General features: G+C 42.5%; 1 pseudogene; it reads left to right on the top strand.

The window, feature by feature from the left end:
- Positions 1 to 3,847: 3,847 nt before the first annotated feature.
- Positions 3,848 to 32,832, top strand: LOC140486831 (uncharacterized; annotated as a pseudogene).
- The last annotated feature ends 39,257 nt before the right edge of the window (positions 32,833 to 72,089 follow it).

The raw sequence follows: 72,089 nt of genomic DNA on the forward strand, positions 1-72,089 counted from the left end.
CAAGGAATTAAGAGGTTTAAAAAGAGATGTAAAATTTCTATAGCATGTAGGTTAAACGAGAATTTGAAAGCCTTTTAGTTGTATGTTAGGACCAAAAGGATTTTTGTGATGCACCAGACAACAGTAGACCAGTGAGTCTCACACTAAAGGTAGTGAAACCTCCGACGAAATTTCTGCAGAAGAACTGATCTCATCGTGGAGGGATGAGAATAAATCGACGATAGCCAACATCTACTTGTCAGGGGGAGATCATATTTTCAAATTTGTTCAACGTGTTTTGAGGTGGTTACTGGATAGGTGGATAAGGGTCATGCAATTTATGAACTTCACTCAGATTTTTGACAATGTATTGCATGAGGGATTGGCCCTCGGGATCAGTTTTCATTTGGTTTAGTGGCAGAAGCCAAACGGGTGGAGGTTGGTTTGTGGCTCGAAGCCGGCGTCCAGCGTTGTGCCACAGTTTCAGTGTTGTATCCCTTACTCTTAGTAGTGAGCATTAATGAGTTATACAAGAATGTAAAAGGATTTTCGGTTAATCCTGGCATGACCAAAAAAATAGATCTGGTATGAGCAAGGAGGAACGTTTTTGACAACATGAAGCAATAGATACTCAGATGGCCAGAAAAGTTGCAGAGATGGGATTTATTTCTGGAAAGTGTGAAGCAATTCATTTTTATATGACTAGTCATGAAAGGGAGTATATAATGAATGGTAGAAACCTCAGAGAATCACCAGCACCTTTGTATGCACGTACATATGCCCATGATTGCAACAGAACATATGAATAGAGTGGTTAAGAAAACACATGGGAAGCTTTCTTCGCCGAGGCATTGAAGACAAGACCTTGTGGTAGAAAGTAAGAGTGAAAGCCTGGATAGGTTGCAACTGTTTTCTCTCGAGGGCAGGAGGTTGAGGGGTTACCTAATAGAGGTTTATCTAATGATAAAATTATGTCGGAGAGAAATACAATGAACGACAGCTGTCTCTCCCTATGTTGGGGGACTTCACGAAGTGGGGTCATGTGAGAGGAAAAAGATTTTAAAAAGGACGTGAGGGGGATCTTTTTCATAGTGGTTCATATGTGGGCTGAACTTTCAGAGGAGGTGATGGATGAGACTACAGTTACAATGTTTAAAAGACATTTGGATAAGTGCATGAATAAAAAAAGGTTTGGAGGGCTATGGGAGTGGACTAGTTTTGGGTCTTGGTTTATATGGAGTGATGACATCAAATGGTCTGTTTCCTTGCCGTGTGACACTCTGGAGGGTGATTAGTTAAATGGTATGTCCACTTGACAAAGGAAGTGATTATGTGAGGAGCCAGCGGAAGTGGTTACTCCTTAATGAGTACTTCACATTGGTATTGATCAAAGAGAAAGAATAGGATAATGATAAGTTTGGGGCGGAGCATGTTGATATTCTGGGGTATATTGAAATTAAGAAATGGTAGTGTTGTGTGTAATGGAAATTATTAAGCTAGATAATTCCCAAGGGCCTGATATGATGTCTCCCAGGACATTGAAGGAGGGAAATGAGAAGATTATTGGACATGGACAGAAATTTTTATGTCCTGTTGAGCCACATATCAGGGGCTAGAACACGGTAGAATAGCCAATGGTGTTTCTTGCGTTACGCAGTTGAAGGCGTGCATTGCACATTTAAGAGAGAATGAATGTTATTTTGCAATGAGAGCTTGCAAACATTTATTATATGTCCAGCTAGCAGTCTCAGAGCGTACTGGAAAATTTAATATATGTTACATTTGGCTCTGAAGTAGATTCCTAACTTGGTTGCTATTTTGACAACAATTCGAATTTAACCAGTAAGATTAAATTATGCGCCAGGGTACTAAAACCCATTCGAGTTTAAATTTATTATTTTGCCACCATCGAAGCAATGAGACGATCCAATGTTGGGGCCGTAAAAAAGCATCTAGTTTGAAAGTCAGACAGAGACATAATACCAAAGACAGAGTAACTGCCATCAAGAAAGACAGCCATTCAAAGCAATCGCAATCAAAGGGACTTTTCTTTCATATGAAACATCTTCGCAGTGAAAAACAGAAGACGATCTAGGGAGAATCCAGCAGAAAGAAGAAGGATACATGAGACAAATGCCCCTGTGTGGTTTTCAAATGAATTTGATGCTATTTCATGATGGAATATTTTTATTGAAACAGCATATTGTTATAGATTTGGAGGCAGGTAACAAGCAGTTTAGAGAAAGGGGACTTAGAGCTGTGAATAGTTTTTGATTAACATCCACTTTCAGGATTATGGAAAAAAATTGATATGATGTTTCTTAAAATTGCGCAATTTAGGAGTTCTCTGCCACTCATTATTTCACCCCTTTCTCTTAAGTTCTTGTTGTCAGCCTCCAAATCTCTTACAATATCTCATCCAATAAAAAAATGTTTATAAAAAGAAAAAAATGAATTTGAAAACCACACAGCAGCTGTCCTATCTGGCATCTTTCTTCTTACGGCTGCCGATCTCCCTGGAGAGTCCTCTGTCTATTAGTGCAAAGGTGTTTCATATGAAAGAAATAATTTTCTAGAGAGTGCTTTGAATGGATGTCTTCCTTGATGGCAGTTACTCTATCTATGGTAGTTTGTCTCTGTCTGACTTTAAAACTACATGCCTTTTTTGTACCCCCAACATCGGATCGTTTCATGGGATTGATGCTGGCTAAACAATAAATTAAAACTTGACCTGGTTTTACTATGGTGGAGCGTAAGTTAAACTGATTATTAAATGTATAGTAAAGGCCTTCAACTTCATAACACCTTGTTCAAGAAACGCAACATGGACAATTGTGAAAGGAGCATATTAAATTGAGAGCTATGATCGAATGGAGAGGGTGAGTTTTTTTTCACAGGGTGAAAATGGCGAATGCTTAGAGCATTGATTTAAGGTGAGAAGGGAAACTTTGAAGGATACATGAGAAGCAACGTGCTTGTTTTACAGAAATGGTGGTCGGTGTCTAGAACATGATGCCAGAAGAGCTGGTAGAATCAGATATATTAGAAATGTTTAAGAGTGTTCAGACAGACAGTCGCACAATAGGGGGGTATGGACCATGTGCAGGCAGATTGGATTAGTTTGGATGGACATTATGTTTGGTGCAGCATGGTAGGCAGAAGGAGCCGCTCCTGTGTTATACTGTTCTGCGTTCTCTGGTAAATTCATAAACCTGGCCCAGGCTTACGGTGAACCTGGGTCATAAGGAGAGGTTAATTGGGGTATTTTGCAATCTTTCATGAAGTCTTTAACTTTAGTGGTCACTTCTGGAGTAGTAGGTCAGATTTACAGCATGATACAGCAGTGTGTGGTATTCGTTGGAGCATCCCCGTAACTGGGAGGACATATTCCTCGTTTGAACTTTGCAGATGGTGGACAGGTTTCGGGCAATCAGCAACATCTGCATTCCTGATGAAGGGCTCCGACGTGAAATTTCGACTTTGCTGATCCTTCGATGCTGCCTGACCTGCTGTGATTTTCCAGCAAGACATTCTCAACTCAAATCTCCAGCACGGACAGACCTCACTGTCTTTCAAAATCTGTGTGCTTGACCATTTCAAATTCTGTTTATTGGTTTACCTGAGCACGGACTGTGGAGACAGAGTTTTGTAGGTGGTTTTGTGAATGATGTTTGATTTGGATGTTGATGCCAGTCACAGAGCAGAGGCGGTTTTTGGTTGGACGGACGTTAAGGTTTGTTGTTAATGGTTGATGTCTGACTCTCGCAGTTTTGATCCGTAAGTTAACCGCTTAGTTCCTGGCCTGCTTGCCAAGCACGAGTGCGTGGGTCCTCTCCATACTCCTTGAGATAATGTGACTGTTGTCATCATGTCCAACTTTGACACAGTGGGAGCGGCGACTCCAAGCGGAGGGCAGATCATCAAAGATCTGATTAATACTCATGCAGGAGCCTGGATAGCAATTGGAGATGCTCTAACCAATCTTCTGTTTGCACGTGTTACTGAACTGAGCGTGAGTGTTTAACCCCGCTGGTAGGTCACACGAGGGATATGAACAGGTGAGAGTTCTTGAAATGTAAGTGCACATTGAGTTTGATATGATATGATGTGGAGTTGTTCGTTTTGAAAGGAGAATAAAGTAACCTTTATTCTCCACTGAGAATAAGTGGAGAATAAAGAAATGGTTCAGTGGAGAAATCCTGCAGAAAACTACAATATCAAGGGAGTTGGTGGGTATTTGTTCACGGAACATAATGTTAACACATAAGGGCAATATTCAGAAATGCTTTTGGAATGTTGGCCCTCAGACTGCAAGCCCCTTCAAATAAGAATAAAGGCGTTTTAGTGCAATTGCGCAAAGCGCTCCTCAGGGCACGTCCACATTACTGAGAGTAGTTTTGTGCCTCGTAGAATCATAGAATCTCTACAGAGCGAAAACAGGTCCTTCTGTCCAACAACTCAACACAAAACCTCCGCAGTGCAACCTATCCAGAGTCTTTTCCTTCACCTATTACTCAACATTTACACTGACTAATTCACTTCTGAACAATGTAGCATCGTTCAATCTCTTAACCTGCACATCGTTCGAGTGTGCGAGCAAGCACAGACACGGGGAGAATGTGCAAAACGCACGCAGGCAGTTGCCTGACGCTGGATTAGAGCGTGGGTGCCTGGTAGTGTAAAGCATCAGTGCTAATAACTGAACCAACGTACGCTGTCATATTCAAATAAAAGCTCAGTATTTGTGCGCTTGTCCAGTTCAGATACTGTTCATTGCTTAACCCGAGGGCGGTGAGTTTGGAGTCTGGTTTTGGGTATTGGAAGTGATAGTAAGGAATGACGTTTTTTTATGTTGGTGTCAATCACGGAGCAAGGGTGGTTTTTATTGGACAGAGTTTATTTAAAGGAATATATAATTTCATTGCAGAAAGTTGAGAAAAGTGCACTTGGATATCCCTGGTATGAAGGAATTGTCTTATGACCAAAGTTTAAATGATTTGGGACTCGTTGCAACATATATGATCCTTAATGGTCTTGAAAAGGTAAATGTTGACACGACGTTTCCTCTTCCTAAAGAGTCTATTACATTAGAGGCAAAGTCTTATAATAAAGGGACGCTAATTTAAGATTGAGATAAAGAGGATTTTTTGTCTGATGGTTGAGAGTCTTTCAAACTGTTTGTCACAGAGAACGATGGGCAGAGTCCATGTGTTATCTTTTAGGCTGAGACTCTGAATCAGTTTGAGAATTGAGGTTTATGAGAAAAACACAAGGAGGTGGCAATGAAGAATAATTGGTCAACCATGATCCGACTGAATGCAGAGCATGCTCAAGTAACCTACTTCTGTTTCTATTTCTTATGGTCTTATAATGTCGCCCCAGGACATCTGGCTGTGAATATCCCCCATCTCTGCCATGTGGGCTTTGATTGCACTCTTCCAAAATTGTCCTGTGAACTGGTTCTCTCTGTGGCGCTCTCTTTCTTTGGTGCTGAGTTTGATGCTCGTTAACCTATCTGTGCCAAGGGTGCAAAGTGTACTGATAACTGGATGTGTTCTGCAAAGTTGACAGGTGAGGGGGCTGCCCAACATGATGCCTTTAAGGCAATGTGCGTCAACTATTCTGAACTCGGCATTGCAGTAGATGGTGGGAAGGACTCTCTGAGCATTGCCACATGTAAGATATAGTGAACACCACGGGTGAGGGAATAAAATGGGTCCTTACAGCAATTCACCCTTGAGCTGTCGGGGATGGTCAGGTTGATGCGGTGTGAATACAAGCGCAATTCAATGTTCGAGAGAGGAAGTAAATAGGGATGATAGAATTGGGGCTCCAGACCTGTTCGTGTGTGTGCGTGCGTGTGTGTTGTGCGCACGTGTCGTGGATTGGGTTGTGGTCCGCGAACAGAATATATTGAGGTAATGCATGAGAGCCATGTAAGATAGGGTTGGGCTCCCAGGTGAGAATATATGTGTACGAGTGTTACAGTCCTGAGTTATGAGCGCGAGGACATGACGTGGAAAGTTGGAATGGGAGTGGGGTCCGTTTGGCCGGCAAGTATTAGCCTAGAAGAAGAGTGCAGGCCGCAGTGTTGGGGGCTTTGGCATTTGGGTACTGACTCAGACTGTCAGTGTCCAATTGGGAAAGGGATTTACGGTCGCGGGTTAGGAGAAGAGGGTGTGAGGATCAGTGTCATGTTCAGCATGGAGTCTAAGTGCTAGAGCTGGGGACAAAGGTGATAATCCTGAGGTGCAAGTACGGGGCGAGGGTGGCCAATGCAAGAGTGGGGTTTACAGGTTATGGATGCAGGGACAAGGGCAAGGCAGTGATCACAGGGCAAGGAGCTGGAGGGTGAGGACTAGGGGTGTACAAATGAGTCTGTCTGCGCGGGGTAAAGGGTCTGACACAGGGATTCATGCTCATTATCTGGGGGCCTGACATGCAAGGAGGATGCCTGAACATGGTAAGAGTGCGAGTGGACAGGGGCCAAGGCTGAGGTTTGCTGTAGTGCTGCTCATACACTCTGTCCTGGTTTTAGGGCAGCTTCTGTATGTCCCAGTCACTTCTGGTCAGTACAGGATGGGAGCGGGCTCACCGACTCAGTGCTACTCACAGCTCGGAAATGTGTGTTCTGATATGGACACCCAACAGCAGCGTTTCTCCTGATTCAGAGTCACCCAGCAGCTTTAGGAGAGTAAGGTCTGGAAGTTAAAATCTGCGTTCAGCTTTGATGTGTTTGAAATGCACAGTTTCTAATAGTGCATCTTTCCCTCTTCACAGATCGATTGCTGAGTGCAGGTCATGACGTCACTGACGGGGCTATGCTACGTATGTGATCGAGATGGCCATTGCAGGAAACTGTGGTATGTATCTTGACATTTTAAAAAGCGATGCCAGCGATGAGTGACAGGACCCTCATGATAAACGAAGTGAGCAAAGCCACCCTCAGGACCCACAACCTGGAGCCTAAAGCGTTTTCCCCATTTTCCTCTCGCAACATTCTTGAATCCTCTGTCATGTTTTTCATGACCTGCAGATATGACTATTACTTTCCTGTTTGGTCGTCATGTTATGACCTCCTCTACCTGACGACATCCAAACCTCTGCTGTCAAAATAGTTGTATATTGCATTCTCCTACCACTCGTGTCCTTATTGCTCCCACGTTGGTTCCTAACCAAGCAACAGTTTGGTTTTAAAACTTTCATCTGTATTTCTCTATCCCACCGTTGCCTGACTTCTCCCCATCTCTGCAATTCCTCCAGCCTCCAACACACACTTATGTGTATTGTTCTATATCCCTGATTTTAGCTGCTTCACCATAAGTTGCAATGCTTTCAATAAATTAGATAACAATCCCAGGAATTCTCTCCCCACACATTGTTGCATCCTGACTTCACTTTCTTATTTGGATATATTCATTAAACCTAACTCTTTGACCATGCTTTTGGTAATTTGCTTGACGTTCTGTTTATTGTCTTACTCTGTTCTAGTCTTTGTGCATAGCAACTGGCTATTCATTCATTTTGTTAAAGGTGCCATATAATCGGTCGATTGTCATAGATTCTTGAGGCATGGCACTCGATAAATTTTCCGAACCATTCCCAGATTATGAGGTGACCCATTCTTATCTTATGCTATGTTCGCTTTTAGCTGGGTTACAGGGATGGGCCAGCCCAGCTAATGTTGCGCTCAGCTGGCTGTCTCAGCGAACCTGGAAAACCAGTTGGATATGAAGCTCTACTTCTCGATATGGCTGCAATCTTCTTGTGACAGCAGCAGGAGGAGCTGCAACAATTTCTGTGATTTATGTCCGAGAAGATACTGTTCCTCCAACCAGGCACTTCACCTCTCGATCTTTTTAGCAACAAGAGCAGGAGAGAGAGAACGTGTGCTTGGAGGAACCCGAGATGAGTAACAGAATATCCAATTGGAGGAACAGCTCCTCACATATTCTGTCTCCAATCTGGGCGCCAGCAACCACTTTCTGATTGATTAGGCATGGAATTGAATTTCTTGGGCGAATTTAGGGATGTTTGATAACTCACTAATCACGGCCCCATTTTCTACTGCTTTGAGAAATCTTGTCACTGTCCCGTATAATCCGCTATTCAAGTCGCAGAGTATCCAGTCCCCTCCCCTGGCATGGAAGCTCAGTGGTTCGCACTATTGCCTCACAGTATCAGGGACCTGATATCAACTGCAGCCTTGGTTGAGAAGTTTCGCAACCTTTCCCTTTCTGTGAGCGTTTTGTATGGATGGTCCTATTTCCTCTCTGTTTAGAAATATGCAGGTTAGGTCGACTGGCCATGCTAAATGACCGGTTAGTACACAGTGTTGTGCTCAGTAGGTGTGTCATCTATGGTAAATGTCGGGTTATGGGGAAAAGGCGGGGACGGTTAGAACAGCCTTTGGATGGTCAGTGTAGACATGATGGGCTGCAACGCCTCGAACTCCACTGCAAAACTCTATGAATCTGTGACACTCACGATCTCAGCACTAACTTTCCATTGTTATTTATTTTTCACAGTGTCATAGAGTCATAGAGATGAACAGCATGGAAACCGATCCTTCGGTCCAACCCGTCCATGCCGACCAGATACCCCATCCCAATCTAGTCCCTCCTGCCAGCGCACGGCCCATATCCCTCCAAAACCTTCCTATTCATATACCCATCCAAATGTCACTTAAATGTTGCAATTGTACCAGCCTCCACCTCAACCTCTGGCAGCTCATTCCATACACATACCACCCTCTGCGTGAAAACGTTGCCCCTTAGGTCTCTTTTATGTCTTTCCCCCTCACCTTAAAACTATGCCCTCTAGTTCTGGACTCCCCGACCCCAAGGAAAAGACTTTGTCTATTTATCCTACCCATGCCCCTCATAATTTTGTAAACATGGAAAAGGTCTTCCAGCAGCCTCCGACGCTCCAGGGGAAACAGCTCCAGCCTGTTCGGCCTCTCCCTGTAGCTCAGGCCTTCCAACCCTGGCAACATCCTTGTAAACCTTTTCTGAACACTTCCAAGTTTCACAACATCTTTCCGATTAGAAGGAGACTAGAATTGCACGCAATATTCCAACAGCGCCTAACCAATGTCCTGTACAGCCGCAAGATGACTTCCCAACTCCTATCCTCAATAGTCTGACCAATAAAGGAAAGCATACCAAACGCCTCCTTCACGATCCTATCTAACACTGACTCCACTTTGAGGGAGCTATGAACATGCACTTTGTTCAGCAACATTCCATAGGACCTTGCCTTTAAGTGTAAAGGCCTGCTAAGATTTGCTTTCCCAAAATGCAGCATCTCGCATTTATCTGAATTAAACTCCATCTGCCACTTCTCAGCCCATTGGTCCATCTGGTCCAGATCCTGTTGTAATCTGAGGTAACTTTCTGCGCTGTCAAATACATCTCCAATGTTGGTGTCATCTGCAAACTTATTAACTGCACCTCTTAAGCTCGCATGCAAAACATTTATGGAAATGACAAAAAGTAGAGGGTCCGGCACCGATCTTTGTGGCACGCCACTGGTCACAGGCCTCCAGTCTGAAAAGCAACCGTCCACCACCACCCTCTGTCTTCTACCTTTGAGCCAGTTCTGTATCCAAATGGCTAGTTCTCCCTGTATTCCATGAAATCTAACCTTGCTAATCAGTCTCCTGTGGGAAACATACTGCGCTCATCAATCTTCTTTGTTGTTTCTTCATAGGTCAGGCTCACCTATCTATAGTTTCCTGGCTTGTCTTTATCGCCCTTCTTAAACAGTGGCACTACGTTTGCCAACCTCCAGTCTTCCGGAACCTCACCTGTGAACTATCGATGATACAAATATCTCAGCAAGAGGTCCAGCAACCACATCTCTAGCTTCCCATAGAATTCTCGGGTACACCTGACCATGTCCTGAGGATTTATCCACCTTTACCCGTTTCAAGGCATCCAACTCTTCCTTGTCTGTAATCTGGACATTTTGCAAGATGTCACCATCTATTTCCATACAGTCTATATCTTCCATATCCTTTTCCACAGTAAATACTGATGCAAAATATTCATTTAGTATCTCCTCCATTTTCTGTGGCTCCACACAAAGGCCGCCTTACTGATCTTTGATAGGTCCTATTCTCTCCCGAGTTATCCTCCTGTCCTTAATATATTTGTAAACACCCTTTGGATTCTTTTTAATTCAATTTGCCAAAGCTATCTCATGTCCCCGTTTTGCCCTCCTGATTTCCCTCTTAAGTATATTCCTACTTTCTTTGTACTCTTCTAAGGATTCACTCGATCTATCCTGTCCATACCTGACATGTGTTTCCTTCTTTTTCTTAACCAAACCCTCAATTTATTTAGTCATCCAGCATTCCCTATACCTATTAGCCTTCCCTTTCACCATGACAGGGATATACTTTCTCTGGATTATTGTTAACTCGTTTCTGAAGGCTTCCTATTTTCCAGCATTCCCTTTACCTGTGAACATCTGCCTCCAATCAGCTTTCGAACTGCTGTTTGCGGAGGAAGTGGGTTTGGTGCTGGAGGTGTCGCAGATGCTGCGGACAATGTGAGTGCTTGGTATACAGCTGCTTACCTTCATTGCTGGAGAATTTGATAAACCACTGAGACAGGCCCTCAGAGCCCCAAGGATGAGTGACCGTTTCCCAATGCTCTGACCGTGGGAAGTACTATATCTCTGAAAGTTTACAGGCAAACCAGTGTGCACCTCTGATTTATACAGCTACGACGATGCACACGTTTGCTGAACTCTACATTTACTCTCCATTCCAGCCCCCTGAAGTTGTAGTGAGCTGTGAATGGAGCGCACATAAATATCCCACCCTCGATTTCGGAGATAAGAGAATAAAACCTCTGGACCCACTTGCCACTTAGTATAGCATGTGTCAAGGGAAGCGCTGAAATCACTTCTTGAGGAAATTGCAGCGGGGCTCTTAAAATCAGATAGTCACCGTGATTTTGTGAAAGGTAAATTATGTTGGACTAATGCATAAGCGTTCTTTGAGAAACTACCGGGTAATGTTTGAAGGTTACTGGCGAATGATTCCAAAATGACTTGAGCGGTAACTTAATCACGCAGAATGTAGTGCACGTATGGAGAGAGGCGCCAGAAGAAGTGGTAGAGGTGTACAATTACTGCATGTAAAAGGCATCTGTACGGCTATATGAATAGGAAGGGTTTACAGGGATAGGGGCTAAATACTGGTAAATGGTAACAAATCAGATTGGGATGTCGGCTCGGTGTGTATGAGTTGGACTGAAGGGTTTGTTTCTGTGTTATATGGCTCCATGAGAAGGTACAGTTTTAAAGGTTAAATATAAAACACGTCTATGGCGTAGGCTGTAACATATTAGTCGTAATAGAGGATTCGTTGGCAAAAGCCAACAGAGTAGGAATAGGTGTGTGATTTTCAGGTTGACACGATGCAATGAGTGATATGCAACAGGGGTTAGTTCTGAGGACTCGTGTTTTCACAAGGTATAATAAATCCTTGTTAAAACAAATGGATTGTTGCTAAACTCACTAATGTTCCCAAAATAAGTAGGAAAGGAAATGTAGGAGGACCTGAGTATGGAAAAGTTTGTCGTTTATTTGAAACTTGAACTTGCTCAGCTAAATTTACCAAATGGAGGATGATGTGGGAAAATGTTAACAGAAAACTTACATTTCATTTAAATGCAGAGAATGCAGCATGCTCTGGTACAGAGGGATCTATGACCACAAATTAAGCATTTGGTTGCAGGAAGTGATAAGGAAGAGAGTGGAATATTGTCATTTATTTCAAGGGAAATGAAGTTCATACGTTATGCTTCTGATGTGCAAGGAATTTGTGCAGATCGATCTGTAATTGACTGTACAACCTTCTTCTCCATATCCAGGAGACGGTGCAAATGCATTAGAAGCAATGTACTTCATTGGATTCATGGTATTGACAGTAGATTAAATGAGGAAATGTTGGACAGGCTGAGTCTGTGTTCTCACTCTCAATGCTTTCCTTACATACAGGTGAAGTAGGGCACTACTTCGGCTGGGACAACACATCCATCCTAAGACAAGCAAAAGAGACAGGCACGAGAATTCCTCGAAGCATGGCATTCCAAATTGAACTCCATCAACAGACACATTGACTTGGATCACATTTACCACTCCCTGAGAAAAAGAACAGGAAGCGACATCTTCAGGGGAAATGATATCACTAATCCAAGGAAACCCAAACACATAAATAGAAAGTGGGCCACGCCAGAAGTCCTTCATTTGGAGACTCACTAATGACGTTACCTAGTTTGGTGAATAAACTTCCGAAAATGAACCTTCCAGCTTAGCGAGGAAACCTACAACCATAACATCAAACTGAGCTACAACCTTCCCAAAATTGGTTCGATATCCATTAGAGATTAGAAAATGGTCTGGCTGAGGCTTTCAAAAGACCCTCAGGGCAGTTTACCAGTTAGATAGTGACAAAATGTTGCCTTTTGTGAAGAGCACGAGTTTAAAAATGAGGGATGTCTCATTTAAAATCCAGAAAATGGAACGTTGCCTTTGAGTTTCATTACTGTGAGGCAGAGTCTTGGATTATTATGGGTGAGTGTGGTGTCAGCGGGCGTGTGGAGTTGAGGCCTCGATATGTTCAGCCTGATTATGCAGAATAACCAAGTAAATCTGAGGGGCTGAAGGAGCTTGTTCTCTTAATTTGTGTGTTCTCCATCCCCAGCCTGTGCCAAGTGAGCTGCTGTCACCTACTCTAGTAGTTTGGATGGCACAGTGTCCCATTGTTCACACTGCTGCATCACAGCGCAAGGACCCGGGTTCGATTACACCTTCACGTGACTATCTGCGTGGAGCTTGCACCTGCTCCCTGTGCCTGTGAGTATTTCATCTGGGTGCTCTGGTTTCCTCCCACAGTCGAAGATGTGTAGGTTAGGTGGATTGACCGTACTGAATTGTCCCATCGTGTCTGGGGGTGTGCAGGCTATGAGGATTAACGACGGGAAATATATTGTTACAAGAATGGGTTGAGTCTTGGTGGGATGCTGTTCGGAGGGCCGATTGACTTGTTTCCACAAAATAGGAATTCTGTGTTTTCCCCACAGCATTGGAGGATCCTGCCCACCGTATATATTCTATGGTGAAATGCTATGGGGTTTACAGGGTCATCAACAAGCTTCAGCTCTGACCTGAGGATTGTCCATTTAAAGATGCTGCACAAGGTAAGCCTTTGATATCCACTTAAGATCAGTATTCCATTCATGACCATTTCCTGTGTGGGCTGAGATATGGAGAATATTTCCTGCTGCCTGACCGATATCCAGCTGGCCACAGGTTTTGATCAGTTTTGCAAATGGGCTATAATGATGATAATTTCGTTTGAGTTTTTTGTTCTGCCCATTTAAAAACAGTTCTGTTCAATGTAATGGTGCGAGTGACTGGGGAAGACTTTGTGTCAGCTATAACAGCTACTGTCCGATCCTGGTGACGAAACCAGTTTTCGGCTGGAGAGACTACAGTCTAATAGAGCATGTGTCGAGGAGGTAGATTGCAGCTTGAAGTATCGCCTTGCTCCCCAGTACAGTCTCGGCTTCGAAAGAGTAACCAGACTCAGCCTACTCAGCTTAGGTAAATGTGAGAGGATGACTCTCTGAGGCCACGGCTTGCGATCATACCCCACCCTCTTGTCGATCCCAAGCGCTTTCTGCCTATGCACAGTGACTAACAAACCATTCCCTTAGTCCATGATCAGTGATATCTCCCTGGCACATGTCAGTACCAACTAACGCATATATTTCAAACGTGCTCATCATCTGTCAGTCCTCTGTAACATCGGACTACTACACCTGATTTCATGTCAGCAAGTTTGCGACTGCCATGAGTAGCAGTAATGCATGAAGAGGGAAATACTAGCTACAGAGATAGGGTGGCATCGCTTGTCATGGCTGGATTCCAGGTGAGAAGAAACAGATCAGAAGTGGACTGTTTCCACTGTTAGGCAGGTTTGCAATCCTTGGTCAAGCAGTGGTGTTGGGAACAGGGGAATTCATTGCCAGTCCGTGTGGGGACTTGCACAGTTTTCCATCTCTTTCAAAACTGAATGGCAGCTTGGAAGGTAATGAAGTGAGAAGGTGATGGCAAGCTGCCGTCTTTTGAATGCAGTGACCTCCACAGTGCCCTTAATGAGGATCTTTCCTGATTTTGAATTTGCATCATTGACGGAACTCCAGATTGTATATCCCAAATCAGGATGGAAGGTGAGTTGGTGTGGACCTTGAGGCGGGATGGTGGTGGGGGTGTGGTCTTCCCACTTATCTACTGCTCTAGTCCTGCTCAATGGCAGTGGTCCTCAGTTTGAAAGGTGTTATAGAAAAAATCTTGGTGAGCTTGTGCAGTGCATTTCTTGGATTGTACGTTGTGTGAGGGCATGTTACATGACGGATTTCATGTATTTTTGTCGCATATCCCGAGGTACAGTTAAAAGTTCTGTTTTGCGTGCAATACAGGCTGATCATATCATGCCAAGTGACTAAGGTTTTTGGGACAGAGCGAGGAATATATTCTTACAGCTGAAGAGAAAGTGCACACAGAACGTGGTCAAAGTTAAATTTGAGATTCATAGAGTCAAAGAGTTATATAGATGCACAGTATGGAAACAGACCCTTCGGTCCAACCTTTCCATGTCAACCAGACATCCCAACACAATCTAGGCCCACCTGCAAGCACCCGGCTCATATCCCTCCAAACCCTTCCTATTCATATACCCATCCAAATGCCTCTTAAATGTTGCAATTGTAAGAGCGTCCACCACATCCTCTGGCAGATCATTCCATACACGTGCTACCCTCTGCATGAAAAAGTTGCCCCTTTGGTCTCTTTTATATCTTTCCCCTCTCACGCTAAACATATGACCTCTAGTTCTGGACTCACCGACACCAGGGAAAATGCTTTGCCTATTTATCCTATCCATGCCCCTCATAATTTTGTAAACTTCTATAAGGTCACCCCTCAGCCTTCAGGGAAAACAGCCCCAGCCTGTTCAGGATCTCTCTGTAGCTCAAATCCTCCAGCCCTGGCAACATCCTTATACATCTGTTCTGAAAACTTTCAAGTTTCACAACATCTTTCCGATTGGAAGGAAACCAGAATTGCATGCAATATTCCAACAGTGGCCTAACCATTGTTCTGTGCAGCTGTAACATGACCTCCCAACTCCTGTACTCAATAATCTGACCAATAAATGAAAGCATACTAAACGCCTTCTTCATTATCTTATCTACCTCCGACTCCACTTTCAAGGAGCTATGAACCAGTACTACAAGGTCTCTTTATTTAGCAACACTCCCTAGGTATTTACGATTAACTGTATAGGTTCTGCTAAGATTTGCTTTCCCAAAATGCAGTACCTCGCATTTATCTGAATTAAACTCCATCTGCCACTTCTCAGTCAATTGGCCCATCTGGTCCCGATCCTGCTGTAATCTGGGTAACCCTCTTCGCTGTCCACTACACCTCCAAATTTGATGTAATCTGCAAACCTACTAACTGTACCTCTTACACTCGCATCCAAAACATTTATGTAAATGAAAAAAAAGTAGAAAACCAAGCAGCGATCCTTGTGGCACCCTTTGGAGTCGAATAGACAATAGACAAAATACAATAGGTGCAGCAGTAGGCCATTCTGTCCCTCGAGCCTGCACTACCATTAAATATGATCATGGCTGCTCATCCTTAATCAGTATCCTGCTCCTGCCTTATTTCCATAACCCTTGACTCCACTATCCTTGAGAGCTGTATACAATTCTTTCTTATATGAATCCAGAGACTGGGCCTCCACTGCCCACTGTGGCAGAGCATTCCACACAGCCACCACTCTCTTGGAGAAGAAGTTTCTCCTCATATCTGTCCTAAATGGTCTTCCCAGTATTTTTAAGCTGTGTCCTCTGGTTCGGCACTCACCCATCAGTGGAAACATGTTTCCTGCCTCCAGAGTTTCCAATCATTTAATAATCTTATATGTCTCATTCAGATCTCCTCTCAGTCTTCTAAACTCAAGGGTATACAAGCCCAGTCGCTCCAGTCTTTCAGCATAAGGTAGTCCCGCAATTCCATGATTTGACCGCATGAACTTACACTGCACTCCCCCAATACCCAGAATGTCTTTCCTCAAATTTGGAGACCAGAACTGCACACAGTACTCCAGGTGTGTTCTCACAAGGGCCCTGTACAGCTGCAGAAGAACGTCTTTGCTTCTATACTCAATCCCTCATGTTATGAAGGCCAGCATGCTATTAGCCTTCTTCACTACCTGCTGTACCTGCATAATTACCTTCATTGACTGATGTACCAGAACACCCAGATCTCTTTGTACTGCCCCTTTACCTAAATTTATTCCCTTTAGGTAGTAATATGCCTTCCTGCTCTTGCCACCAAAGTGGATAACCATACATTTATCCACATTAATCTGCATCTGCCATGCATATGACCAGTCACCTAAACCGTCCAGTTCACCCTGTAATCTCCTAACATCCTCCTCATATTTCACCCTGCCACCTAGCTTAGTATCATCATCAAATTTGCTAATGTTATTACTAATATCATCTTCTATATCATTAACACATATTGTAAAAAGCTGCAGTCCAAGCACTGATTCCCTGCAGTACCCCACTGGTCACTGCCTGCCATTCCGAAATGTAGCCGTTTATCACTACTCTTTGTTTCCTATCAGCCAACCAGCTTTAAATCCAAGTTAGTACCTTGCCCCCAATACCATGCGCCCTAATTTTGCTCACTAACCTCCTATGTGGGAGGTTGTCAAAAGCTTTCTGGAAGTCCAGGTACACTACATTTACTGGATCGCCCTCGTCCATCTTCAGAATTACATCCTCAAAAAATCCAGAAGATTAGCCAAGCATGATTTCCCCTTCATAAATCCATGCTGACTCTGACCTGTCCTGTTACTACTATCCAGATATGTCGTAATTTCATCCTTTATAATAGAGTCCAGCATCTTTCCCACCACTGAGGTCAGACTAACTGGCCTATAATTTCCTGCTTTCTCTCTCCCACTTTTCTTAAAATATGGTACAACATTAGTCACCCTCCAATCCGCAGGAACTGATCCCGAAACTATCGAACTCTGGAAAATAATCACCAACGCATCCACGATTTCTCGAGCCACCTCCTTCAGTACCCTGGGATGTAGACCATCAGGCCACGAGGACTTAGCAACCTTCAGACCTAACAGTCTCTCCAACAATTCCTGGCTAATGTAACTTCCTTAAGTTCTGGTCCTTCAGCCACTATTAACTTAGGGAGATTGCTTGTGTCTTCCCCAGAGAACACAGATCTGAAGTGCCAATTCAATTCTTCTGCCATTTCTTTGTTTCCTGTAATATATTCCCCTGGTTCTGTCTTCAAGGGCCCAATTTTAGTCTCAAACATTTTTTTTGCCTTTCACCTACCTAAAAAAAGCTTTAACTATCCAACAGGGAAGAAGCTGTTCTTGAATCTATTGTTCCATTTGTTTAAGCTTTCTCGATAGAAGAAGTTGGAAAAAGATTATATCCAAGCTGGGAGAGGTTTTCGATGTTTGTAGCCATTCCAAGGCAGCGAGAAGTGTGCAGATGGAATTAATGGATGTTACCATACCAAGCCGTGATGCATCCTAATATACACCAGTAGAAAATGAGTTAAATTCTTTGTGGACATGTTGATTTTCGTTAGCCTGCTGAGGAGGCAGAGGCATTTATACCTTTTCTTGACCATTGCAGCAATGTAGGTGGACCAGGAAAGATTGTTGGTAATTGTCACTTCCAGGAATTTGATGTTGTCTTCAACCTCCACTTGCACCTCATGTACATTAAGGTAGGTTGGGCGTACTCACCTTGTGTAATGAATTAAATTACCAGCACTTTAGTTTTTCTGATTTTGAGGGAGAGATTGTAATATTCACACGAGACGACCAAACAGTCTATCGCTTGCCTGTGTTAGGCCTCGTCATTGCTTAAGATCCGGCTGACAAATGTGGTGTCATCGGCGAATTTGTCGATGGAGCTCGGACAAAATTTAGCCACACAGTCGTGAGTATTCAGGAAATACAGTAAGTTGCTGAATACACAGCCTTGCAGGGCGCTGGTGTTGAGGATTTTCATGGAAGATGTGTTGTTGTCTATTCTCACTGATTTCAGTCGATGGGTCAGGAAGTCAAGAATCAAGTTACAGAGGATAGAGCAGAGACCTCGGACCAAATGTTAGAGGTTAGTTTGATTCGGAATCTTGTGGGCGGGACTGGTTTCTTCGGAGTCTCGTCACCGTGGGGCCAGGTACTGTTTGTGGGCCGGTTGGGCATCGGTTCCGGATTTCCCCGAGGTCCGAACATCACACCTGTGGAAAGCTGGTAGGTTTGGTCCAGGATCCAGTATCGGTATTGGGAATATCAGACCCGCAAGCAGTTTTAAAAGAGCATTGCTACTTGTTTTAATAGACTTAGAATTGAGAATTAAAATAGCAGAAAGATTGAAAGATGTCTAAGAATATGATCTGCTGCAGAGAGCTTGGAAAAGATCGCCTTGCATCGACATCATTTTGAATGCAAGAACCCCATGTGAGTGACCACGAGGCTGATATCGGACTTGAAGGGATTGTGTTGTGTGTATCGTGATAGATGCTCAGTAAAGCTGAATCCATTTTCCTGTTGGTTTGTGTTGTGACAACCGATAGTTGTGCAGGAATGAGTTTATAGTCTATTTCTAGTGAGTGGTGTTTGACGGAGGATTCTTAAGCTGACCTCATCGGCTCGATCAAAGGTAGGAGAAATACAGCAGCGCGAATATTTAATCACGTTGGAATGGGGAATGGGACTATTTAAAGAATAAGGATACTTTAATCCAGGAGATTTATAGAAACAAAAGTATTTAATCATCCTCGAGCATAGAACAGGAATATTTCATTACATGAAAAGATGGAGCAAGAATATTTAATCACGGGAACTTTGGAACAGTCTCTGTGATCTCGTACTTGATTGATGGTCTGATTTGCTTGTCAGTGTTGCCAACCACAGCTCACTTCCATTAACATTCCTCACCTGTCCTCTCCCGCAGGTTGCACAGCAACAGTGCGATTCAATCTTGCTGCACGTACTGAGTTTTCACTGTTCCGTTCTCGACGAGCTACCTTCAGCCTGGGAGTGTGTAACGGCTGTCAGCTGATGGCGCTGCTTGGTTTGGTGGTTTCTGACGTTAGCTGCAATCCAACGGATGGTGCGCACATCTTGTACTGGAGTCACTCAATTGGACCAATGGTTGCATGTGGAACACAGGACGGATCACATGGAGTCGAAACAGCCCAGTCCTTTGTGCCAGCATTGATATTCTTCAAGTAAATGTCCTGCCTTTCCTCACTTAACTTGCCCTTCCCGAAAATGCTAAACTCCCATCCTTAATTTGAACATTTCAAATATTGTCGATTCTGACACCCTCTGCATTCTGTGTGAAGGAGTTTGCCCTGAAGTCTACTTGGATTTTTCAGTAACTTGATGTTGTTCGTCTCAGCCGGCTGGCTGGCTCATTCATCAGTGCAACGATTACAGTGCAAGGTCAATACCCATCCAGGCTGCAGTTGACTCGGAAACTGCCACTTTGCACTCCTCCTTAGGAAGTGGAAAGGAGTTGGCAAACTGTCAGTAACGGACTGCAGAAGAAAACAGGATCAAACACCGTCTCACATTATTTCTGTATCATAGCATGTCGGCCTCTTTCAGTGCATGTTGATCCTCCGAATAGGTCCTTTTCTCATTGTGTTGCGGATGTTCCATATTCTTTTTTTTCTTTTCTTTTCTTATTTTTTTGTCAGTGGCATTTGCCTTTCAGACAGAGAGACTGGGTGAAGCGGCAGGTCCTGGGCCTACCCTCACCAGAACAGCAAACGTTCCCTACTGTTAGAATTTTTCTCAACCACACGCGAGCCAACGAAACGACTGAGCTCACCAATCTTCTAATTTATAAACGCTTTTCAACATTTTTAAAGTTTAGTTTTCACCTTCCAGCTCCTTCATCCTTGCAACTCTGATCTCATCCCTGTCAATACACTTCCTCCCTGTCTAACGTTTTTAACATCTTGATTTTGAACTGAACACCAAATAGCATGGAGAAACAGTTTCCCGAATTTTGTACTTCTCTATCCCACCTTTCGATTGGTAACCATAAAGATCAGTTAATTTTGGGTATGACACGGTTGACTTGGTAATTTTAGTGATTTACCTGCTAGCGTTTTGTTAGAGCAGTGACTCAGGCTGAAGTAACGCCCTTTCCTCGTGAATTGGGTGCAGAATATATGACCAATTTCTCTTCCAGGTGGTGAACTACACCAGGGTGCTCTGCTGACCAACAACCAGTCCTGGCGCTTCCAGTCGTGCTTTGTCACGGTGACCATTTTTGGAGAGCTGATCGGGCCTGCTGCGGGGAATGGAACGCTCCACACTGGGCATCTGGGTGGCCCACAGAGAAGGTGAGAGACTGGCCGTTCTGTTGCACTAGAACTTGCGTTGGTGGCCGCTGATAGATCCACTGTGCGACTGGAACCTTAGCCTACCGATTGCTGAGTGAAAGGCTGTAACAACCATTTGTGCATTCATGAATCCGAAATCTAATCCTTCTAAACTTCTTAACTGCAATTTATCCTCAGGTATCCCGGTCTCTAGCATTCCTGAGTTTCCCATTAGTCTCTGCGTGTTCACTATTAATCCCTTATAATTCACCAGGCAGCCAGAGAAGCAGGTAGGTAGTAAAGGAATGTGTCGACGTCCTACTCACCAACTGATTGGATACTGCCGACATCAGTGAAGGTGATTGCACTCCTTCATGGCGTGCAAACCCATGGCACTCTGGAAGGGAGGGAGAAAAGCAGTCGGCAGTACTGATGACAATGCTTTCATTAGGGGGGTATTGCAGAACAGGACAGAAGACCTTCAAATATTCGAAGAAGGTAGCGTAGGCACTAACTGTATCCTTTTAAAAAGGCAAATGTGAGATGGATATTCCAGGTGTGATGCAGCTGGCCAAACCACTTTGTTTTAAGCACAACAGAATTCATTTCATCACTACCATTGAAACACAATCAAATGCAAATGGGATTTTGGAGAAACTAATGGATCAGTATAGTAACTATTACTAGGTAGCTGCTCCAAACCAACATCATCCCATAAAGACACCCATGTCAAAAAGATAAATACAACCACAGGTTATTACAGGTAGGAGAAATTTCAGTGAGAAAAGCTAGCCAGAGGTCATCTGAAGGATGGAATCGTTTTGAACTAGATCAGCTTCTGCTACTGCTACCAAAAGTCTTTTTATTTTGCTGCAAATATGCCCCCAACCAACTTGAAAGTTCTTGCCTTCAATTTAGTCCTTTAGCATTTAGATCTGGTTTATTCCTTTCCATTAGTATTTTGACATGAATACAACTATGATCACTTGCCGCAAAGTGCTCCTCTAACGATCCCTCTTCCCTTCAGTATTTCACAAGAGGAAGTCAAGTTTCGCTCCTTCTCCAATAGGTACATACACATACTGAATCAGATTTTTTTCTTGTGCACTTAGCATATTCCTCTCCATCCAAGCCCTTGAAACCATGGCATCCCCAATATATGTTTGGCAAATTAAAATCCCCTACCATAACCTCCCTCTTATTCTTACAGATGAAGTGAATTTCACATTTGAGATGAGGGAGGCTTTCAAAAATAGGCTAATGGCAGTGCAGGATAGGCATGTCACGTTGAAGGCGAAGGATAAGAAGGGCAAGATACGTAAACCATGAATGACAGGAGAAATTGTACGACTAGCCAAGAGGAAAAGGGAAGCGTACATAAGGTCTAGGCAGCTGAGAACAGAACGGACCCTGGAAGAATAGCTGAAGAGATGGACAAGTCTTAAACACTGTTGCCCACTGCTGTGGGCAAAGTCTTAGAGAGAATTGTAAGGGATAGGATTTATGAATATCTGGATAGGAATAATGTGATCAATGATAGTCAGCATGGTTTTGTGAAGGGCAGGTCGTGCCTCACAAACATAATTGAGTTCTTTGAGAAGGTGACTAAGGAAGTGGATGAGGGTAAAGCAGTAGATGTGGTGTATATGGATTTTAGCAAGGCGTTCGATAAGGTACCCCATGGTAGGCTACTGCAAAAATTACGGAGGTATGGCATTGAGGGCGCATTAGAGGTTTGGATTAGGAATTGGCTGGCTGGAAGGAGACAGAGGGCAGTAGTTGATGGTAAAGGTTCATCTTGGAGTGCAGTTACTAGCGGTGTTCCACAAGGATCTGTTTTGGGACCATTGCCGTTTGTCATTTCTATAAATGACCTGGAGGAGGGGCTTTTAGGCTGGGTGAGCAAGTTTGCGATGATACGAAAGTCAGGGGAGTTGTGGACAGCGAAGAAGGATGTGGCAGGTTTGGCGGGATATAGATAAGTTGCAGAGCTGGGCAGAAAGGTGGCAAATGGAATTCAATGTAGCTAAGTGTGAAGTCATTCACTTTGGTAGGAGTAACAAGAAGATGGATTACTGGGCTAATAGTAGGCTCCTTGGTAGTGTGGATGAGCATAGGGATCTTGGTGTCCATGTACACAGATCTGTGAAAGTTGCCACCCAGGTAAATAGTGCTGTGAAGAAGGCATATGGCGTACTGGGCTTTATTGGTAGAGGAATTGAGTTCCAGAGTCCTGAGGTCATGTTGCAGTTGTATTAGACTCTGGTGTGGCCTTATCTGGAGTACTGTGTACGGTTTTGGTCGCCATACTATAGGAAGGATGTGGAGGCACTGGAACAGGTGCAGAGGAGGTTTACCAGGATGTTGCCTGGCATGGTAGGAAGATCATATGAGGAGCGGCTGAGGCACTTGGGGCAGTTCTCTTTGGAGAAAAGAAGGTTTAGGGGAGATTTGATAGAGGTGTACAAGATGATTAGGGGTTTAGATAGAGTTGACAGTGGGAACCATTTTCCGCATATGGAGTCAGCTGTTACTAGGGGACACGGCTTTAAATTAAAGGGAGGTTGGTATAGGACAGATGTTAGGGGTAGATTCTTTACTCAGCGGGTTGTGAGTTCATGGAATGCCCTGCCAGTATCAGTGGTGGTCTCTCCCTCTTTATCGTCATTCAAGCGGGCATTGGAAAAGCATATGGAGGTTATTGGGCTAGTGTAGGTTAGGTAGGCTTCGGTCAGCGCAACATCGAGGGCCGAAGGGCCTGTACTGCGCTGTATTTTTCTATGTTCTATTTTTCGATGTACAAGGAATCAAGCGGGCTAAAAGCCGTCATGAAATAGCTTTAGCAAGCAGAATTAAGGAAAATCCCAAAGCATTTTATTCTTATATAAAAAAACAGCGGGTAACTAGAGAAAGGATTGGTCCACTGAAAGGCAATGAAGGAAGGCTGTGTGCCGAATCTGAGAGAATGGGTGAGATTCTGAATGATTACTTTGCATCAGTGTTCACTGGGGAGAGGAACATGATGCATCGTGAAATTAGAGATAGAAGTTTGATTAGTATGGATCACGTTGGTATAAGTAGGGAAGATATGTTGGGTATGCGAGAGGTCATTAAGGTAGACAAATCCCCAGGACAAGATGGGATCTGTCCCAGGTTGCCAAGGGAGGTGAGAGAGGAAATAGCTGGGGCCCTGACAGATATCTCTGTGGCATCCTTAAATAGAGGTGAGGTGCTGGAAGACTGGAAGGTTGCTCATGTTCTCCCCCTGTACAAGAAGGGTCGTCGGGATATTCTGCGTAACTACTGACCAGTGAACCGGATGTCGGTGGTGGGGAAGTTGCTGGAGAGGGTACTAAGAGATAGAATCTATTTATATTTGCATGGAATGAGCTTATCGATGATGGGCAACATGGTTTTGCACGGGGGAGATCGTGCCTTACTGATATTAGAAACAAAATTCAATAAAATTTAGACGAGACGACCAAAGCTGGAAACAAGACAATTTATTACGAATTTGCAAGTAAGGGTTACAATTGCATAAGCAAATGAAAGGAAATTAGAACTTTGGTTAGTTTACAGTTATACCCTTTGAGCTGAGTGAGGTCATCTCTCCAGACTCCTCATTACCCAATCTCTCTTACTATTTCATATCTACCCATCTATGCCCCACGTCCATTACCCCTTTCTTTCCAAGTTGGCAATTTCCCCCCTCCACGTGCTTTCATAAGACTAAACTCTTATCTCGATGTTCCCCTTTTTAACATCCTTCATTATCAATAGGTACATTCCATTCTTGTACATACATCTTAACAATGTATCTTTTTCGTACTTTGCTTATATGTTTTAGAAATCTTAGACTTTTTCTGAAACTGTTGTTTCAAACATTATGGTAAAAGGAATTATTTTCTTTAATAAATCTACAATTAAAGTTATTTCTTAATTATCCATAATTATGCACTGAAAAGTAGAGATACTCTTCCCTTAACACCTGCAGAGTTTATAGTTCTCTTGCTTTATCCCTTTTCTGTATGCTTTTTCTATACCTGCAAAAACAACACTTTTACCCAACTTCTAACAAATGCCACATATCTTTTCTTAACCACTTGTTGTTTTTGCAATCTTATTTTCTGCCCTCTTTTCAGCCTATGGTGTAGAGGTTCACAATCTAGTAATTTCTGTCCTTCTAAATTTGTCTTTTTTTTCAAACACTAGGTGTTATCTGTTACTCTCTCTTTCTTGCGTTTGTAAACACATTAAACCCTACCTACAATTATTAATAGCACATAAATGCCGAAACTCACTAAACATTTTCCTCACCCGGTCAATCTCGAGTTACCCCATCCCCATTCCCATCCTTCATCTTTTCGGAGTTCATCTCTAATTTCTCTTATATTGCTTATCTTTTTCTTCACTATTTCTGCCTTATCTTCCACTATGGAAGATGTGAAGGTGCAACATTCTTTACCAATCAGAGCACAGGTTCCTCCTTTTTCGGCCAAAAGATAGTCTAAAGCCATTCGATTTTGTAAAGCTGTTAGTCTCGTGGCAATCATTTCAGTGGTTATGGCCGATATTTGGGATTGAGTTTCCCCCATTGTGCCGGTAGTATCATTAATTCATTTTTCAAGGGCAGCCGCCAGTTTCTGTATTTCGACCCCTGCCCTTGTAGTACCGTAGTTCGGGAGTAGTGTCCACAGCAGACGATCTCCTTCAGAGACCTCTCGGGTCTTACGTCTTATCCCCACTCCTTTCTCAGTTTGGGCACATGCTTTTCTATTCGGAGGTGAGGGACCATATAAGCGAGGTAACAGCAGCTACTCTAACCTTTCTGGTCTTGAGGAAGTGTTTCATAACATATTTTCCCCCGGGAATAAATGGATAGGCCTTCAGACCGCATACCCAATACGTTCCATTCAATATTCGGGGAGTGGTCGTGGCAGTGGCTTGACTGGTATGTACACAAGATGATTTTCCTAGTTGAAAAGGTGCAGCATCATTCAGATTACAGAAACAGGTGGTGTTCACTGCTTCTTTCAGTGGGGAAATTCTAAGACTATCAATAGCCCCCTGATTTTTGGGGGCTGGCCTTGGGAACAATTCAACAAAGTTATAGTTGCTCCTTTCAGATCTCCACTTTGTATTATTTGGACACACTTCAAATTTTTGTATATCATATCCTTCTTTTATAATAAGCGGTATTACTCAAGTGGGGATCCCAGATTTGCCATGGTGTGGGACCTCTGCACAGACCCAACAGTTGGCAATTCTCTCTTGTTTAGCATAATTCTGGCACAGCGTAGTGAAGTGATTTTTCCCACCTCCCTGAATAGTTAGTATTACTAACATTACAATACTATACCAGTATCTACCCATCTCTAAAGCCTGCCTACAGTCCTGTCTTAACCTTTTAGGTGTCAGGGAGAGGTGAGTCCACACAGCCCTTACAATCAATAATAATATATATCATCAAACATCACAAAAGTGTCTTTTATCTTAGTTCATTCCCTCTTTCTCAGCTTAACTTTCAGAGGATGAGCGTGCCACTCCGCCAATGGGGCATTCACAGGACCTTTGACGCGAGAGTGATGACTCCACCCTGTCTTAGCAGTTCGGATGGCTTTCTCAGTAGACAGGAGGGTTAGGAATGGTCCCACCCAGCTCGGGTTTAGTTTGGTATCTTTCCAGGTCTTGATTAGGACTCAGTCCCCCAGTCGTATCTGATGTGCTGCAAACTCGAGTGGCGGTGTCTGCACCAGCAGGCCTTTGTTCCTAAGAATAGATAATGAAGAGCCAAGTGCCACAATATAGTTTTTTCAAAAACCTATTATTAAATCCAGCTGAAAGTACCTCTCCTTTCACTCCTAGAAATGGTAGTTTCATAAGGAGAACGGCCGATATCATGTCTTGGAGCAGTCAGAACACGTAATAGACTAACTCCTTTTCCCCGACTATTGATTAGTCCTCGTTCTTGCCGTAGCTTTCCAAAGGTATGGACTACTCCGTAAGCATATTTAGAGTCATTGTAAATTGTTCCATCCCGATTCTCTAAGTGTTTTAAAGCTTAAGTTAATGCGTACAAATCACAGGTCTGGGCTGACCATATGTTAGGCAGCCGTTCTGCCTCCACAGTTTGATTTTTGTTATCCATTGTGTCTTTTTCCTTCCACTACTCTCGATGATGCATCTATAAACAATCTATCCCTGTCATGTTAAGGTAGATCTCTCAGGTCCTGTCTAATTTTAGTTTGATACTCTATGATATCTAAACAGTCATATTCTAATTCTCGTTTGTCTAGAGCTCTCCCTTCCATAAGAAGGTAGCTGGGTTTAGACAGGTATCTATTGCTAACACCAGGTCATCTTTTTCCATCAGGATGGCCTCGTCAACATCTCCCTGCCTTTTGTTCTGACTTGATGCAGGGGGGTGGGGTGGGGGGTGTTGGGGGTACTAACTACTATAAGGTTGCTCCATCTGCGTCTTTGCAGCTCCCAAATCTTTTGGTCCCTTTTCCCCCTTTGTAGTAAACAACAGGGCACCCTGAAGATCTGAAATTGCAGATATTAGGGAGTATATTACTGCTCCTTGTGGATTCAGGGTCGCTTATTTAACTAACACTTTGGCCAGTCTACTTCCCCTTACTTCCACGTCATTCACCTTCTGATGTCCATCTATATGAATCACCAGTATTCCTCTCGGGAGTAACAGAGATTTCAGCAATTATTTTATCAATTCCTCATAAGCTAGTTCTTTTCCTTTGCTACGTATCAGTCCTCTTACTTGCCAAATGTTTTTTTCAAAGGTATGTGCACTCCAAATGCATATTTGGAGTCTGTGCATATCGTTCCTTCTTTGTTTTATAAGGTTCTGAGAGCTCTTTCTAGGGCATAGAGTTCACAAGTTTTGGCTGACCAGCCGTTAGGCAGTCTTTCAGCCTCGATAATGTTTCCCTCTATCCCGTCTACTACAGCATATCCATTGTGTTTTTTTTACCCTCAATCATCCGGGAGGACCCGTCGATAAACAACCAAGCTCCTGCATGCAACTGTATGTTTCTAAAGTTCATTCGCAATTTACTCTGATATTCAATAATATCAAGGCAGTCATGTTCTGGATTGCCAGGGGCCACCCTCTTCTCCCCGCCACACAAATGCAGCTGGATTCAAGCAACTGTCTGTGACTAATACAAGGTCATCCTGTTCTATTATGATTGTGTCATGTTTCGAGAGTCTGTGAGCCATTGTCCTGCTTTCTGATTTAGTATGGCCTGTAACTGATTTACGGTGCTGACTATTAAGGCTCCCCCAAAAGTAAGTTTCCGACTCTCCTCTACCAATAAGGCCGTTGGTCCCACTGCCTGCACACAGTAATGTATATTTCCATTCTTTAATTAACAATGAATTAATGCAGTTCATGTTTTAAATTAACAATGAATCAATAAAACAGGTCACTGAGAATGTGTGAAGGAATCCTGCCAATTAATATTCATTCAGGTTAACACAATTGATTTATTATAATATTAATTATTAATTATATATATTATAATTCAGGGCAGAAACATAACAAGTGACTAAAACATTTTAAAAACTATAATCGCGCAGTTCTGTTTGTTTACCAGTCACTTGTGACTTCTCACTCTGTTTCTGTAATTGATCTGCTCGAGCACATTCATTTTTAAGAACCTCAACAGATTCAATAGCACCATTTGCAGTTAACTCAGTTCCTAATTTGGTGGCAATATCTCGTCATGAGCGCAAAACTGATTCTTCGTGCCTCTCATCACAAAACTGTCGCCATAATCCAATTACCTTTTTCGTTCCCACTCTCTTTGGCTTAAACTTTAACGATGACCTTGCGGCCTCATATCGGCTAAGAAAAATACGTCCTCTTGTAAGTTCCCACCTTTCAATTTATCAAGGGTTCCTGGTAGGTCCCCCGAAGCAGGAACTCCTGACACCCCTATTTTTCATCAAGGTTCATAAATGGCACTGCTTTTACTTTCTTTTTCGGATCTGGGCACTCTCTCTTAAAGTGACCTGTCTTCGCAAAGTAATAACATCCCGCCTGTGGGGATTTCCACTTTGATCCTTGTTCGTGTCTACCAGACCCCTTAACATCTCTTGCACGATCTCTTCTCTTCCCTTTATTTTCAATATACTGCCCGCCACCATCCCGGTTTCCTTATCCTTTCAGTGTTGTCCTTTTCTTTATTACCTCATCAACCGTGGCTTATCATTATTTTTGCCTTCTGTTTCTGCTTCTCATGTTACGTTGCCAGATCAATTGCTGAGCCGATTTAACCAACTGAACAGCTTTAGGGAAACCTCATGGCCATTCCTCATCACCCAATGTCTTGTTTAGACCTTGATTTTTAAAGAAATATTGCAATATTTCTTGCTCCCTGTAATCTCAAATATACTTTATCAATTTATGCTTGTCTAACTTTAAAGACTGTTCCTAAATATACATTTAGGAATATTACTTGTAAATATATATTTATATATTATAAGTTCATTTAAAATCCTTAACCTTAAAAGAAATCATGTTAAAATTTCCATAATAGAAATCAGATTCAAAACAGTCCCGATCTCCAGCTCCAGGAATCATTCAATCACCAACAAACAAATGTGCATTCAGACTGAATCACAAAGGGTTAAACTTTCTACTAGCTCTTTTCTCTCTCTCTCTCTTTGTCTCTCTCTCGCATGCACACACAGACACCACGTCCGACAGACACTTTGAGTTTCTCACAACGACTCCTCTAGCTTTTGAATATTTTTCTGGACGTCTGGCTATAAGTTAGTTAGGAAGTGCACTCTCAGTAGCCCTTCAGCTACTAGCCCTTCTGACACGAAGCATAATCTGATTCCTCCTGATTGTAAGGCTGTTTTTCATTGACATTTTAACATTTTTTTAACCTTTCCTCGCGTCCGAGGATTGTACTTCCAGTCTCGTAACATTTTTCCTAAAGGGCTGTCCTTTGGAATGCGGTCCTCGGACATCCCTTTAGTTTATCCTTACAGACTTAAATCACTTTTATCATTTCCCATTTCAATACTCGGCCGTTTCTTTATGTAATTTAATTAACCCTTACTGAGGTTCGGTGTCACCTACTTCAGCACTCACTTCAGGGTTCTGACCTTCGCGTGGGGGATTTCCCCTCTTAACAACCAATCTAAGGTTGGGTGGTTGAATCAGGTAGACACCTCACTCTTCAAATAAAATACCTTAATTTATGTGGTGCCAATTCCCAGTACTTCTCGTACATGCCCGACCACCTAAGGCCATTTACCCTCAGCAGCGCTTCATTAGCCCACTGACACGGGCTGTTTTTCCATGGACATATGCTTAATTTAATTTTGCCAATTCCCCGTACAGTCCATACGTCCCGACCACTTAAGGTCGTCCCGATCACAAAGGTAATACTTAAAGGTCCCTTTTTATACCTTAGTCTGTGCACAAGAGTTACCTGGTCGAATTTGCACGTGTTATCCTTCGGCAATACCCGGCAGCAACCACCCCGTTGCTTACCCTGGACAACTTCGCTATCTATCCCAGCTGCCTGGATACCCAGGTCCCGTATAAACAACTTTTAATGGTTCCTATATATGCAAGAGTTGATCTGACCAAGCCACCGCATGTCAGTGTGCCCTGTCTCACGGCAATGGCAGCAACAACCGTTGCTTGCTCCGGTCGCCTGGAGATATCCAGATATCTTACCCGGGTCTTCTGTACACAAAAGTTACCCAACCGAAACCGCTGCATGCACAGACCCACGGCAATGGTAGCAACAACTGCTGCTTGCTCCAATCGCCTGGGGATATACAGATATGTCTTACCTGGAGTTTCTGTATAAAAGAGTTACCCGACCAAAACCACCGTGTGTCAGCTTGAGCCACCCTGCGGTGATGACAGCGAATACTGTTGCCTACCGCAGTCGCCGGAAAATACTTATTCAAGATCATTATACTTACCCAGGTCCTGTGCAGAAGAGTTACCCGACTGAACCAGCCACGTCTCAACCTGCCTTGTTTCCAGGATCTCTCAGTCTGGATCTCGCTCGCCCGAGCTGCCACGGCAAGCAGGGAAACTAGAGACCGCCGAAATCAGCGAGGTGTACCTTCTCCGTTTTTTCCAACAATTGCCGAGATACCGGAGCTTGGGATCCCGGACAAGCCCCCAAATCTGTTAGAAACAAAATTCAATAAAATTTAGACGAGACAACCAAAGCTAGAAACAAGACAATTGCTACGAACTTGCAAGTAAGGGCTTCAATTGCATAAGCAAATGAAAGGAAATTAGAACTTTGGTTAGTGCTCAGTTATACCCTTTGAGCTGAGTGAGGTCATGTCTCCGGACTCCTAATTACCCAATCTCTCTTACTATTTCGCTTCTACCCATCTATGTTCCATGCCCGTTGCCCCTTTCTTTCCAAGTTGGCAATTTCCCCCTTGCACGTGCTTTCATAAGATTAAACTCTTATCTCGATGTTCCCCTTTGTAACTTCTTTCATTATCCATAGGTACATTCCATTCTTGTACATACATCTTAACAATGTATCATTTTCGTGCTTCGCTTATATGTTTCAGTAATCTTAGCTTTTTGCTGAAACTGTTGTTTTAAACATTATGGTAAAAGGAATTATTTTCTTTCATAAATCTACGTTAATGTTTGTACTTAATTATCCATAATTATGCACTGAAAAGTAGAGATACACTTCCCTAAATACCTGCGAGTTAATAGTTCTCTTGCTGTACCACTTTTCTGTATGCTTTTTCTACATCTGCAAAAGCAACACTTTTACCCCATTTCTTACACTAACTTGATAAAGTTCTTCGAGGAATTGACCAAGTTATTAGATGAAGGAAGGGCTGCTGATGGAATTGGCAGGCACGATAGATTAATGCAAGATGCATCTGGTGGGGAGCAGAGGGATACAAATGCTTAGGAATTGACCAACAGGTTTAGGCAGTACATTTGCATCGGCTCAGGCTTGGACGGCCGAAGGACCTGTTCCTGGGCTGTACATTTTCTTTGTTCTTTGTTCTATAACTGAGGTCCTCTTACAGTTTTGCTTCCCAGTTTCCTGTTGACTATTGGTGCAATCCTAATAAGGTGCTCATCACTTTGTTATTACTCAGTGCCAAACAAATAACTTCCCTGGGCTTACTCCCAGGTATATCCACCCTATGTGCTGCTGTAATTTGATCCCTAATTGAAAACGCCACTCTCCCTCCACTCTTGCCACCTCTTCTACCCTTCCCGTCGTTTCTATACCTTGTATCATTTGGCTGACAGACCCGTCCAAATGTTGATGATGATGTGCATGGGGACAGTTAGAAAGCTTGCAGGTCAAATAAAATTTGCAATGATAAACTCTGAGGAGGGCAGTGTTACAGTCATACAGCACAGAAGCAATCCCTTCGTCCAACCAAACCAGGTTTCCTAAACTGAAATAATTCCACTTGCCTGCAGTTGGTTGATATCCCTTTAAACCTTTCCTGTCCATTTATTCAAATGTATTTTAAATGTTACAATTGTACTCGTGTCTACCACTTGTTATGACAGACCATTTCAGAAATACACTATCCTCTGGAGTGAAAAAAAGAAGTTTCTCCAGAGTACTCAGAATTTTACAAGGGTATCAGTGAGTTGGTAGAGTAGGCAGATAATTGGCAGAAAACGTTCACTACGGCGATTCTAAGTCATGCATTCTTTGCCGTTTTTCCATGTTCTTTCTACTCAAGAGTATTGACTTAAATAGCATACGTTAACAAAGAGACTCGGATGTATATGCCCATTAATCATTATAAATCATTAAAGGAGGATGGATACACCCAGGACTACTCAACTCTCTGTACCCATGTCCTGTGTGCAGGATTGATAACAAAATGTGTGTGCTCAATACCAGTTCCTGCGACTCTGTAACTGTGGTTGCCCAATTTAGATTGAATGCTGTGATCACAGCAGGGGTGAACGCTGGAAACCGGTGACATCAGAGAGTAGGCACTGAGCTCAGCAAAGTAGGTGAACCACAACTCATTCGCTCTCTTGTCTCCAAATCAAGTTGCCTGCTGTTTGAGTCGGACTCTATATTGAAACTGGTGAATGAGAGGAACCTAGCTTCAGTTCGTCACTGTGTTGATTCTGTTGTGCTGAAAGAGAAATATCCCCAGAGTCTTAATGATTCACCACTGGGAATTGATGATATAAGCTCTGTTGGTGAACATTAACTGGTTATGATGCCTCACCCAGAACATTGCACTTTGATCGAGCAGTGCCCCTGTGTGCCTTACGATTGGCGACATTCTCTCACCTTGTAACCATCGTTACGTATGTTCAAGAACGCTCAAGAATGGCACTTACAGGGTTTCTGATAATCAATATCTTTGTAAAGCACTAATCTGACCTACCTCGCAGTCAGCCTGTTTGACACTGAACAGAGTCAGAAATGGACCTGACACCGAAATCCTTCAATCTGCCAGTCCGCAGCCCTCATTGGTCTCAGCTTGTGTGTACCTGTGCAAAGAATCTCTGTTGGGTGTTCTATCAGTCCCTGAATCTTTCATTTCACAATGATCAAAGCCATGTCTCTGAAAATAAAGACTGATCTCAGCTTGTACAATTTGTCCGATCTCCTTGGATTGACATTTCCCTGGTGAAGGTCTTTACACTAAACGCTTCCAAGCTATGTATGACTGGGGCAGCACAGTGACTCAGTGGTTAGCACTGCTGCCTAATCGCTCTGGGGCCTCGATTACAACCTTGGTTGACTGTCTATGGATTTTGCACGCTCTCCCCGTGTCTGGGTGGGTTTTCTTGGGTGGTCCAGTTTTCTCTTACAGTCAAATTATGTGCATATTGTGTGAAACATCGACGGATTGGCCATGCTAAATTACTCGTCGTGTTCAGAGATGCTCAAGTTGGGTGAATTAGCCATGGGAAATGCAGTTCTACAGGATATTTGAGTGTTGGTGAAATCGTGTTTAGAATGTCGGTAGAGATGAGATGGACAAAATGGCCTGCTTCCTCAGTGTGCGTATTCTATGAGTCTAGCTCAGGATTAGAAATGTGAAGTTGCCTCTACTCTTTCAAATTGGAGAAAGTATTGTGGAAGTAAAGCTTATGCTATTCTGATAAAGCTAAAACACCTTCTATTCTTTTAAAATGAATTCATGCATCCTCAATACCGTCCCAATCCGTGACTGGCAGGACAGGTAAAACAGATAGGGAGTAAAGATCCCTCTACGGAACTGAAACGAAATATCCCTGGACACTTTTTACATCAAAAACTCACAGGACAGGAATGGCATGGGGGTGAGAAAGGTTTCCACTCATTCACAGTATAAGTCAAATATGCCGAAAGTAATGTGCCCCTCCCCCACCTCCAGCGACTTATGGTCTGGATCTGTTAATTCCCACGTTAATCGGGAGCAGACCCACCAGATGACCCTCTGACCCTGTCCTGCCTTGACCTCACAACTCAATTCAGTTTGCTCTTCTTTCAACTTCACTCGAAAATAATCCAATTTTATTCCAACTCGCTCCAACTCATTCTCTGTCAAATCAAACTATTTCAATCCAACTCAATGGACCTTCCATCATGACGTGGTCACGTGGGTTTTGAATTGGTTTGCACTTTGAAGAAAGAGGATCAAGTTCGGGGTTTCTCTGGCTGGAGACCAGTGGCTACAGCTTATCCCAGGGACCTGTCTGGTAAAATAGTGCGTGCATGGTCCAATACAGCAGGACTGCTGTATTGACTAATGAGACTGGCCAGCTGACTGACCTCTCATTTGGAGTGTTTTTTGAAAACAGTGATCACAACTGCTTCAGTTTTAATATAGCTATGCTTACGGATAATTCAGGACCTTGCAGGAAGTCACTGAATTAGGGGAAGGCAAATTACGGAAGTATTAAGCAGGAGCAAGAGACAGTTAATTGGGAGGAGCTGTTACCAAGCAAGTTCACCTTTACCATGTGGGAGTTGTTTTGAAGACCTGCTGGTCAGACGTCAGGAACATGATGGACGAAGGACAAAGATGGCAAGGGACTGTTATACAATGCCCAGTTATTTAAAAGACCATCCATAGGAAAGTTTTAAATATTTTGAAACATTTTAATACAAGTTTTACAATTCACTTTTTTTCAGTATCTCAACATTCTGACAGTGGCACATCTATGAGGTCATTAAACGTGCGCAACAGACTGAGCGCTCAGAGAAGAACAGGAAATGAGCTGGAAATACAGAATGAATAGAATTCGATGACCTTACTCCTTGCCAAATCTGTCAGATTCACACTCGTCTGTAATGAGAGTGATACAGTCTGCACCGAAAGACAGCGTGACCTATGATATCAGTGAACCATTCCAAATTCAAACGGAAACAGACTCTCTTCATATATTTAATTAGTGGACTGAGCCCACCCTGACCAAGGGAAAGACCACCCTGGATACAAGTCCAACCCAACTTGCCATCATCGCCATCAATCGCATGCAAGGTGTTTAATTATGCACACAACAAATAACAGCCCTCTCCCAACTGAAGGAGACACGATTTCTCAGGTCAGTAGAATACCTTGGTGTCATGCACGGACAGTGGAGATTTATTTGTTGGACAGAACAATGGCACTTCATCTCACTCTCTTTCTGTCTCGATCGTTGTCTGCCCCTCATGTGATTAAAGTGTAACAATGTCACCCTCTAGTGGACTCCTGCATCACTGCACAAGTGGCAGATTTTTTTCTACGGGGAAGTTCTTCCAGTCCATTGCTGATTCCATTGTCTCCAAATTGCAGTCGCTGCTTACAGTCTAAAACAATCCAAACGATAACAAATAGAAATAGACATGCTTAAGTATATCAATTGTTTTTATCTTTCTAAGTCTCTATAAAAAAAATAACCTATTTGCCTGAACTGCAAAAACTCATCATTTATATTCTGATCCATTCTGAGCAAACACTCAATCTGTCTCCAATTAAGAGAAAGCGAGTTCCTGATCCATAAGCAAATTGTCACTTTGAGTCTGACCTCTCATGCTGGGTGAGAACACGGACTGGGGTGGGGGTCAATGCAAATGTTTTCACATTGATACCGGTCTTGGGATACGTTCATTGCCGAATTCTCACCATTGTTGTTATTTCAGTGTTAGGTTTATTTGAATTGCATTCCAGGATTGACAGTGAAAGATGCAGTGCCATGCTGCCATATGTCCGTATCAGACGGTGAAGGGTCCTCTCAGTGGACTGAACTTTGTTTCTTGTTCATTCTGACCTGGCTGCCCAAGTCAGGCCTGTACATGGCCACCATCCCACCACCCCCCCCCCGCCACGCCCAGCCCCCGTTCATTTGTATCATGTGTGTTCAGTCGTGTAAAAGATTTAAACTCATTTGGCTAAAACCCAAGCGCAGCAAGCTTGCTAACTTCTTTTGTTCAATTTGGTGTCATTAACTTGTGATAATTCGTGTGTCCATTTGTAATGTAACAGGGTGCTATGTCTGCTCTGGGCGTGCATCTACAGCTTTCTGTCCGTGTCCATTCTAGGTCTGGATCTAATAGGGGTGAGAGAATGGAAGGGACAAAATTCGACTAATCCACTGACCTGTTGCTCTCTCGCACACCCCCCTAATCCCACAAAGATGATTGTTGTTGTGTTCATACCGGGGGAGGGGGGTGGGGGGGGGGGGTGGGGGGGGTGAGGGTGGTGGGGGGGTGGTATGTTCCAGGTAGAGGCACCTGGATGCTGACTGGATGAAATAGGATTGGGGAGGTGATGAAATATGAATGACTTTTAACCAGGCTTAGGCAGCAATTATGCTCTTGCCATGTGGACTGACCAGGCGTGATAATCTACCTGTTACTGTATCTCTGTCTGTCTGTGTGTGATACACATTATGGATGGTGCTTGAATCTCATCCCAGTTTTAATCCACTAAGCTTCCCCAAAACTTCCTCTCTGAGTTTGTCTCCCTCTCTTTCTCTCTGACTCTTTGTCTATCTCGCGCTTTCTGAGTCTCTGTTTCTCAGTTTGTTTGTTTTATTTTTGCTCTCTCTCTTTCACGCTCTCTCGTTCTCTCTTTTTCTCTCTACTTCTCTTGCTCTTTTTCTTTATCTCTCGCTGTTGCCCTCTCTTTTTCTTCATATTTCTCTTTCTCTCTCCCGTTCTCTCTTTATCTATCTTTCTATCTCTCTCTCACACTTTCGGACTCTCTCTCTCTCTCTTTCTGACTCTGTCTCTCCCAGCTTTGCGACGATTCGAATTTTGACACCCAACCCCCGATATTTGTTGCCCTACCCGGACTCTGCATTTTGTTTCATGCGGAAAACAAAGAGAGAGGCAGTGCAACTATAAGAGGTGAATGGTATTGTAAGGGGACCAAACAGATGTCCGTGATGGTGCAGATGAGACACGAGGTTGTTAGCACACTAACTCCCTGGCTCCAGTGTTTGGGATGTCACTGAGTGTGTGAAGGACAGGATGAAAGGGATACCAGCCAACATAAGGTGATGTTACAATTTCAGCCTTGAAAACAGAATATAGGAAGATGTGAAATCAATTGAAAGCTCAGGATTAAATGCAGAGTTACGCACCCTCGATGGTGTCACAAACAAACATCTGAAGTGAGACACAGTGTAAGGAATGAAACAAATTCAACTCACTGTCAAATATCACCTCTCTCCCTCTTTCTAACTAAAACCACCCACACCCCCTCCGATGTTACACAAGGTCAACATTTTCAAAGATAATAGAACTACTCCAGAAAATGCATCACCACATACTTTAATTGATCCTTTGTGTTATCATTCCTTATTAGATTGCTGATACTCGCATTTCCATGGACAGTCGTCCTAACCCATGTGCTGTGCGCTGCTCCAGAACATAGAATCTGATTTCAATACGGTATGATGTGCAATTAAGGAGACTGTCAGTGTCGGGCAGATTCTAGATTATAGTTGTGCTGAAAAAGCACAGCAGGTCAGGCTGCATCCGGGGAGCAGGAAAATCCATGTTGCGGGCAAAACATCATCAGTGTAGGGCAGAATTGCGCCTGACCCAGGTGTGTGGATGTCCTGTTTTTCAGACTTCCAGGGATTGATTAATGGAGATTTAATGTTTGAAAATCCAGGTATTATTTTTTCACTCCACGTCCATTAGTAACTCTGTATGTATTTTGTTGTCCAGTCTTCTTTTGCGACAGTACTTCTTCAATACTGAACGTTATTTTCCATATTTTTGCAAACAAAACACAGAAATCTAGTGTGATTGTGTCACCAAATAGTCGGATGATTGTCAGTTATGACTTGTGCGTGAGACTAGGGAAGTGAGGAATAATTGCTGTGAATGCACACGGAATGTGAACACAATGAACTAAGTCCGAATGTTTAGCGGATGGATGTGGTGATTTACAGATAATCCGGGCAAGCAGAGAGAAATAGACAGAGACACACTGAACGAGGGACAGACAGTGACAGAAGTATTTTGGGATTTCCAAGAGGCATCAGTTCAAGTCAAAAATTGAACATTTTCTTGATGAACATAGTTTGCAAGGTAAATTGTGAATTCGAAGTAAGCTCCTTTGACATTGAGCGATATGGAGTTGGTAAGCGAATCGAGAAAGCGTTTTCCGACACAGTTTGAAGCAGAGTGTGATGTTTGTCAGGAAGAATCGACAACGTGCCTTTAATTTAATTGGGGAAATGTTGTAGTACTATGACATACAGAGGGATGTCCATGTCGTGGGATCTCAATCACATTGATCTAGTCTGAAGGGGCAGCAAGCTAATAGGAAGGCAAAGGGTTTTTTTTCCCCAAGTGTGTGTGTGTAAATATGTGTCTGTGCGTTGATAGTTGAGAGTAAGATAAATTTGTATCACTCCTCAGATTATACCTCACTTCAAATGTTTGTATAGGACATCATCAAGGGTCTTTTACTCTGCAATTAGCCCTGCGCTGTCAATTGATTTCATATCTTAGCATATTCTGTTTTCAAGGTTCCATTTATTACCTCGCTCTATGTTGGCTGGTATCCCTTTTAGACTGTCCTTCATCCACTCAATGACATCACAGAGAGGCAGTGTACTTCCTAGTGACGCACCTCCACCATCGCAGACGTCTGATTGTCACCCTACAATGCCAACCCCGACTACGATTGTTCTGCCTCTTCTTCTATTTTCTGCATGAATTAAAATTCAGAGAAGGTTCCTTTCGACTGAAAAATACCTAATGCAGCTACTTTATTTAAACATGGAGGGAGACAGAAAGCACGAATCGCTTCGCTTGTCTTATGTGCAAGTGAGAATGATAAATGGTTTCATTTTTCTTTACTTCCTAACAGTTACACATGTCCTGTATTATACTATGTAAGTAATTCATGCCGGCATTTCATGAGGTGGCTGCAGGATGGTGAAAAGAGAATGAATGACCCAGTGGGACATTTCGCTTAAAAGAAGTTTCATTCATTTATGCAGTGTCTGCTGATTCCTCCTCCTGTGCGGTCGAGGGAGTCGTTCTGTCCTACCTCACGGCCCTAGTGCAAGTATACGTTTGCCTCCTCCCTTTTCGTTTTTTTCAGTCTTTCAGAATTGAGATGGTCAACTTGGAGTTATCTCACCGTGCAGCCCTTTGTAACTTAGCATCACTCAGGTTATTGTGAGAATGTCAGAAAGAACAGGGGCAGAAGCAAATTGTCCCAGAACAAGTATCTGCTGCTTGGGCATTTGCGTTGGGAGGCCACCAGAGGGTGTCATTGTGTCACTTTAAAAACAAGAGGAACCGACACACAGAGAGAGAAAGACAGGGATGGAGAGTCAGAGACATTGATGTATCATTCATTCAGTCAAACTTCAGTCAGATTTTGTGGATTTCGATGCACCTCAAAACGTGTTAATACACGAAGAGGCTTTGGATGGGTTAGTAAACTATGTGCCTCAGGAGCAAAGAACAGAGTTGAATGGTTTGTTACTGCAGTATGAGGACGTATGCAGGAATCAGAGAGTGAGGATGAATGCAGTTGTACATGAAGTAGACGGAGCGAATGCTGTCTGATAAAATGACAACCCTATCAGCTTAATCCTTTCAAAGACAGGCAGGTCCAGAAGGAGATGGAAACCATGCTCAATGGGTATACCATCAAACCAAGCCAGAGCGAGTGGCGTTCGCTGATCATCCTTGTTCCCAAACCGAACAGAATGCAAAGATTTTACGTGGATTATCGGAAGGTCAACGCCATTTAAAACAAATCAGACTCATATCCAATATCAAGATTGGATGAATGTTATGAGAAAGTTGGATAAACCAGTAAAACCAACAACTTGGATGTACTGCGTGTTTACTGGCAGGTACCTTCATCAGAGAAGGCAAAAGAGATTTCTGCATTTACAACGCCAATTGTGTTATATCAATTCAAAGTGAAACCATGTGGAATTAAGAACCCTCCCACCACATTCCAAAGACTCATGAGCAGATTTGTGGCTGGGGTAACAAACTCTGCAGTCTATTTGGACAATGCAGTGATCTTTAGCAAGTCCTGGAAAGATCTCATGGTACAGTTGGTGGAGCTCTTAGTACGAATGTGGGGAGTAAAACTGGCAATAAACTATAATAAAAAACTGAATTAGCGAAAGCAGAGGTGACATTCTTCGAACATATTAGCGGTCATGGAAGGCTGACCCCACGAAACGCCAAGACGAAGGGCAGCGAGGAATTTCCACGACTAACCTCGAAGAAAGAGGTGCTTTGATTCTTGGGATGAACTGAATCCCATCAGATGTTTGTTCCATAATTCAGCAATGTAGTGGCACCGTTAACCGATTGCTGAAGAAGAACACAACATTTCGGCTCACAGAACAATATCAGGAGGTATTCGATCATTTAAATGCAGTATTAACCACCGCACTAGGTTTAACTGCACCTGACGTTTCGAAACTCTTCAAAGTTCCCGTTGATGGTAGTGAGGTAGGAGTTGGAGCTGCACTTCTACAGGAAAATGATGATGGGATTGAACTGCCAGTGGGCTACTTTTGGAAGAAACGCAAAATTCATCAGAGGAAATACTCCACCATAGAAAAATCTACAGAGTTTGGTATAGGCCTTCCAACTTTTAATGTGTACGTCCAGAACAACGTGTCTGAGAAGGTTGTGTACACAGATCAGAATCTTCCTACACTCTTGGAACGCTTCAAAGACAAAAAAAAAGAAAAATTTCGTTGGAGTCTGATGTTACACACTTTGAATTTTCAGGTTGTACATGTTCTAGGTTGTAGGAATGTAATCGCAGATGTGTTATTGCAGATTTAACTGATAAAGTTTGCTGAGATTGGTGTCTATTCAATGTTCTGTTTCCATATACACCTATATGTGTGCGTGTGTATGTATTTGTGCATGTGTGTGTATATATATATATAGATATATGCGCGTGTAACACGCACATATATATGTAACGGTTGGTGCAGCTAAAACTGGTGCTTTGGTTAATATTGCATTTAAATGGTCGAATATCTCCTGGAATTGTACTGTCCACTGAAACCTTGTCTTCTTCTTCAGCAAATTTGTTAACGGTGCCAATAGAATGTCGAAGATGGTAATAAACTCTCGATAGAATCCCCTTAATCGAAGCAACTCTTTCTTCCATATTAATATGAACCTAGATTAAATTTATATGTATGTCATGGCAATGTGGTTAAGGAAGAGAAAAATAATTGACGTCTTTTCATCATGACGGTTCTTTTTTTTTTCAGAAGGGGAGGTGTTATGAAGGTGTAAATGCGTACTGTACCTTTAAGAGAGAGAGGAAGCTAGAAACGTCTGATGGAAAGTGCAGAGAGTGCTGAACTACTTAAAAATGTAACATTTGGTTGAAACCAATCATGCAGTTGTATTACCATGGTACAAAAACAAATTCTTGTTCAGCGAATCAGTTTAAATTATGCCCCAGAGACCACAGTCCAGTCGAACTCAAGTTTAACTGTTTGGGATGACATCAAACTAATGAAACAATCCGATTTTTTGGAGTATAAAATCGTAAGTTTTGAACAGTTAGGGGAGAACAGAAACGAGTGCCAACCAACAAACTGATAGCCGAATATCTCTCCACAAGATAATGGTCTGTAAGATACTTGTGCAACATTTGACCTAGAGGAATCTACAGAGAAAATATGACATCCAAAAATTATAACAGGGTTAGAAAATCTTTATGACGTAAATTTAAGAGGGATTTTTTTGGATTAGTATTACAGAGAGGGAGGTAAAAGATAGGTATCAGAAAAAAAATGAGTTGTAAATATCTGTTGTTTTATTGTTCTCTTTTGAACTTAAATAATAAGGTTGTTAATTTTTACTTTAAATACTGAGCTCTGGGATAGTTCTTCATGTCTCGAAATTTTAAAGATTGTGGTGCGATCTGTGTGTCTTGTTTAAATGAGCAGAGGGGTTAAACCGGGTAAAACACCACATTCTCCCCAAATTCTGAGAAAGTCAGAAGGAGAGAGTTTAGAGTTTCACAGGCTCTGCACCTAACCCAGTGATGTAGCAGGACTGAATGTGTTTTATGGAAACAGGATGTGGGAATCGGGTGATAATATCAATATCTAACCCCACTCTGAACATTGCCTTGGAATTTGAAAAGTTGCAGTCTAATGTCAGCTTAATATTGTAGCTAACGCCATTGTCTACCTGCGCTGGATAATTCCATGGAGAACATTCATGGGACCGTGACATTGTATGGAACCCTGTGCTGCCTATGCCCTGGAATGCTGCTGGGAGTACTGTTTAACCTCTGAGATACGGTTCCTGTGAAGATTGATTGTAGACTGTTTAACTGAAATTGTCAGGGCCCAATTCCTTCACGTGGATGAGAGAAGGGCTCCAAGTAGAAACGTGAGAAATAGCTGATGACATTGAAACTGAAGGGTCAATAGCAGAATGAACATTTCATTGGTGCAGACATAAAAGATAGGATAGAAGTTAATCAGGGTTTCAGATTGGAGTGAGCTACAAGTTGAGAACTATTTTCATTAAAAGGGAATTGACCCCAATTTACTGCAGTGCGAAATAATCAGATGCCTTTTACACACCATCCTCCTCCTATCCCTGGTAAGCTCTCTCCCACTCCAAATTTCATCCTACCTGTTGAATGCACCAGCATGTACAATTTATGAGCTTTGTCTCTCTCAAATTGAAAACCATCTATCTGCTCTTCAGAATTTACTTTCCAATAAATCTTTGCAAAATCAGTTTTAAAATCTAAGCCCATCCTCAAATGGTTCTATTTGGAAATCCAAGTATTCGTCTGTCCCTTGACTGTTGCTCACTGTGTCAGAGTCGGCCTGTTTCTCTCCCATTTTTCAGAAAACATGGAGACCGGGAGTTGGTCTGTTTTCGGTATTTTTGCCAGTTCCCCCCTGTATTGTCACAACAAGACTTCCTTACTTTCCGACTCCAAACCCTGGAAAGAAATGGCATCATAAGAATTATCCTCCTGATATTTGGCTGTACCGTCAGGTTGGTCTTCCCAGAAGTGGATTTTTCGGCAATAAACGGCAAATAGGACAATGACTGAAGTGGTCTATTATTATATGAAAACGTGAAAGTGTGCGTGAAGACAAGACAGAGCATAACTTATGTTGTTTTTGATATGGTCCCGGGGAGTGCTGGCCAACAAAGAGACTGAGGTGTGCAGGGATATGGTTTTTTCTAAGCGACGTCATATTTAGCCAGGATGGTGAAGGCAGTGTTTCGTACGCTTGCCTTCATCAGGGAGAGCAGATAGAATGATCTGCCAGAGGAAGTGACAGAGGTGACTACAATTACAACATTTAAAAGACATTAGGTCAGGTATAAGGATAGGGAAGGCTAATAGGACTAAGTCAGTTCAGGAAAACTGGTTGGCATGGACCAGTTGGACCAACATCCATGCTTCCGTCCTGTATGATTCGATAATTTCTGCCACCATGACAACTTACTACTGAATAACTGTTCCTGCTTTTAAAGACCACCTTGCACTCATCTATTCGATTCCAATCTGCAACACACGCCTGGGTACCTGTCAGTCTGTGTAAAAACTAACCCGATACTCTTGGTTTGATTTCAACCTGCAACTCATTCCCAGGCATCAGTTACTGTGTATAAATAACCCCTACATCTCAGTTAGATTGAAGTCGGTAAATCACATCCTGGTACGTGCTACTATGTCTATGTTCCGAAGCCATCAGTTCGATTCTTGACTGTAACTCTCCTCTGATTCTCTGATATTCCTTGTGTAATTCCCCCAAACACCTTGGTTGGATTCCAGACTGTAACTCTCTTAAGCAACTCTGTTCTTCCATATATAAATCCCCTAAATCCTCGATTAGATTCCATGCTGTAACTCGCTTTTGGGTATCTGTGATTCGATACATAAACCTCCTGAATCCATATTGAGTGGAAGGATGAGTGAGAACGAATTAGAGCGAGTAAGTGTATGTGTGTGTGCTGTGTAAGCGTGGGTAAGTGTGTGTGCTTGAGAACGTGTGCATATGAGAGTGTCTGTGGAGCATATGAGTGTGTACGAGCATGTCTGTGTGAATACTCGAACTTATAGTTGAGATTGAGTGTGTGTGTGTGAGAGAGAGAGAAAGAGACAGAGACAGAGAGAGAGAGGCAGAGAGAGAGAGAGAGAGAGAGAGAGAGGACCCATCATGGAATCAATGATACTTAAACTATTCACTACAGGCCTGGTCTCTCTCGCTGACACAGATATGCTCACACACAATCAGAAACATAGAGAGACAGACAGACAGACAGACAGACACACAACAACATACTCAGAAATACTGACATATAGAAATACTGGCACAATTATTCATAATAGGTAAATAGAATGCAGACTGAGAGAGTTATATCGGGGAGTCACAGTAACAGCAGGAATTTTCTGAGACAGAACCTTAGCAATTATCCCCATGATCTGACCAGTCCTCTGTGTCGAGGAGTGTAGGATCAGAGAGTCACATATCTTTGTGTGGGACCAACTTTCAATATTTTCGAACTGTATTAATTTGTCAGTCTCTCTTGCTTTTCCCTATTTAAAAAGTCCATGTCAGTGCTAAAACGAAATGGTTGCCGGGAACAAACCTAATATGCTTGTCTGGCTCATTTGGCTCTGGAATTCTGTCAGCAAGGAAGCGGAAGATGTGTCAAAAACTGTTTTCATGCAGCCATCTTTGCACTACAGAATAGTGAATTCTCTTTTCAGACGTAGGAAACTTTGCCGTTGGTTAAAGTGCAAATTCCAGAACCTGCTTACAGTGACTAATTGAGACAAGGTCACATTTCAACAATGGCTGCCTTACTTTCCAAGCCCCAAACCTCGGGCAGAAACCAGTATATACAAAAACTGAAGTAGCTCAGAAAATGACTTGCAGATGTGCAGACTCATCAGTATCTGTCAGACAGCCTGAATTCTCTGTGGCTCGGCCCCATCACAAAATCAAGTATTTATCGAAAATACGACTTTGACGAGTTGAGAGTTCAAATTGCGTAATGTTCACAAATTAAATAAAATAATGCATTGGCCAATAAGAAAGCCATAGAATGGTAATTTGTGCGTGTTTTTTTTAGTGTATTGTAGTTCCATAGGCTTGAGATAAATGAGACAAATGAGACAGCATTGAAACCATTGCACTAATGATTTGATTTAAAGGTATGGCATTCAATGTTGGCAAACGTGGAGTCACTGAAGTGGTGCATTTTATGGCTTCAACATGTAAATGTTATTACAAGTTATGGAATGGTTTTCAGTAAAAGCAAACTTATTGCAAGTCAATTACATTTTTTTAGTGCAGACGAACAAGAATTTGGTGGTCTTTACCTCACTATTCGAACTAAACCTCTGATAAAATCTGGGAACACATAATTTGTCCTCCAAAATGTTGGTTGAACGAGTAGGGTAACCTCCTATGATTTGTCGTCTTTCCAGTTTCCTTTCCAATCTATCTCTGCTGAGTCAATGTTTAAATCTCAGACTGACCTGATCTGATACCATTTGGAATCCGAATCCCCTTCTGTCCCTTTATGAATGTTGCTCATTGTGTGCATGTCGGCCTGTTTCTCTCCCATCTTTCGGAACACATGAAAACCTTGACATACAGCTGTTCAATCCTTTGTGACTCGGCTAATTCCTCAGTTGGTCCATGATGGGTAATTTCTCCCCTGTTTTGACCGCTCTCATATTTAGTCGTTCTATGTAAATCACCAACACCACTTAGTTAGATTCCAGTCTAGAAATCACTCCCGTGTTTCTGATATTCTGTATATAAACCACCCCGCCAACTTCAATTAATTTCTGTCTGTAACTCATCCAGGGTATCTGGTACCCTCAAGAAGACAGCACACCAAACCCCCCGATTATATTATAGTCTGTGACTTACTCAAGCATCTGTTTTTCTGTAAATAAACACCACGAACACATGAACTTCATTCCAGTCTGTAACTGTCTTATACATATATATAGGAATCTTTATATATAAGCAGCGCAAAAACGTGATGCTCTTGTGTCTAATTGCTCTTTATATAAATTGCACACTGCCCTCGATTCGATTGAAGTCTATCACTCACCCCCAGGTATTTGTTATTTGGTATACAATCCACCCTGAATAGGTAGATTAGATTTGAGATTGTAACTCACTCTGGCCAATCTGATATTCGGTAAATAAATCAGTCTGAAGTCCTCAAATATATTCCAGTCTGAACCTTACTCCTGGGTATCTGTTGTTTTGCATATAAGCATTCCCTGATCCCCCAGATAAGATTCCAATTCTCATCCCCTTGCATCTGTGACTCTGTGCATAAAATATTGAAAACCTCCAAATATTTTCCAGTCGGTGACACACTCTTGCACATCTGTTATTCTGTACACAAGCCAACAGTGGATTGCAATCACAAACTCACTCCAGGTGAGTTTATTATATGTATTGTATGTATGTTATTATTGTATGTATAAATCACCACGATCCAGCCTGTAACTCACTGCCAGCTTTCTGCTATTCTATAAATAAACCATCATTTACCTCTCGATTAGAATCCAGTCTGTAAGTCAATGCCAGCTACATGTCATCCTAGATATAAAAAACCCTGAACCAGTCCATTTTATTCCGATCTACACCTGGCTCCCATGTATCTATAATTCTGTTCACAAAGCATCCTGAACACCTCTATTATTTTCCAGTGTATTCACAACTCAGTAGTATCATGTAAACTATCTCTTAACCCCACGGAAAGCTTCGGCTATATTCCTATCAGTAACGGACTCCCTACTACCTGTTCCTGTCTGTGCACATTACCCCAAACCATTTGAATAGATTTCAGTCTGCAACTCACGCCCCGCTATGTGTGCTCCTACACATAAAACCCGAAATCCTCTCCATTACAGTTCAGTCTGTAAGTCACTTTACTAATCTGTATAAACCACCTTGAACCCCTTCGATTAAATTTCAATGCGTTACGCACTCCCATACATATGTTGTCTCGTTTTTTTAAAAAAAAGAACACCCCGAAACCTTCGATGGAATTCCAGGTTGTGACTCACTCCTGAATATCTGTTCTTCGAAGTATAATCCAATCCGAAACACCCCATTACCTTACTGTGTGTTATCCGACATGTAAACCACCATCAAACTCTCAATTAAATTTTTGTCTGTTACATACTGCCGGCTATCTGTTACGCTCGATATAAAACACCCTGACTCCCCAGAATTTGATCCCATCTTGTACCTAATAGTCATGCATCTATGACACTGTACATGAACAACCCCGAACCCTCAATTAGGGTTAATTAATTTCCAATCAAAGACTCACTCACCAGGATCAGGTATTTGATCTGTAAACTGCACCGAACACCTCTTATCTGTAACTGACTTCCTACTACCTGCCCCAGTGCATGTAAATTGCACTAACTCCTTGATTAAATTACAGACTGCAACTCACACTCCATTGTGCATTATCCTATGTATAAAAACCCAGATCTTCTCCATTAGATTACAGTCTGCCACTCACTCTCTGTTATGTTATATGCACGTTACTCACACAATCTCCAAGAAAGAACGATCGATGTTTGAGTTGTCCTCTTATTGCTGGCGCTACGATCATGTTAAATTTCTGGCAATTTTGTACAAGACGAGCAAATCCCAGAAATATAATGTGTAATACTTTCTCACTATTTTAAACAGAAGCATTCTGTTTTTTTTCTTGTCTAACTGCAAATGTGAATCACATCACTACTTTTCATCTGTCTTATTTACATATAGTTCCAAAACACAAACGCAAAGTAGATGATATGTTGGGAGGTAGCAAACGCAATTGCACTTCATGTTGTAAAGTCTGATATCCCGTCAGGAACCTGCTCTTCGTCATGGGAAAAGCCTCATTGGATCTGGAAATGTTGACTGTCTAGGGACTGGTGATTTTATTCTGTCACTGAGTTCTTTTGTGAATATTTGGCGAAAGTGGACAGTTCTCCACATTATATTCTAGCTGCCAATCACTAGTGACTCACGAAAGCTGTCCATATCGGATCACAGCCTCTTTGGTCGACTCCACATCGTTCTGTCCAATGCACCAGGAGTTTTCTAAGTGAAGCGGGAGATATCACATAAAAAAAAGAGAGGAGCAACAGTCGGCCATTCTTAGAATAAATGGAATATATTTGAGATCGGAAAGGGAAACCTTCTTTATCCACTGATGGCCGTAGAGGCCTGGTCATTGAGCATGTTTAAGAGTGAAATCGATATGTACTTGAGTATCAAGGGGATCAAGGCTTTTCCATAGAACGTGGGATGATGTAGTTGAGAAAGCCATCAGTCATGATTGACTGTCCGAGCAGACTCGATGGGAGGAATGGCTTAACGTCTGCTGCGATGTCTTATGGTCTTGTCGGCCCCTCGAACAAGCTCTGTCATTGAATATGATCAAGGCAGATGACCAAGCTAATTTACCTAATCCCACCTTGTGCCTCATATCCCTTGGTTAATTTAGACACAAAAACAAAACAGATTTTGTGTGAGAGAGAGAAAACGTTAAATTGTGTATGGGAGAGATCGATATTGAGATGACTTGTGAGGTAGAATGAGATTGTCTGTGAAAGAGGTGACGATATTTAGTATGAGGGAGAGTGACATTGTATATGACAGCGAGAATGAGACAGTAATTGAATCAGAGAAACAATGTTTGTGCATGATATAGGGAGAGACATTGAGGCTCTATATGAGAGAGGCACAGATACTGAGATTATGCATGAGACGGGAGATGACATTCTATATGGGAGAGAGGGAGATAATGGTATTGTAAATGTTACAGGTAGAGACATTGTGAGATTTATATGAGTCAGAGACAAAAAAGATCGTGATTTTCCATGAGAGCAAGAGTATCGGCTTATCAGTTATTCTTAGTGAAAAATTGCTCGCTGAGCTGAAAGCTTCATTTTTAGATGTTTTGTCACCATACATCTTCATTGAGTCTCCGGTGAAGCGCTGGTGTTATGTCCCGCTTTCTATTGATGTATCTTGGTTTCTTAGGGTGGGTGATATCATTTCCGGGTCTTTTTCTTAGAGGATGGTCGACGAGGTACCAATCGATATGTTGGCTGATGAAGTTCCGTTTGGAATGCCATGCGTCTAGATATTCTAGTGCGTCTCACTGTTTTGCTTGGCCTACCATGGATGACTATTCCCAGTCAAAGTGGTGTCCTTCTTTGTTTGCATGTCAAGATACTAGTGATAGCGTTTCTTGTCTTTCTGTAGCTATTTAAAGTTCATGTTTCTTGGTGGCTAGTTTTCAGCCTGTGAAGCCGATGAAACGATGTTGCAATCCATGCTTGGTACTTTGTAAATGACAACTTACAACTAGAACCTCAACCAAAAATAGCGAGCACATTTTGGCACAATACACTAAAACTGGCCCAAAGATGGGAAACCTACGCGATCAGACTGAGCGCTCACAACAACAAAAAACTATACATTCTGCATGAATGCCTCAGGAAATAAGCATTACTAAAATGTCTCAAGTATAAACCACTGCATCAACACTCAATAAGTCAGAAGACTATCAGAACAGAAAGGCCACACAATGCTGAGAGAAATGGGTAACAATGCCCACATGCGACTCTGTAAATGCAATCGGGAGATTTCACGCCAAAAACCTTTATCCATTAACGCGACAGACCGTGAATGGACAGAAGTACAAACGACAGGCATAGGATCAAACAACAGCAAATGCAGAAAAGTGAAATAAAAGTTCTCACCCTTTCAGGAAAACCTATACAAGCTCAACAAAGAACAACGCAGACAACACAGGTGCGTTGATAAAAAAAAACTATTAGACCACCAGATAAACGAAAAGCTGTCTTAGTAAAAGGATTACCTACAACTGTAGAGACGAGGACAAAAACGACTTCCTAGCAGCATAAGAATCAAAACTGGAGGACAACGGATTCACGGAAGGAACCCAGCCCGATCATCAGACAGGCATTTTCACTAACATTAAGCATAAGAAACGAAGGAAACACAAACAATACAGAAGAAATGAAAGCCCTGGAAGGAGTCAAAAAGCCAAAACATTGTAATCCCATCTGCAGTCAAAGGACATATCAGCATCGTTCTGAACATGACAGGCAACTTTAAAAAAGCGAATGCATAACTTGCAGTTACTGTCACTTTCCAATAGGTGGCGACAGACCCAACGATGGAAACCTAAATTGCATCCTTACTGAAAAGACTTCAGAAATAAAGAGAAAGAAACCTGACAGCTTCCAAAAATAAAGTTTTAACTGGATCCAACATACCACGCTTATACGGATTACCCAAAGTACAAAAACGAGGAGCTCCTCCCTCAGACCCATAGTCTCACCACCTGCAACACCAAAGTGCAGATTAGTTATGGAACTCCTGCGAAAATGAAAACATCAAGTGGAAGACTCACACTAGTCCATTCCCTCCACTGAAGACCTCCTGGAACACCATCAAAGATGGTCTACTTTCATGTAACAGCCCTGTTCACATCAACTAACGTCAACGTGGCTAAACAAACACTGACTACACTATGAGAATAATTAAAGAAAAAAACACCAGACACTAGCAACTTCAACAGCAAAGATAACATCGTTAATGTAGAGGATCTGTACCATACCATCAGTTCACATTCAATAACAAGACCGACAAACAAAGCAACGGAACACCCATATGATCACCAATGCCAGGCCTCCTAGCAGCAGCAATACTGCAGAGATTCGAACAAACAAACCTCCCAGCTATCCTACCCAAACTTCCAGTCTGCTACGTGAATGATATATATATATATATATATATATATATGTCATCACAAAACGAATTAGTTTGGAGTAAACCTACAACATCTGCAACAATATGCTTGCCGGCATAAAATTCATTAAGTAGGAGGAGAACAACAACGAACTGCCATTCCTCGATGTCACAGTACAGTGGACGTCAAACCAGCATCTGCATGAAACTAACACACATGAACCAAATACTTAATTGCATAAGCAAACATCTCAACACCCTCAAGCGAAGCTGTATCAGGACACTATTTCAACGAGTTACTGCACACTCCAGCACCTATCAACTACGAAAAGCAGAACAGAAATACCTATCGTCCGTGTTCAAGAAGAATGGATACTCAACATACGCAGTCTGCTGATTTCTCAACAACAAAGTCAAACAAGCAGACACAACGCGTTCAGAAACCCTCGCCACATTTCCTTATATCAAAGACATATTTCAAATGAACTCCAGATTACTCATACCGCTTTGCATCATGGAATCCTACCACAAAAACATGATCTACTGTCACTAATATCCTTACATACAGAGGAAGAAGTACAGTGTTTTGACTTGGACAACACATCCATCCAGTGACAAGTCAAACAGAGACAAGCACGAGAATTTCTAGAAGCATGGCATTCCAACCAGAATTCCATAAATAAACACATCGATTTGGATCCCACGTACCATCCTTTGAGAAAAAGTCTGGAAATGAGACCACGCACCCTAAGAGACAAACACATCAATTGAAAGCGGGTCATATCACCAGCACTTCACTGGAGGCTCACTGATGATGTTACCTTGTATGGTGACGAAACGGCTGAAAACGAACGTTCCAACTCAGTGAGCATACGTAAATCCAGAACCTCAAACTGAGCTACAAATCTTCTCAAATATAGGTATCAGTTATACTATATATAAAACACACTAATCGCTTCGATTTCATACCAGCTTGTACATTATTCATGAGTACGTATTATTCCGTTAAAAAGTCAATGAAAGCTACGAAAAAATTCCAATCTATAACTGACTTCCATGATCTGTTGTTCTACATACAAACCACACCGATCACCTAACAGCAGATTACATTCGTTCGCACACTCCTGTGTATCGCTTTTTCCTTGTATAAACCACCACGAGCTTTTCGATTACAAGGTCGAATGTATCTGAAGATCAAGTATGTAAAATTCTAAAGACAGCATGAACACCCCAAATTCCTCATTTTGATTTAATCATCAGATAATCAGTATGTGAACCACACTGCACCCGTCGACTTTTCTCCGATCTGCAACTCACTCACTGCTACCTCTTAGTCGATAGATAAAGCACCCCAATCACTCAATTCCGTTTCAGACTGAAACTCACTCCGGTTTGTCTTATGAAATACACACATTCGCTGAAACCATTGATGACATCCCAGTCTCCAATTAAAGAGGAACAAAACTTTGAATGGGAAATTGGCAGCAGGAAGTGTAAAACTGGATTTTAATTTCCCCTACATTCTGTTTCTCCAAAAAAAATTAACGTGATGTTGTGCAGCGATTCAATAAGGCAGTTCATTCCGACCTTCTCAAGGGCTGATGGGAATTGCGTGTAAATGCTGCCCCAGCCAGTGTTGCTCACATCCCATAAACGGATGAAAAATCAACCGCTTTGTCTTCCCAATCACTTCACTGCACCTGCAGGCTAAGTTTGCAGATGAAGCAAAGCTTCTTCACTTCTCTCGACCCTTGTCCTGGTAATAATTGGCAAACCATCTTAATATTTAGTGATGCCATCACATTGGCGTTCTCTGATTTGTTTACAAGTATCGTGAATAACTTAATAACTTAATGTGGATTAATCACTTACTAACTAATGGAGTAAAGTAGCACTTGGTGCTTCAGTTGTACAGGACTGTGATGAGAAATACACACACACACACACACGCACACACACACACACACACACACATACACACACACACACACACACACACATACACACACACACACTCACAATCACAGAGTTACGAGTGTACATGGAATCACAAAATATGTTGGGATGTTCAAACATTCTAGCTCCATTAATCAATCCCGGGATGTCAGATGAACTCAAGAGATTCACAAAGCTGGGTCAGACTCAAGACTCGCCTCTCCTTGACACTGAGCGGCTCCCGTTTCAGATTACAATTATATGCTCTGTTTGGGAGCAGGACGTGGCAAATGAGATTTGAACGGGGATCCATATGGATGTTCAGAATAAGCAATCTACCATGGAATCAGGAAAAAAAAACAGGTAGAATCACACAAACAACTTGTTGTTAGATTTGTGGAGTAGCTCCGTTTTTGCTGTGTATATCCGAGAGAGAAAGAGTGTGTGTGTGTGTGAGAGAGAGAAAGCGAGACAGACAGACAGAGTAGATGTTTCTGCATGTGTCGGGCGTGTACGTTGGGGATGTGTAAAGAGTAAGCTTAAATCAGCATCTCCATCAACATTGCAACTGCCTTTAAATTTTATGACTGAGACATTATCGAATAAGCTGGACTCTTTGTTTGCCACAACGCTTTATTTTTTTTTACAGATTATATTAGATTACTTACAGTGTGGAAACAGACCCTTTGGCCAAACAAGTCCACACCAACCCGCCGAAGCGTAACACACCCAGACCCATTCGCCTATATTTACCCCTTCACCAAACACTACAGGCAATTTAGCATGGCCAATTCACATAACCTGCACATTTTTGGATTGTGGGAGGAAGCCAGAGGAAACCCACGCAGGCAACGTGCAAACTCCGCACAGAGAGTCGTCTGAGGTGGGAATTCAACGCGGTTCTCTGCCACTGTGCAGCAGCATTGCTAACCACTGTGCTACCATGCTGCCCAACAACACCGCTGTATCTGTCTGGGGCGTGATTGCTGGGACATTGTGGGAATCATTGACTTGATATAGCCTGTCTCATCCTGTTTATATCTTAAAGGCTTTGATCAGCTCACCCCTTAATCTTCTTAATTCCAGAGGAAATATTTGGACAATCTCCCCCCAGAATTTAAATCCTGAAGTCCACGACCATTCTATTAAACCCGCTTTTGTGCTCCTCTTTGTACTACAACCTGATAAGCACACATGTACTCACATTGAACTCCATCTAACACAGTTTGGACCATTCACCCAATTCATCAATATCCTTTCGGAATTATGGGGTGTTACTTGCACTGCTTACGATGTGTCCTAACTTTCTCCCTAACCCCGTGTTGTGCCTGTCCTGGGAGTGGTTGTTTGGAACAGTGCAGAAGGATCGTTGCTCTGAGACTGATCGTTGCTCAGTTGAAAATTGCAGAACTGCCTCAAGGGTAGAAATGAGAGGGTGGTGGTGGAGGGTTGTTTTTCAGACTGGAGGCCTGTGAAAATTGGAGAGCCACAAGGATGAGTGCTTCAGCTTTTATATGAATGGTTTGGATTTGAGCATAAAAGATGTAGTTAGTAAGTTTGAGGTGACACCACAACTGGAGATGGAGGAGACAGCGAAGATTACAACGGGATCTTGATCAGGTGGGCTAATGGGCTGAGAGGTGGCACTAGGAGCTTAACTTACATAAATTTGAGGTACTGCAGTTCGGTGAAGCAAATTTTGGCGGGACTTGTACAATTAATGGAAAGGTCCTCGGGAGTGTTGCTGAACAAAGAGACCTTGGACATGCAGGTTCTTAGCTCCTTGAAAGTGGTGTCGCAGGAAAACAGGACAGTGAAGAAGTCGTTAGATTTGCTGTCTTAACAGAGAAAGAGCAAGGGGTGGTCATTTACGTTACTCCGAAGCCTGGTGATGCCAGGTTGTTTCCACCTTACAACAGAAAGGATGTTGTCAGGGTTAGAGGATTTGAGCTAAAGGGAGAGGTTGAACATGTTAGTGCTGTTTTCCCTGGAGTGTTGGATGCTGACGGGTGTCTTTACAGAGGTTAACATAATCATGAGGGGAATGGATAGGACAAGTAGACAAAGACTTTTTTCCTGGGGGGTGTGGGAGTCCAGAACTAGAGTGAATAGTTTTAGGGTGAGAAGGGAAAGATTTAAATGAGATCTAACAGGCAACCGTTTTCACTCAGAGGGTGGTACATGTATGGAATGAGCTGTCAGGGGAAGTGGTAGAGGCGAGTACAATCGCAACAGTTGAAAAGGCGGCTGGATGGTTATATGAATAAGAATCGTTTGGAGGGATATGGGCCAGGTGGTAGCAGGTGTGACTAGTTTGTTTTAGGATATCTGGTCGGCATGGACGAGTTGAAACGAAGTGTCTGTTTCTGTGCTGTACATCTCTATGACTCTATGACTCTGTGGCTGAGGCAAACATCGAACAGATGAAGAAGGACACCATAGGGGTCACAAAGACAAATTCTGGCCAATGGTATAGATTAACAAGTGTTCATTCCCACTGAAAAGTGGAGTTGATACGCCAGGTGCTCTGTGAAGGTAGTCGGTGAACAAATTGGGAACACAGCTCATATTGAGAAAGCCCATAATAGCATTTTGTATCATTGTTCAATACTGTCAAGGTGGTACTTGCATCTTGTTTAGATATGACCGATTATATTTCCATACAATTGCAGACATCAAAATCATATATATTTCCAAATTTTAGACACGTTGATTGATTCTCCAATCCTGACCAACACGAAAAATAATACGTGGTTTATCAAGCCTGCCATAACGAGCATTTATCAATGTTTAATAATTCTGATCTAATGGTTTATAAGCTAATTTGAAATCGTTGGCAATTCTTTCTTTCTCTTAATTTAAGTTAGTGCCTTCATTCCTGCTTCCAAGTATAGACTTTTCACCCATACCCCAAGTTCAATATGATACACTTTCCTTCACCCATGGTTTTATATGGACTTTCCATTAAGGTCCTTCACTTTCAACTCATTCTGTTCCTTCCTTTTCTTCAAGAGCAGAAAACATCACAACAGGTGATTCTCTGGTTATGACATGCATTCTAAGAATGCTTTTGATTATGCCTCGCATGGAGAAGCCATTTGCAAAAGTTGAAAGAATTGAAATTTGAGGGAGTATTCTGATACAGATTTCAATTAGTTGACAAACAAAAACTGAATGGAATCAACCTGTCTTTTTTCTCGCTGATGCATTGATTGACAGTATATTGCTGCAAAAGAAAACGAAGTGGAATTCTGAATTGTGAGGAAGATAAATGGAAGTCTCAGCACATTCTAGGAACATGGCACGTGCAAGCAAGTTGATGCAGTACAATGTGAATATCTTCTTCCTCGTCTGATTAGACAGTGCCAAGTTCCTGATCAGTGACCCCTGTTTCCTGTTTAACGGCTCGATATGCTTACTGGTTTGACAACCTTAAAGTGGTTGTATTGACCTGGCGTTGTTTAATAGAAACATTGAACCAATTTTACCAAGCTGGCACATTAAGACCAATGAGTAACCAGCTCGGGAGTCTTTAGGTTGACTTTGATGCAGGCTGAATGGATGGTGCCAGCTCTCACAGATTCGGATTTCGGAGCGTTTGCTTCACAATAACATCAGAAGCTGTTGGTGTCTCAAACGAGTTGGAAGCTACAGGGAATGTCTCCATGCTGCTACTCTTTCTGAATATTCTCTGTGTGCCATCATTTCTTCCTGGAGTAGAGAAAACTTTGTGACAATCTGTGTCATAAAATTCATTTTTGCCAATGGGTACCTTTATGAGAGGTTCCGATATTGGAACAGTTAATTCTTAACATTTTTAAAAAAAAATCTATTATTCTGGTAAGTTCCCCAGTAGAGTTAAGTTAATCTTAACCCCTCTTTCTTTCGTGTTATTTTATCTATAGTATTTTTTAAAAATGTGTTTTGCTTAGCACCAAATAGATTATCTAGTAACATTGTATGTGAAACAAACACTTTACATTTCCTTTCGAGCAAGAAAACATCTTGGCTATCACCTTCAACTATTTTTGACCGGCTCTGGTGTTGTCCATAATACCAGATTCCCTGTGTTCCAGTATAATAGGTGGCTGGGACTGAATTGTTATCCCTGTTCTTCTCCATTGATGTAAAGGGGCTAAATCGCTTCCTCCTAATCCTGTGAATCCAGTGTGAGGAGCTGAATGAACTCTTCATATTTAAATGTGGCAATATGCACAGTCTCGCAGTATTGTTACACGAATTTTACCGACGCTCCAACAGCACAAGCGTGAATTCTGCCCGTGTCTTGCTGCACATGGACATAGACCAGTTCAGCAGCTGAGAGGGTCAAATTAATCTTATCATTGTGGAATTTTCAGTGACCATTCCACTTTTGATCTTATGGTGTGGGGCGGGGAATGGAGAGTGGGGGCGGGGTGACGTTGATGAAGCAGCTGCACATGCTTGTGCCGAAGCTGCTCCCCTGAGGATATCCCAGACAGTTGGTAAATGACTGAGGTGATGGACATTTTCGAACTACAAATATCTTACTTTGCGATATGATTGACTACAACCAATGGGGAGGTTACTCTGATTCTCAATAAATCCAGTTTTGGTAAGCTCTTTAATGTCAATTTCACTCAACCACTGCCTTGATATTAGGGCCAGACATTCTTAACACAATGTGTCCACCGCTATTGTTCATATCAATAGGTCATGAAATAGGAACTGGAAGTGTGTTCTTCAAACAGACTAATGAATGTCAGCAATTCCCTACTCTAGATTTTTAGTGGAGCTGGAAGACTAAAAGTATTTGAAGAGGAAGTAGATGCTATGTACAATTCGGCATTAAAGAGGATTTCAGACCGAGAGCAGATCAGCAATGATCTTAGACAGGGGCAAGGAAGGCTTAGGGTGGGGATGTGAACTCATGCTCCTGTTTCTGATGTTTTCACATTATGTTATTGGAAAGTAATTGAGTGTTCATTTCGTGGGCGTTTCTTATTAAACGTTGCAGTCACAGAGATAAGAGGATGTTGTGAGCCATCTCGGTGTGGGGTATAGGGGCTGTATTCACAGTGAATCTGGAGCGAGGACATGACCAATAAATGAAGCACAAGTTGCAGAGAGGGGAAGCTCTATATGGAGAGATAAGGGGCCTCTTTCATACCCAGTCTTATTTTTCTAATTACTTTTTCACAATTACCCCAAACCATGTGTAGCAGTCTTAGGGGGGCTGAATTGTTTCCTCTGTTGCTGTGCAACAGGTTGAAGCAATAAGTGGCCTCCAGCAACTCCTGCCTGGCATAATTGAGGGGCTGATTGGAACATAAGAATATAGGAGTGCCGAGCAGGATTGGGTCATTGGGCACTTCAAGCCTTTCCAACAGGAACTAAGATCATGGCTTATCAACCTCACTTTCCAATTTTCAAATTATCTGTCACTCAATTCGCTGTCAAATATTTAACTAAATCAACTTTGAATAAATGTGTACATAGAGATCTCAAAAGCTTCCAGCGAACGGATTTCCGACTTGAAAGGTCCTTTTAGAATTTCCCCTCATCCCTCTTATAGAATTAGAGTCATAATGTATAGTAACAGAACTGTTAGTCTACTCTGTCCATTCCGACTAGATAAGCAAATCTAATCTAGACTTATTTGACACCATTTGGCCAATATCCCAACTATTACAAACACTTTTTAAATATGCAACTGTATCCACCTTCACCACTTACTCTGACAACACTTCCTGTGCACACATCACTTTCTGTGTGTAATTTTTGGCACGAAGGTCCATTCTAAATCATTCCACTCTCGCTTTCAAACTATGCCCTCTTGTTTTGGACTTCCTTATCCTGGGAGCCAGACCGTGGTTATTCAGTCTCTCCATGCTCCTGATGATTTCGTAAACCACTATAATGTCATTCTGAAACCTCTGACAATCCTGGGGAAACACCTCAAACTATTGATCCCCTCTCGGAATCTCAAACCATCCAGTCCTGGAATATTGCTGTCATTTTTATCTGCAGCCAACCGACTTGTATTCAGTGTTCTTTAACTGTCCTCACCAACATCCTGTACCGATGCAACATGTCACCTCAACTCCTATCCTCAATGCAGTGACTTATTAAGTAAAATGTGTCAAATGTGTTCTGCACAACACTGTCCTCATGCGACCACACTTCCAGGGAACTATGCACCTGCAGGCCGAAATCTCTTTGCTCTGCCACACTCCCTAGGAAATCATCAGTAAGTGTATAATTCTTGCTCTGATTTGGCTTTCTAAAATGCAAAGCCTCATAGTTATCTAAATTAAGTTTCACCTGCCATTCCTTGCTCATTGGCCTATCTAACTGTGGTCTCGTTGTACTGTGAAATAATCCACTATCACACCTGAATGATTTCATCTGTGAACTTACTGACTAAATCTCCCATATTCACAAAGAAATCCTAAACATAAATGATGAAATGCAGCGAACTCAGTACTGATTCTTGCAGCACAATGCTAGTCACAAGCTTCCAGTCTGAAAACTAATTATGTTCCTTCAAGCCAATTGTGAATCCAATTGATTAGCTTCCTCTGTCATCTCATTTGACCTAACCTTACTAATCTGCCTATCAATTGTTCAAAGTTAGAAATCACACAACACCAGATTGTAGTCCAACAGGTTTAATTGGAAGCACACTAGCTTTCGGAGCAACGCTCCTTCATCAGGTGATTGCCACCTGATGAAGGAGCGTCGCTCCGAAAGCTAGTGTGCTTCCAATTAAACTTGTTGGACTATAACCTGGTGTTGTGTGATATTTAACTTTGTACACCCCAGTCCAACAAAGGCATCTCCGAATCATATCAATTGTTCGTTATGAACACTTTGCTGAAATCCACCCAGACAATCTCAGCTAAATTGTCGTCATGAATCTTCTTCGTCACCTGTTCAAAAAAACTCAAATTAATGAGACCTGATTTCTACTGTAGATGGTCATTCTGGCTTCCCAAATGTATGTAAATTCGGTCCCTTAGAATCCCCTCCAACAATTTAGCCATCACTGATATCAGGCTCGCTGGTCTATTATTCCCCGGCTTTTTGGGCCACTGTTTCATTTTCCACTCCTATTCAACCACTGCTCTTAACAAATTTTAAATGTAAGCAGGTTGGTGATATGGCCGATTTTCTAAGTCTCAGACTTGGTTAGGGCCAAATTTAGGAACGAATCAGGCTTTTTTAAAAATATGCTGAAATAACACCTTTATGACTCAAAGCAAAGTTATTTAACTCGAACAGAAAGCTGAACGAGAAGCTGTTTCGATATGACAAGTTTATAATTGATATCTCCCTTTCTAAAAACACTGACACACACACACGCGCGCGTCCAATTTACCTAACTTGCACATCTTTGGACTGTATGAGAAAAACGGAGGAAACCCACGCAGTAACGGAGATCAGGTGCACCTTCACGCAGACAGTCGCCCGAGGCAGAATCAAACTCGTGTTCCAGGCGCTTTAAGGCAACAGTGCAACCCGCTGAGCCAAAGTGTAAACCCAACTTGAAATATCTTTATTTAAATATCTGTGAACCCATGACAAAAGGAAAAATTGAGAGATTATCCAAAACGTTATTATGCTTCAGAAGTTACTCTGCTCACAAAACGTGCTAGCAGTAGGTTTTCTTGTTTGAACAATTGGATTTGGATGAATTACCTTTGCTTTAGGCAGTGAGCAGATTCCAATGAATTCTGATCAGGAAACCTCCCTGAGTGGTGAAGATGACTGACATGTTTTTTTAGTTTGCACACATTGCTGGGATGATGAACAAGGAAGAAGAGGGAATGTAATTACATTTTTTGACAGATTGCGTGTTCTTCGTCTGAGTTTAATCACACAATCCAACCCAAAATTGTACCATGTGAGATCTCCTTGCACTTGGTCCGAATTATGATTCCATCACATTCCGTGATCCATGAAAGAGCATCGTTGCTGCTGTCATACACACCGCCATTTCATTCGCAGAAAATAGTCCCTGTTGATTTGAAAGTATGTTGTTATATACTTGCACAATTTAAAAATGAAATGTTTAATGTATTCAGAATATCTGTGTTAAGAAGGATGCGTCGCATTTTTGAACTGATACAGAGATTGCTGGAAAAGCTCAGAAGATCTGACAGAATCCAGATGCCTTTGAAATGTTGTAGTTGAACCAGCTTGCACAACCTTCCCTGGTAGCTCATTCCATACACAAACCACCTTCTGAGTGAAAAAGGTTGCCTGTTAGGCTTCTTCTAAATCTTTCCCCTCTCACTTTAAACCTATGTTCTTTAGTTTCATACACCCCTAACGTGGGAAAGAAACACTTGACTGCCCACCCTATTCATGGCCTTTAATATTTTCTAAGCGTCCTCTACAGTGAAGTGTGAGTCTAACCAACACAAATGGCTGTGCTTTCAGTCATCCTGGGCCTAAATTCTAAAATTCAATAATAATTCAATCTAGAACTTCGTGCCTGGAGATAGGGACAAGCGTACCACTCGGCAATACCCCCTAAAGCTGCAATAATATTCTCCTGTGAGTTTGTTCATCTGCCTGTTCTGACATGCTGTGACTAACCTCTAAAACAAGCAGGACTTGAATCGAGACCGTCTGATCAAGAGCTAGGAACTCTATTACACAACGTCAGTAACTGGAATCATATCCACAGCTCTGGCTCGGTGGCAGGAGCGCTATCCACGACACAAGATATGAACTATTCCCAATTGTTGTCACATTTTAAGTTACAATTTTCAGAACGGTATGGATTTATTAAAATTTGATTCACATTACTGAAGTACACGAAATACCTTTCAATGCTAAACAACTGCAAGGTATTTGCCTCAACTGCAGGATGCTCAGTGCATGTTTTCTGCCATCGACATAAACTGTGCTCATATTTAATTGCTTGACTATGATTTCCATCTTAAATCGCTGTTATCCATTGACTGCAAAATTAGGCAAAGAAGTTGATAACTATACTGAATAATAAAAATAAAGAAAGAGCATAATTTCTGGCCGCTAAATATTGACCACTGATTGCAGCCTCTAATGTGAAACTGTCCTTTTCCTAAAACCATGGAATGATAAAAGATAGCTAATTGCGGTCCAGGCTCTCCTCCCAACTGACTGTGTCTGCAATTTGTCTCTCCACCCCGAGCCACACAAGACAAACCAAGCTCAGGGCATTTATGAAAATCAAGGTCGAAGGGTATTTTAAACCTGAAGGAGGAGGGTGAGGGGGCGGTAATATCACTCACTGCGATGAGAGTGGCAGATGTTTAGTTTGCATTAATGTGAGGTATTGAATTTATTAAAAGAAACAAAAGCATGACGAATACAATTGAAAGTAGGGCCTTTGGACGTGTTGTAGGACAGAGACCTTGGCCGTCGGGTATAATTTTTTAAAGGTTGCATTGTATATAAATAGTGTGATTAAGAAGGCGTTTAGCACACTAGTCTTCATGGCTCAAATCTTTGAGTATCAGAATTGGGACATCATATTGAGATTGAACAGAACATTGGTGAGACCTCTTCTGGAATTCTGTAACCAATCTGGTCGCCCCACCAACTCATTGCATATGCACACCATCATCTATGTGAAAACGTTGCCCTTTGTGTCACATTTAAACCTTTCCCCTCTCATGGTGAACGTTTGCCCTCTAGTATTGGACTCTCCTACCATTACAAAAGGCCTTGACTATATTCAATTGATATTACTGACCATGTTAATAATAAACTGGAGAGAGTTCAGAAGAGTTCAACCTGGATGTCGCTGGGAATTCAGAGGTTAAACTATCAGAAGAGGGTGGACTGTCTGGGACTTTTGTCACTGGAATCTATGAGATTGAGGGTTGACATTACAGAGTTTTCTAAAGTCTTGAGGGAAACTTACTAAACAGTGAACATTAAGCAACCGCTATTCGGAACTCTAAGTTCCCCTTTCTCTTAATTTCTTATCACCTGCCTCCAGTTGTGAAACAATATAATGTTCCAATAAGGAAACTTATTAAAATTGCATCAACTTAATTACAAAAGCACACAGCAGCTGTCGTTTTCGGTGTCTTCTTCCGGCTGAGGATCTCCCCGGATCATATTCTTTCAGTTCACTATAAATATGTTTCATTTAAAAAGGTACGTTTGACAGAAAGAGTCTTATTTTTTACATTTCTTGGATCTATGTTGATGGTTTTTGCTCTGTTGGCAATTTTCAGAACTCCTGATACTTTAAATTATATATCCAAAACAACAACAAACTCAGGTATCGATTTCATAGTCGAATGTTACGTATTTTGGATGTTCCTTTACAGTCTTGGACTCCTATCCACTCATCTTGCAGGTGCTTTTAAGCTCTCAGTTCAGATCCGCGTCCACAGTCTTTTAAACGTGCTGTGCACTCCTTAAGTCAACACAGATAAGTGGAGCCAATCCAGATTTTTCTTGCTTTGTGTTTTGTCAATATTTCATTCACTTCGTGTGGTAGGTGTCAGGGTTTTTGTTCCTCCGTTGACAGCTGGTCATTATTTGACTCCGTCCGTTGGAATATATCGTTATTTTACGAGCACACATTATTAAAGTATAGCAGAATGTCAGTTGTTCCATCGGGACTGTGATGCACTGACAATCGTAGTGCTGGTAGATGGCACCAAAACTACAAGCAATATTAACTCTGTGGAAGACAGTGTGGAACTCTAACAGAACAGTAACACGTTAAGGCAGCGTTCAGGTATTTGTTCGATGATGACAAGCAGAGCAGTTTGAGGACATTGAAAGACATTTAAAACATGCCGACCGTTGTAAAGAGGGGACAGGAGCAGAACGTCCTCGGTGTATATGAGCACAGACTATTGAAGACGTCAGGACAATTAAATATATCATATCAGTTTCAGTATTTCAGCTGTTTCCAGGAGCTGTTGTAGGAAGCGGTTGCTTCCTTTCTTGGCGGTAGTAGAAACCCACCCTCCTGCCCACTGAAAACCTGGGCATTCTGTTCGTACCAGCTCGACACAAAAGAAAGTTGACATCAGAACCACGGCTTCAAAGTTCTATCGGGGGAAATGGAACAAACGGTGGCTTGAAAATGGGCATTGCCTTTCACTGGACATTGCTCCTTACTCGGTTGGTGGAACGTGGGTGTTCCACAATCTTCACACGAGCCCTCCCGTTTCCTCTCCGTCTCGTTCCAAGGTCCTCAACACATGATGGGGGGGGGGGGGGGGGGGGGGGGCGTGGAGGCGAGGTAAAGGAACGGATGTTGGGCACCCCATCACACGGCTTGACCCTTTCTGCCATATTCCAGTCCGTTTCGCCTGGAATAGGAAAAAATGGAGGATGGGAGTGACTTTGTGAGTTGATGGCCCCGCTATTTGTGCTCGTGTAGATGGGAGGACATAGTGAGGTGCCTGGAGTGAGTCACTGCACAGTGTTCTATCCATGCAGGGTTAATAGTGTGGGGGTATATTAGAAGTGGGTGGAGATAGAGAGAGAGAGAGAGAGAAGGTGGGAAGGTGCTGCATGCAGCAGCGAGAGTGTTTCAGCATGAGCTTTGTTCAGGTTTAGGTGTGATAACAGATATACAGTGAGTGTGAGGAAGCAGAGAGAATACGGTGGTTCAGATCTGTATTGATGCTTATTCTGTATTGATATACATGTATTCAGACTGCAGTTAGGGCAATGAGCTGGTTGGTGAGCTCGGACCTTACGTGTTGGGTCGGGTCAGGTGGCCTCCTTTGCGGTGAAAATGGTCCTCTTCTGTACTAGCACATCCACCAGAACCTTCGTGCCACTGTCGACAAATTGTGATGTAAGCTCCCCTTATCTGCCACTGTCGGGGTAAACTCTGCAGGGCTAACCCTAAGTGAGAAAGATCAAACGTGCGCTCATTGATCTTTTAAAGATGGCACCAGTGCCAGAGATCACGGAGTATCCAGGGACTTCTGAGCAATGATAAGTACCTCCACCCAGGATGGTTTGGAGAATGGTGCTGGCATTAGATGTGGGGGCACCGTGGAGTGTGGTGGGTAGTTAATGAAATGAGTTGTAAAAGATAGCACTAACAAACTAACTCGGCCTCGTGCAGACGATCGCTCTGTCACTCTCAACAAAAATGTCACGAGACAAATTATTGTTGGAAAGCTGTAGAACAAATGTCCATACAAATCACCTCATCATCTGAATTCACACGAATGCTACGTTCACCCATCATTCCTGGGTTTATAGCCTTATGTTGCAGGAGCTAATCGAAATAGCTTTATTTTAGAATTCTGAAACCTGCAAACATGTGCTTCCATGACATGTTTCTCGATCTTCTACTCACTGTCTACATCCCAGAACAATCCCATTTGGTCGTATTTAGACTGACAGCACCACCATCTCTGGGTCAGTGAGTTTCACACCCATAGCATCACTTTTCATGGCACAGTGGAGATATCGGGCAGTACATGGAGCTGCACATCCATCTCTTCCAGCGTGGGCTGCAAGTCTCATACACTGGGAAGTGATCTAAAACCGTATTACCTGGTGTACACAGGTCGACATGCTGGGAGCATAACTGCTCCAGGTTTACGGATCAATTCACCGGTGATCACTATGCAGCTCCCTGTGCTGGTCAGATTATCTGATTGAGGTTTATAATTCAATGCAATTTTGTTGTCTGAATAGTTGCCGGTGCTGAACAGATGTCGAGGTCGGGTTCAGAGATCAATCGTCTGATATCCGCTGTCCAGTATTTCACTCAGGGGAGATTGCTGGATTGTATTGACCAGTGCAATCGTTGAACCTGTGCACATTGTTCCACCCTGGAAAGATTGCTGGGTTGCACTGAGCATTACAATGGCCTGGTCGCCACAGTGTTGAAAATATATCTCTTACGTTTTGATGGTGTCTGGTTTGCTTCTGTGAGGTGTGTTGAGAATGTGATAACAAACCTTTTCAGCTGACGTGACAACGCGTTTATTTTATGTTCTCGTTCACGTGATTGAACCATCCGTCTCTCACTCCATTAATGTTCAATATGACCATGCACAGTACATCATTTTGGTGAATAATCAATGTCCTTGTCGCAGCCACAGCATCTTCATTGAGAAGCAGTCAGCCATTCGCAACTTCTTTTGGTCTCCACGAAGAATAAAGGATGGCCTCGCGAATAATTCGCGAGGCCATCTACCTGATACACGGCTAAAAACATTTTCCCCCACACCACTTCACACAGCCACACAACACACATCAAAATATCCAGTATGTACTGAGAGCGATGGGACAACAGGGAACATCAGGGAGCAGACCATCAGGGAGATTGCGCAACACTTCCGATGTGTGAACGGTTCAGAGTGAACCCTCCAGGACTCAGTGCATCATTAAGTCGTGTAATTTCTCTCCATTCATGTAACATACAGTCTTTTACTGAAAAAAAACATCACAGGTTCACGTTGTATTCTATCTGCCGAGTCACTGTCGATTGCTTATCCATTTACAGATTCTCTACTTCCTCCTGATAACTTCAGTTCCTGTCTATTTTGGTGTAATCTTAAATTGAGTTAGAACAGTGCTATTCCATGTATGAAAACTGTAATATTGATTGCAAATAGTTAAAGCCCTAGAACTGGAAACTGTGTCAGTGCAGCCATTATTTTCTGTTAAACTGACAGAGAATAATTTATCTCATGCTGATTCCTGAAAGGCTGAATGTTCCATTCCACTTCCTGTGTAACAGACTTGAGCATTGAAGGTTCGGTACTAATTCCCAAGCGAATGTGAGGAATGCAGATGCTGGAGACCTGAGTCAAGAATGTGATGCTGTAAAAGAAAGCAGGCTTATTCCAAATGAAGGGCTTTTGCCCGAGAAAATCAAATTTCCTGCTCGTTGGATGCTGTCTGACCTGCTGTGCCTTTCCAGCACCACATTCCGGACACGAATTCCTGAATAACAGCCTCGAATGGCAGAATAGCCTCATTCTGCTTCTGTATAAAGCAATTGATTGGCCGATTAGCCTACTTCAGTTTACGTAAAGTTGTGAATGGTACTGAACATTTTGGAATAATCAGTTAACAATACACTTCCGAATTTATGATGGAAGGAAGGCCATTGATGCTGCAGCCGCTAATAGTCCACAGTGCCTCATGGATGCACAGTTTCCATTTGCTTGGTCATTTAATCGCATATTCTACTGCACAGTGGTAGAGCCACATAACAGTATCCGCAATATGAGGCTAAGACGTTCCCTCCGCCAGGACTGTGTGCTGACTGCTCCGACAGGTACTGTGAGGGATAGATCCATCTGTGACAAGTAGTTTGATGAGATCGTTTCCATCTTGTTGGTTCCGATACCACTCCAAACAGTCTTCCTGCTGTGAATTTGTGGCCTTGCCCTGCTCAGCCAGCAGCGGGCCTATGGAGACACTCTTGGTGATGAGCATTGAAGTCCCACACTCAGAGTCCGTTCTGTGTCCTTGTCACGCTCACTGCTCCCTCCGATTTGTCAATATGAGAAATAAAGGCAAAAGTGCAGCAGTGAATGATAGTTTTAAAAAGCTGAATAAAAGGCACTGTATTTCAGTGTGTTTTATATTCTCAAAAAGGGAACGAGAAATGGATATGATTCAATGGCATTAGACAGACATGGTGGCAGAATGACCGACACTGGGAACTGAAAGTCCAGTAGATTTTATATTTAGTGATGTTATACAAAGCTGAAGATGAGATAGGTTAGATCTCCGAATAAAGGGTGACATCTGAATTATTGTCAAGGACAATCATACATCGAATGACCAAGGCATTGCTTTGATGATTTCGAGTGTGACATAGTTTGCAGACAACAGGAAATGAGTGAAAGAGAAAAGTCTGCAGAGGAGACTGAACGTCTGCAGAGAGATAGAGATAGTTTCGGTGAGTGGGCAAAGGTCTGTCAGATGTAGTACAGTAATGTGAGGTCATCTATTTGGGTCGGAATAAATGTAAAAACCGCTATTATTTTAAATGGTGAGAAATTGCATCATGCTGCTGTACAGGCAGACCTGGGTGTCATTATGCGGGACTCACAACATGTTGGCATTCAAATAATTGAGAAGGCTAATGAAATATTATCATTATTTGCTTCAGGGATGCAGGGAGTTTATGCTACAGCTGTCGAGGGTGCTGGTGGGGCCACACCTGGAGTATTGTGTAAGGCTTGATCTGCTTACTTAAGAAAAAATGCATTGGCACTGTAGTGTGAGCAAAAGAGTTTCACTATGTTCATTCTGGAATTGAGAGCGTCGAATAATGAGAAGAGATTAAGTAAAATGGGACTATACTCATTCGAATTTAGAAGAATGAGTGGGCATCTTACATAAACATAAAATTATGAAGGGATGAGATAAAATAGAATCAGCGAGGTTGTTTGTAATGTTGGTTAAAACTAAAAAAAAGTGAATAGCCTCAAAACGAGGGGGAGCAGATATAGGACTGAGTTGAGGAGGAACATCTTTACCTGAATGTGTGGATTTTCCTGCTAATTGAAGCTCTTGTTGCGAATACACCAGATGTTTATACGGCAAAATTTTGCTATTCGAATATTAAAGGAAGTAAGGAGTATGGCGAGAAGGTGGGCAAATGGAGCTGAGTCTATGAAAAGAATCACCATGAATTTATTGAATGGCGGAGGAGCCTGAAGTGGCCAGATGCTCTTTTCCTCCTCCTATTCCTTACATTCCTTTAAAATAACCTTTTCAATTTACATTATTTTTGTGTAAAGTTCCAGCTGAGTAGAGTTTGGCGAGAGATTCCCACATGAGGCTGAGTGAATCCCACGAATCTCCCCACATTAATTGGTCTTCAAGCCCACACAATAAAAGTCACGTTGGGTTTCCCCCATTTCGTACTGCACACCATTGTCTGAGAAACCCACCTCCACACACCCAACACTCACCTGAGAACCTGGAATTACCTTGCATCCCTGAACCAGTACCATCTTTGAAAGCCAATGGTGCACCGGGACAAGCACAGTCCATGAGAAGCTAACCTGCACAACCCCTGGTATTGAGTCTGCAGATGACAGGAGGGGGACATAACGGCCCATCCCAAACCCACTTGTGTGCATGTGCATGGAGTTCCGCATCGGTGGGAAGGGTCACATGAGGGCTTCCACTTCCCCAGCACCAGGGGTGAGGTATCTGACAGGAGACCAGGCCTGCCTGCTCTTTAGTTGCTCCGCAGGTTAGAGCAATCTCAGTCATTAGGAGAAATGTACAGCATTGTATGGAGATCATTGTCATTCTCCAATCCATCAGCGCAAAGGGAGACCAAGTGAGAGTCTTACCATTCTGCTTGAGAAGAATAAAAAAGAGGGGGTGGTGGTGGGAACATGATCTTAAAATCAAGAAAGGCCTCATGAAACATCTCTCTGAATCTACCATTAATCTCACCACAACTAGTGGCGCTCAGATTATACAGAAAAATTTGGCTGGAGCTTAGAAGCAGCAAAGAGAGAGCAAATACTGATGTGAGTTAAATATCGAAGGCAAACAGAAGAACACACTTCGTGCATATTCTAAACAGTGAATTAGATATGAAAAAATGCTGGCATAACTCAGTGGGTCTCGTAACATCTGTAGAAAGAAAGCAAAGTTAACATTTCAAATCTTGCACTCTTCAACAGAAGTGATTTTTTTTCCAACCTTCGCCATTTGCCGCTCTTTGCTTTATTTGAGATCGGCAACCATTGTGCACTCTTCAGTATTAATGGATGATTTGATCTGGTAAGGAGGAGAAATGTAAGGGGTGAAGTGCAGGAGGCAGCTGATTTCTCCTGTCCACCAGGGTTTGGGACAAGGGGGTGTGAATCCTCGGTTGAATGTAAAGGAGGGCAAAGGTGGGCGTGTCGGAGTACCCTACTACAAATCCATCTCATCTGAACAGATGGGAAGGTTCTGGAGAAAGTAGGGGAATGTTGTCAAGCTTAGTTGATCTCCAGGGCGGTGTGGTGGAACATTGCTTGGCACTCCTGGCTCACAGCATTGATGATCTGGGTTCGAAGTTACCCTTGGGTGACTCTCTGTGTGGGTCGCCTCCGGGTGCTTGGCTTTCTTTCCAGAGTCCAGGTTTGATGCAGTGACCTTGCTTAATTGTCTCGCCATATCTTGGGTTGTGGGTGGCTTAGCTGTTGGAAGTGTAGAGTTCCTTAGCTAACGTACAGATGTGTCTCCTTGCATGCTAATCAGCGTGTCTGTGTTGATTCAATGGGTCTACTGGCCAGTTTCGAAACAGCATTGTTTCTGTAATTTATAATGACATGTCTGTTTCAGTAAACACTTCCCAGGATCTTACCTACAAGTGCTGCCCTGATTTGACATACCAAAAAGCTACACCTTGCGTTTGTTTAAATTATACTCAATCTGCCACTCCTCAGCTCTTTGGTCCATTTGATCACGGTCCCATTGTACTCTGATGTAACCATCTTCACTGTCCACTGCACCACAAATGTTGGTGTTCCGTGCAAATTCACTAACTATTCCTACTATATTAACTGCAAATCATTTATGTAAATGACAAAACCATTAGATAATTGAGCTCACAGGCCTCGAGTCCAAACACATCCCTGCACCACAAACCTTCAAACCAATTTCACCCAGCTCTCCCAGATTTCCATGTGATCTAAACTTGCTAACCAGTTTACCATGAACCACAATGTCGAACGCCTTACATGCAGTCAAGCTCCACTGCTGCATCATCACCAACCTTCTTCATCACTTCTTCAATCGAATCAGTTAAGTTCGTAACAATTGAATTCCCACGCTCAAAGCCATGTTGACTATCCCTAATCACTCCTTGCCTTTCAAAATACTTGCAAATCCTGTTCCTCAGAATCCCCTCCAACAATTTACCCGACAACAACTTTAAGTTCGCCAGTGCATAATCTTTCTGACCTGATGGCACAACATTCGCCAGCTTCCATTCTTCGAGCACCTTACCTGGACTATCTATGTTATACTTTGCCCTGCAAGGTGCCCAACAATCACTTAGGGGAGAAAGTGAGGACTGCAGATGCTGGAGATCAGAGCTGAAAATGTGTTGCTGGAAAACGCAGCAGGTCAGGCAGCATCCAACGAGCAGGAGAATCGACGTTTTGGGCATATTCCTGAAGAAGGGCTTATGCCCAAAACGTCGATTCTCCTGCTCCTTGGATGCTGCCTGAGGTGCTGCGCTTTTCCAGCAACACATTTTCAGCCCAACAATCACTTCGCGAGCTTCTCACAGAGTTCTAGGGTACACCTGATTAGGCCCCATGGAATTCATGTAACTTTATGCGTTTCAAGACATCCAGCTCCTCTTCTTCTGTAATATGGACACTTTTCAGTACAGCACTGTTTATTTCCGTAAGTTCTCTACCTTCCATATCCTTATTTACAATAAATACTAATGTGAAATATTCATTTCGTATTTCACTCTTTTGCTGGTGCTTCACACATAGACGGCCCAGACGATCTTTAAGGGGTCCTGTTCTCTGTATAATTACTTGTTTCACGTTAATGTTTTTTTTTGTAGAATTTCTTTGGACTCTCACTTATCATATTTGCCGAAGATATTTCGTGTCTCCATTTTGCCACCCTGATTTCCATCTTGACTATCATCCTACTGACCTTGTGATCCTCGATGGATTCGATCGATTCCTGCTATCTTTACCTTTCATATGCTTCCTCCTATCTCTCTGTGAACGGCTCGTTGTGGACAGAAAAGCTTCGTCCTATTCCTGAGCAGTGGTATCGATGTTGTGAATGATACGCTAAGGTTATAGAAGGATTTGACAATAGTGAACTTAAAGGCAAAAGCAGCACCACACAAAGTGAATGGGCCTTAAATAGTGTACAGTGGATCATGGTCCCGGAAATTTCCCCACCAGGTCACATTATGTAGCTGGCCTGTTACATTGTTCCTCTCTCTATTTAAAAACAGTATATAAAGTATACAATCCAGCAGTTTTCTGGTAATACTCCCACATACACAGAAAAAAAGATTAAAAGTATTGAAAGATTTATGATCCATCACGAAGCAGCCTTCATCCATTCCATCCAGACCGAGGAAATGTTCCCTTTTGTTGTGGGTTTGAAAATTGCTGTAAAGAAGGGGGTAACTGAACCTGTTTGCTTGGTGACTGTGATCAATTTCACTCGCCATGGATTCCAATTATCCCAGTGGAGGGTTTCCATCTTTGAATGATAAATGAGCTCCATTCAATGTGTTATCCCAAAGTATGGGCGGGATCATCACCGATAACAATAACAGGGATGTACAGCTCCAGATAAGGAGTGATGAGAGATCAAAATCTGAGAACATTAGACTGGAAAGTTTCAGCAATTGATCATAATCTGAGGACATTAGATTGGAATTTTCTAATAATGGATCAAAATAAGAGATCAGTACACTGGAATGGTATGAGAA

This window comes from Chiloscyllium punctatum, chromosome 16 (genome assembly GCF_047496795.1).
Source record: "Chiloscyllium punctatum isolate Juve2018m chromosome 16, sChiPun1.3, whole genome shotgun sequence".
Classification (NCBI taxonomy): Eukaryota; Metazoa; Chordata; class Chondrichthyes; order Orectolobiformes; family Hemiscylliidae; genus Chiloscyllium; species Chiloscyllium punctatum.